Source organism: Euwallacea fornicatus, unplaced genomic scaffold, assembly GCF_040115645.1.
Source record: "Euwallacea fornicatus isolate EFF26 unplaced genomic scaffold, ASM4011564v1 scaffold_51, whole genome shotgun sequence".
In the NCBI taxonomy this organism is placed as follows: domain Eukaryota; kingdom Metazoa; phylum Arthropoda; class Insecta; order Coleoptera; family Curculionidae; genus Euwallacea; species Euwallacea fornicatus.
In genome coordinates, this window is record NW_027096019.1 from 595,028 (window position 1) to 667,116 (window position 72,089).

Genomic DNA, 72,089 nt, shown 5'->3' on the forward strand with positions numbered 1-72,089 from the left:
CATTTGCCGAAGTTACGGAGGGTCAAAGTTTGAAAAGTCACGAAAGAAGTGTGTTGTGCACATAAATTACTCGTTTTCTGGAAAACTCACCAAGATACAATGAAGCCTTATTTGTCATGTTAAAGAGCTCGTCGAGGTGATTCTGTGGTAAAATTTTGAAGGTATTTGAAGCTCATTTGCCGAAGTTACGGAGGTTCAAATCTTGAAAGGTTACGAGAGATGTGTGTTTGTGCACATAAATTACTCGTTTTCTAGAAATCTCAGCAAGATACAATGAAGCCTTATTTGTCATGTTAAAGAGCTCGTCGAGGTGATTCTGTGGTAAAATTTTGAAGGTATTTGAAGCTCATTTGCCGAAGTTACGGAGGTTCAAATCTTGAAAGTTTACGAGAGATGTGTGTTTGTGCACATAAATTACTCGTTTCTAGAAAACTCACCTAGATACAATGAAGCCTTATGAGTCATGATGAAGAGCTCGTCGAGGTGATTCTGTGGTCAAATTTTGAAGGTAGTTGGAGCTCATTTGCCGAAGTTACGGAGGTTCAAATCTTGAAAGGTCACGAGAGATGTGTGTTTGTGCACATAAATTACTCGTTTCTAGAAAACTCACCTAGATACAATGAAGCCTTATGAGTCATGATGAAGAGCTCGTAGAGGTGATTCTATGATCAATTTTTTAAGCAATTTGAAGCACATTTGCCGAAGTTACGGAGGTTCAAAGCTTGAAAAGTCACGAAAGATGTGTGTTTGTGCACATAAGTTAATCGTTTTCTAGAAAACTCACCAAGATACAATGAAGCCTTATGAGTCATGATGAAGAACTCACCGAGATGATTCTATGATCAATTTTTTAAGCAATTTGAAGCACATTTGCCGAAGTTACGGAGGTTCAAAACTTGAAAAGTCACGAAGGAAGTGTGTTTGAGCACATAAATTACTCGTTTTCTGGAAAACTCACCAAGATACAATGAAGCCTTATTTGTCATGTTAAAGAGCTCGTCGAGGTGATTCTGTGGTCCAATTTTGAAGGTAGTTGGAGCTCATTTGCCGAAGTTACGTAGGTTCAAAGCTTGAAAAGTCACGAAAGTTGTGTGTTTGTGCACATAAATTACTCGTTTTCTAGAAAACTCACCTAAATACAATGAAGCCTTATGAGTCATGATGAAGAGCTCAAGGAGATGATTCTATGATCAATTTTTTAAGCAATTTGAAGCACATTTGCCGAAGTTACGGAGGTTCAAAGCTTGAAAAGTCACGAAAGATGTGTGTTTGTGCACATAAATTACTCGTTTTCTAGAAAACTCACCTAAATACAATGAAGCCTTATGAGTCATGATGAAGAGCTCAAGGAGATGATTCTATGATCAATTTTTTAAGCAATTTGAAGCACATTTGCCGAAGTTACGGAGGTTCAAAACTTGAAAAGTCACGAAAGAAGTGTGTTGTGCACATAAATTACTCGTTTTCTAGAAAACTCACCTAGATACAATGAAGCCTTAAGAGTCATGATGAAGAGCTCGTCGAGGTGATTCTATGATCAATTTTTTAAGCAATTTGAAGCACATTTGCCGAAGTTACGGAGGTTCAAAGCTTGAAAAGTCACGAAAGATGTGTGTTTGTGCACATAAGTTACTCGTCTTCTAGAAAACTCACCAAGATACAATGAAGCCTTATGAGTCATGATGAAGAACTCACCGAGATGATTCTATGATCAATTTTTTAAGCAATTTGAAGCACATTTGCCGAAGTTACGGAGGTTCAAAACTTGAAAAGTCACGAAGGAAGTGTGTTTGAGCACATAAATTACTCGTTTTCTGGAAAACTCACCAAGATACAATGAAGCCTTATGAGTCATGATGAAGAGCTCGTCGAGGTGATGCTATGATCAATTTTTTAAGCAATTTGAAGTACATTTGCCGAAGTTACGGATGTTCAAAGCTTGAAAAGTCACGAAAGATGTGTGTTTGTGCACATAAATTACTCGTTTCTAGAAAACTCACCTAAATACAATGAGGCCTTATTTGTCATGTTAAAGAGCTCGTCGAGGTGATTCTGTGGTCAAATTTTGAAGGTAGTTGGAGCTCATTTGCCGAAGTTACGGAGGTTCAAATCTTGAAAGGTCACGAGAGATGTGTGTTTGTGCAAATAAATTACTCGTTTTCTAGAAAACTCACCTAAATACAATGAGGCCTTATTTGTCATGTTAAATAGCTCGTCGAGGTGATTCTGTGGTCAAATTTTGAAGGTATTTGGAGCTCATTTGCCGAAGTTACGGAGGTTCAAATCTTGAAAGGTCACGAGAGATGTGTGTTTGTGCACATAAATTACTCGTTTCTAGAAAACTCACCTAGATACAATGAAGCCTTATGAGTCATGATAAAGAGCTCGTCGAGGTGATTCTATGATCAATTTTTTAAGCAATTTGAAGCACATTTGCCGAAGTTACGGAGGTTCAAAGCTTGAAAAGTCACGAAAGATGTGTGTTTGTGCACATAAATTACTCGTTTTCTAGAAAACTCACCAAGATACAATGAAGCCTTATGAGTCATGATGAAGAACTCACCGAGATGATTCTATGATCAATTTTTTAAGCAATTTGAAGCACATTTGCCGAAGTTACGGAGGTTCAAAACTTGAAAAGTCACGAAGGAAGTGTGTTTGAGCACATAAATTACTCGTTTTCTAGAAAACTCACCAAGATACAATGAAGCCTTATGAGTCATGATGAAGAGCTCGTCGAGGTGATTCTATGATCAATTTTTTAAGCAATTTGAAGCACATTTGCCGAAGTTACGGAGGTTCAAAACTTGAAAAGTCACGAAAGTTGTGTGTTTGTGCACATAAATTACTCGTTTTCTAGAAAACTCACCTAGATACAATGAAGCCTTATGAGTCATGATGAAGAGCTCAAGGAGATGATTCTATGATCAATTTTTTAAGCAATTTGAAGCACATTTGCCGAAGTTACGGAGGTTCAAAACTTGAAAAGTCACGAAAGAAGTGTGTTGTGCACATAAATTACTCGTTTCTAGAAAACTCACCTAGATACAATGAAGCCTTATGAGTCATGATGAAGAGCTCGTCGAGGTGATTCTATGATCAATTTTTTAAGCAATTTGAAGCACATTTGCCGAAGTTACGGAGGTTCAAAATTTGAAAAGTCACGAAAGAAGTGTGTTTGTGCACATAAATTACTCGTTTTCTGGAAAACTCACCAAGATACAATGAAGCCTTATTTGTCATGTTAAAGAGCTCGTCGAGGTGATTCTGTGGTCCAATTTTGAAGGTACTTGGAGCTCATTTGCCGAAGTTACGGAGGGTCAAAGTTTGAAAAGTCACGAAAGAAGTGTGTTGTGCACATAAATTACTCGTTTTCTGGAAAACTCACCAAGATACAATGAAGCCTTATTTGTCATGTTAAAGAGCTCGTCGAGGTGATTCTGTGGTAAAATTTTGAAGGTATTTGAAGCTCATTTGCCTAAGTTACGGAGGTTCAAATCTTGAAAGTTTACGAGAGATGTGTGTTTGTGCACATAAATTACTCGTTTCTAGAAAACTCACCTAGATACAATGAAGCCTTATGAGTCATGATGAAGAGCTCGTCGAGGTGATTCTGTGGTCAAATTTTGAAGGTAGTTGGAGCTCATTTGCCGAAGTTACGGAGGTTCAAATCTTGAAAGGTCACGAGAGATGTGTGTTTGTGCACATAAATTACTCGTTTCTAGAAAACTCACCTAGATACAATGAAGCCTTATGAGTCAGGATGAAGAGCTCGTAGAGGTGATTCTATGATCAATTTTTTAAGCAATTTGAAGCACATTTGCCGAAGTTACGTAGGTTCAAAGCTTGAAAAGTCACGAAAGATGTGTGTTTGTGCACATAAGTTAATCGTTTTCTAGAAAACTCACCAAGATACAATGAAGCCTTATGAGTCATGATGAAGAACTCACCGAGATGATTCTATGATCAATTTTTTAAGCAATTTGAAGCACATTTGCCGAAGTTACGGAGGTTCAAAACTTGAAAAGTCACGAAGGAAGTGTGTTTGAGCACATAAATTACTCGTTTTCTGGAAAACTCACCAAGATACAATGAAGCCTTATTTGTCATGATAAAGAGCTCGTCGAGGTGATTCTGTGGTCCAATTTTGAAGGTAGTTGGAGCTCATTTGCCGAAGTTACGTAGGTTCAAAGCTTGAAAAGTCACGAAAGTTGTGTGTTTGTGCACATAAATTACTCGTTTTCTAGAAAACTCACCTAAATACAATGAAGCCTTATGAGTCATGATGAAGAGCTCAAGGAGATGATTCTATGATCAATTTTTTAAGCAATTTGAAGCACATTTGCCGAAGTTACGGAGGTTCAAAGCTTGAAAAGTCACGAAAGATGTGTGTTTGTGCACATAAATTACTCGTTTTCTAGAAAACTCACCTAAATACAATGAAGCCTTATGAGTCATGATGAAGAGCTCAAGGAGATGATTCTATGATCAATTTTTTAAGCAATTTGAAGCACATTTGCCGAAGTTACGGAGGTTCAAAACTTGAAAAGTCACGAAAGAAGTGTGTTGTGCACATAAATTACTCGTTTTCTAGAAAACTCACCTAGATACAATGAAGCCTTAAGAGTCATGATGAAGAGCTCGTCGAGGTGATTCTATGATCAATTTTTTAAGCAATTTGAAGCACATTTGCCGAAGTTACGGAGGTTCAAAGCTTGAAAAGTCACGAAAGATGTGTGTTTGTGCACATAAGTTACTCGTTTTCTAGAAAACTCACCAAGATACAATGAAGCCTTATGAGTCATGATGAAGAACTCACCGAGATGATTCTATGATCAATTTTTTAAGCAATTTGAAGCACATTTGCCGAAGTTACGGAGGTTCAAAACTTGAAAAGTCACGAAGGAAGTGTGTTTGAGCACATAAATTACTCGTTTTCTGGAAAACTCACCAAGATACAATGAAGCCTTATGAGTCATGATGAAGAGCTCGTCGAGGTGATGCTATGATCAATTTTTTAAGCAATTTGAAGTACATTTGCCGAAGTTACGGAGGTTCAAAGCTTGAAAAGTCACGAAAGATGTGTGTTTGTGCACATAAATTACTCGTTTCTAGAAAACTCACCTAAATACAATGAGGCCTTATTTGTCATGTTAAAGAGCTCGTCGAGGTGATTCTGTGGTCAAATTTTGAAGGTAGTTGGAGCTCATTTGCCGAAGTTACGGAGGTTCAAATCTTGAAAGGTCACGAGAGATGTGTGTTTGTGCAAATAAATTACTCGTTTTCTAGAAAACTCACCTAAATACAATGAGGCCTTATTTGTCATGTTAAATAGCTCGTCGAGGTGATTCTGTGGTCAAATTTTGAAGGTATTTGGAGCTCATTTGCCGAAGTTACGGAGGTTCAAATCTTGAAAGGTCACGAGAGATGTGTGTTTGTGCACATAAATTACTCGTTTCTAGAAAACTCACCTAGATACAATGAAGCCTTATGAGTCATGATGAAGAGCTCGTCGAGGTGATTCTATGATCAATTTTTTAAGCAATTTGAAGCACATTTGCCGAAGTTACGGAGGTTCAAAGCTTGAAAAGTCACGAAAGATGTGTGTTTGTGCACATAAATTACTCGTTTTCTAGAAAACTCACCAAGATACAATGAAGCCTTATGAGTCATGATGAAGAACTCACCGAGATGATTCTATGATCAATTTTTTAAGCAATTTGAAGCACATTTGCCGAAGTTACGGAGGTTCAAAACTTGAAAAGTCACGAAAGATGTGTGTTTGTGCACATAAATTACTCGTTTTCTAAAAAACTCACCAAGATACAATGAAGCCTTATGAGTCATGATGAAGAACTCACCGAGATGATTCTATGATCAATTTTTTAAGCAATTTGAAGCACATTTGCCGAAGTTACGGAGGTTCAAATCTTGAAAGGTCACGAGAGATGTGTGTTTGTGCACATAAATTACTCGTTTCTAGAAAACTCACCTAGATACAATGAAGCCTTATGAGTCATGATGAAGAGCTCGTCGAGGTGATTCTATGATCAATTTTTTAAGCAATTTGAAGCACATTTGCCGAAGTTACGGAGGTTCAAAGCTTGAAAAGTCACGAAAGATGTGTGTTTGTGCACATAAATTACTCGTTTTCTAGAAAACTCACCAAGATACAATGAAGCCTTATGAGTCATGATGAAGAGCTCGTCGAGGTGATTCTATGATCAATTTTTTAAGCAATTTGAAGCACATTTGCCGAAGTTACGGAGGTTCAAAGCTTGAAAAGTCACGAAAGAAGTGTGTTGTGCACATAAATTACTCGTTTCTAGAAAACTCACCTAGATACAATGAAGCCTTATGAGTCATGATGAAGAGCTCGTCGAGGTGATTCTATGATCAATTTTTTAAGCAATTTGAAGCACATTTGCCGAAGTTACGGAGGTTCAAAATTTGAAAAGTCACGAAAGAAGTGTGTTTGTGCACATAAATTACTCGTTTTCTGGAAAACTCACCAAGATACAATGAAGCCTTATTTGTCATGTTAAAGAGCTCGTCGAGGTGATTCTGTGGTAAAATTTTGAAGGTATTTGAAGCTCATTTGCCTAAGTTACGGAGGTTCAAATCTTGAAAGTTTACGAGAGATGTGTGTTTGTGCACATAAATTACTCGTTTCTAGAAAACTCACCTAGATACAATGAAGCCTTATGAGTCATGATGAAGAGCTCGTCGAGGTGATTCTGTGGTCAAATTTTGAAGGTAGTTGGAGCTCATTTGCCGAAGTTACGGAGGTTCAAATCTTGAAAGGTCACGAGAGATGTGTGTTTGTGCACATAAATTACTCGTTTCTAGAAAACTCACCTAGATACAATGAAGCCTTATGAGTCAGGATGAAGAGCTCGTAGAGGTGATTCTATGATCAATTTTTTAAGCAATTTGAAGCACATTTGCCGAAGTTACGTAGGTTCAAAGCTTGAAAAGTCACGAAAGATGTGTGTTTGTGCACATAAATTACTCGTTTTCTAGAAAACTCACCTAAATACAATGAAGCCTTATGAGTCATGATGAAGAGCTCAAGGAGATGATTCTATGATCAATTTTTTAAGCAATTTGAAGCACATTTGCCGAAGTTACGGAGGTTCAAAACTTGAAAAGTCACGAAAGAAGTGTGTTGTGCACATAAATTACTCGTTTTCTAGAAAACTCACCTAGATACAATGAAGCCTTAAGAGTCATGATGAAGAGCTCGTCGAGGTGATTCTATGATCAATTTTTTAAGCAATTTGAAGCACATTTGCCGAAGTTACGGAGGTTCAAAGCTTGAAAAGTCACGAAAGATGTGTGTTTGTGCACATAAGTTACTCGTTTTCTAGAAAACTCACCAAGATACAATGAAGCCTTATGAGTCATGATGAAGAACTCACCGAGATGATTCTATGATCAATTTTTTAAGCAATTTGAAGCACATTTGCCGAAGTTACGGAGGTTCAAATCTTGAAAGGTCACGTGAGATGTGTGTTTGTGCACATAAATTACTCGTTTCTAGAAAACTCACCTAGATACAATGAAGCCTTATGAGTCATGATGAAGAGCTCGTCGAGGTGATTCTATGATCAATTTTTTAAGCAATTTGAAGCACATTTGCCGAAGTTACGGAGGTTCAAAGCTTGAAAAGTCACGAAAGATGTGTGTTTGTGCACATAAATTACTCGTTTTCTAGAAAACTCACCAAGATACAATGAAGCCTTATGAGTCATGATGAAGAGCTCGTCGAGGTGATTCTATGATCAATTTTTTAAGCAATTTGAAGCACATTTGCCGAAGTTACGGAGGTTCAAAGCTTGAAAAGTCACGAAGGAAGTGTGTTTGAGCACATAAATTACTCGTTTTCTAGAAAACTCACCAAGATACAATGAAGCCTTATGAGTCATGATGAAGAGCTCGTCGAGGTGATTCTATGATCAATTTTTTAAGCAATTTGAAGCACATTTGCAGAAGTTACGGAGGTTCAAAGCTTGAAAAGTCACGAAAGATGTGTGTTTGTGCACATAAATTACTCGTTTTCTAAAAAACTCACCAAGATACAATGAAGCCTTATGAGTCATGATGAAGAACTCACCGAGATGATTCTATGATCAATTTTTTAAGCAATTTGAAGCACATTTGCCGAAGTTACGGAGGTTCAAAGCTTGAAAAGTCACGAAGGAAGTGTGTTTGAGCACATAAATTACTCGTTTTCTAGAAAACTCACCAAGATACAATGAAGCCTTATGAGTCATGATGAAGAGCTCGTCGAGGTGATTCTATGATCAATTTTTTAAGCAATTTGAAGCACATTTGCAGAAGTTACGGAGGTTCAAAGCTTGAAAAGTCACGAAAGATGTGTGTTTGTGCACATAAATTACTCGTTTTCTAAAAAACTCACCAAGATACAATGAAGCCTTATGAGTCATGATGAAGAACTCACCGAGATGATTCTATGATCAATTTTTTAAGCAATTTGAAGCACATTTGCCGAAGTTACGGAGGTTCAAAACTTGAAAAGTCACGAAAGTTGTGTGTTTGTGCACATAAATTACTCGTTTTCTAGAAAACTCACCTAGATACAATGAAGCCTTATGAGTCATGATGAAGAGCTCAAGGAGATGATTCTATGATCAATTTTTTAAGCAATTTGAAGCACATTTGCCGAAGTTACGGAGGTTCAAAACTTGAAAAGTCACGAAAGAAGTGTGTTGTGCACATAAATTACTCGTTTTCTAGAAAACTCACCAAGATACAATGAGGCCTTATTAGTCTTGTTAAAGTGCTCGTCGAGGTGATTCTGCGGTCAAATTTTGAAGGAATTTGAAGCTCATTTGCCGAAGTTACGGAGGTTCAAATCTTGAAAAGTCACGAAAGATGTGTGTTTGAGCACATAAATTACTCGTTTTCTAGAAATCTCAGCAAGATACAATGAAGCCTTATTTGTCATGTTAAAGAGCTCGTCGAGGTGATTCTGTGGTAAAATTTTGAAGGTATTTGAAGCTCATTTGCCGAAGTTACGGAGGTTCAAATCTTGAAAGGTTACGAGAGATGTGTGTTTGTGCATATAAATTACTCGTTTCTAGAAAACTCACCTAGATACAATGAAGCCTTAAGAGTCATGATGAAGAGCTCGTCGAGGTGATTCTATGATCAATTTTTTAAGCAATTTGAAGCACATTTGCCGAAGTTACGGAGGTTCAAAGCTTGAAAAGTCACGAAAGATGTGTGTTTGTGCACATAAGTTACTCGTTTTCTAGAAAACTCACCAAGATACAATGAAGCCTTATGAGTCATGATGAAGAACTCACCGAGATGATTCTATGATCAATTTTTTAAGCAATTTGAAGCACATTTGCCGAAGTTACGGAGGTTCAAAACTTGAAAAGTCACGAAGGAAGTGTGTTTGAGCACATAAATTACTCGTTTTCTGGAAAACTCACCAAGATACAATGAAGCCTTATGAGTCATGATGAAGAGCTCGTCGAGGTGATTCTATGATCAATTTTTTAAGCAATTTGAAGTACATTTGCCGAAGTTACGGAGGTTCAAAGCTTGAAAAGTCACGAAAGATGTGTGTTTGTGCACATAAATTACTCGTTTCTAGAAAACTCACCTAAATACAATGAGGCCTTATTTGTCATGTTAAAGAGCTCGTCGAGGTGATTCTGTGGTCAAATTTTGAAGGTAGTTGGAGCTCATTTGCCGAAGTTACGGAGGTTCAAATCTTGAAAGGTCACGAGAGATGTGTGTTTGTGCAAATAAATTACTCGTTTTCTAGAAAACTCACCTAAATACAATGAGGCCTTATTTGTCATGTTAAAGAGCTCGTCGAGGTGATTCTGTGGTCAAATTTTGAAGGTAGTTGGAGCTCATTTGCCGAAGTTACGGAGGTTCAAATCTTGAAAGGTCACGAGAGATGTGTGTTTGTGCACATAAATTACTCGTTTCTAGAAAACTCACCTAGATACAATGAAGCCTTATGAGTCATGATGAAGAGCTCGTCGAGGTGATTCTATGATCAATTTTTTAAGCAATTTGAAGCACATTTGCCGAAGTTACGGAGGTTCAAATCTTGAAAGGTTACGAGAGATGTGTGTTTGTGCACATAAATTACTCGTTTTCTAGAAATCTCAGCAAGATACAATGAAGCCTTATTTGTCATGTTAAAGAGCTCGTCGAGGTGATTCTGCGGTCAAATTTTGAAGGTATTTGAAGCTCATTTGCCGAAGTTACGGAGGTTCAAATCTTGTAAAGTCACGAAAGATGTGTGTTTGAGCAAATAAATTACTCGTTTATAGAAAACTCAGCAAGATACAATGAAGCCTTATGAGTCATGATGAAGAGCTCGTCGAGGTGATTCTGTGGTAAAATTTTGAAGGTATTTGAAGCTCATTTGCCGAAGTTACGGAGGTTCAAATCTTGAAAGGTTACGAGAGATGTGTGTTTGTGCACATAAATTACTCGTTTCTAGAAAACTCACCTAGATACAATGAAGCCTTATGAGTCATGATGAAGAGCTCGTCGAGGTGATTCTATGATCAATTTTTTAAGCAATTTGAAGCACATTTGCCGAAGTTACGGAGGTTCAAAATTTGAAAAGTCACGAAAGAAGTGTGTTTGTGCACATAAATTACTCGTTTTCTGGAAAACTCACCAAGATACAATGAAGCCTTATTTGTCATGTTAAAGAGCTCGTCGAGGTGATTCTGTGGTCCAATTTTGAAGGTACTTGGAGCTCATTTGCCGAAGTTACGGAGGGTCAAAGTTTGAAAAGTCACGAAAGAAGTGTGTTGTGCACATAAATTACTCGTTTTCTGGAAAACTCACCAAGATACAATGAAGCCTTATTTGTCATGTTAAAGAGCTCGTCGAGGTGATTCTGTGGTAAAATTTTGAAGGTATTTGAAGCTCATTTGCCGAAGTTACGGAGGTTCAAATCTTGAAAGGTTACGAGAGATGTGTGTTTGTGCACATAAATTACTCGTTTTCTAGAAATCTCAGCAAGATACAATGAAGCCTTATTTGTCATGTTAAAGAGCTCGTCGAGGTGATTCTGTGGTAAAATTTTGAAGGTATTTGAAGCTCATTTGCCGAAGTTACGGAGGTTCAAATCTTGAAAGGTTACGAGAGATGTGTGTTTGTGCACATAAATTACTCGTTTCTAGAAAACTCACCTAGATACAATGAAGCCTTATGAGTCATGATGAAGAGCTCGTCGAGGTGATTCTGTGGTCAAATTTTGAAGGTAGTTGGAGCTCATTTGCCGAAGTTACGGAGGTTCAAATCTTGAAAGGTCACGAGAGATGTGTGTTTGTGCACATAAATTACTCGTTTCTAGAAAACTCACCTAGATACAATGAAGCCTTATGAGTCATGATGAAGAGCTCGTAGAGGTGATTCTATGATCAATTTTTTAAGCAATTTGAAGCACATTTGCCGAAGTTACGGAGGTTCAAAGCTTGAAAAGTCACGAAAGATGTGTGTTTGTGCACATAAGTTAATCGTTTTCTAGAAAACTCACCAAGATACAATGAAGCCTTATGAGTCATGATGAAGAACTCACCGAGATGATTCTATGATCAATTTTTTAAGCAATTTGAAGCACATTTGCCGAAGTTACGGAGGTTCAAAACTTGAAAAGTCACGAAGGAAGTGTGTTTGAGCACATAAATTACTCGTTTTCTGGAAAACTCACCAAGATACAATGAAGCCTTATTTGTCATGTTAAAGAGCTCGTCGAGGTGATTCTGTGGTCCAATTTTGAAGGTAGTTGGAGCTGATTTGCCGAAGTTACGTAGGTTCAAAGCTTGAAAAGTCACGAAAGTTGTGTGTTTGTGCACATAAATTACTCGTTTTCTAGAAAACTCACCTAAATACAATGAAGCCTTATGAGTCATGATGAAGAGCTCAAGGAGATGATTCTATGATCAATTTTTTAAGCAATTTGAAGCACATTTGCCGAAGTTACGGAGGTTCAAAGCTTGAAAAGTCACGAAAGATGTGTGTTTGTGCACATAAATTACTCGTTTTCTAGAAAACTCACCTAAATACAATGAAGCCTTATGAGTCATGATGAAGAGCTCAAGGAGATGATTCTATGATCAATTTTTTAAGCAATTTGAAGCACATTTGCCGAAGTTACGGAGGTTCAAAACTTGAAAAGTCACGAAAGAAGTGTGTTGTGCACATAAATTACTCGTTTTCTAGAAAACTCACCAAGATACAATGAGGCCTTATTAGTCTTGTTAAAGTGCTCGTCGAGGTGATTCTGCGGTCAAATTTTGAAGGAATTTGAAGCTCATTTGCCGAAGTTACGGAGGTTCAAATCTTGAAAAGTCACGAAAGATGTGTGTTTGAGCACATAAATTACTCGTTTTCTAGAAATCTCAGCAAGATACAATGAAGCCTTATTTGTCATGTTAAAGAGCTCGTCGAGGTGATTCTGTGGTAAAATTTTGAAGGTATTTGAAGCTCATTTGCCGAAGTTACGGAGGTTCAAATCTTGAAAGGTTACGAGAGATGTGTGTTTGTGCACATAAATTACTCGTTTCTAGAAAACTCACCTAGATACAATGAAGCCTTATGAGTCATGATGAAGAGCTCGTCGAGGTGATTCTGTGGTCAAATTTTGAAGGTATTTGAAGCTCATTTGCCGAAGTTACGGAGGTTCAAATCTTGAAAGGTTACGAGAGATGTGTGTTTGTGCACATAAATTACTCGTTTCTAGAAAACTCACCTAGATACAATGAAGCCTTATGAGTCATGATGAAGAGCTCGTCGAGGTGATTCTGTGGTCAAATTTTGAAGGTAGTTGGAGCTCATTTGCCGAAGTTACGGAGGTTCAAATCTTGAAAGGTCACGAGAGATGTGTGTTTGTGCACATAAATTACTCGTTTCTAGAAAACTCACCTAGATACAATGAAGCCTTATGAGTCATGATGAAGAGCTCGTAGAGGTGATTCTATGATCAATTTTTTAAGCAATTTGAAGCACATTTGCCGAAGTTACGGAGGTTCAAAGCTTGAAAAGTCACGAAAGATGTGTGTTTGTGCACATAAGTTAATCGTTTTCTAGAAAACTCACCAAGATACAATGAAGCCTTATGAGTCATGATGAAGAACTCACCGAGATGATTCTATGATCAATTTTTTAAGCAATTTGAAGCACATTTGCCGAAGTTACGGAGGTTCAAAACTTGAAAAGTCACGAAGGAAGTGTGTTTGAGCACATAAATTACTCGTTTTCTGGAAAACTCACCAAGATACAATGAAGCCTTATTTGTCATGTTAAAGAGCTCGTCGAGGTGATTCTGTGGTCCAATTTTGAAGGTAGTTGGAGCTGATTTGCCGAAGTTACGTAGGTTCAAAGCTTGAAAAGTCACGAAAGTTGTGTGTTTGTGCACATAAATTACTCGTTTTCTAGAAAACTCACCTAAATACAATGAAGCCTTATGAGTCATGATGAAGAGCTCAAGGAGATGATTCTATGATCAATTTTTTAAGCAATTTGAAGCACATTTGCCGAAGTTACGGAGGTTCAAAGCTTGAAAAGTCACGAAAGATGTGTGTTTGTGCACATAAATTACTCGTTTTCTAGAAAACTCACCTAAATACAATGAAGCCTTATGAGTCATGATGAAGAGCTCAAGGAGATGATTCTATGATCAATTTTTTAAGCAATTTGAAGCACATTTGCCGAAGTTACGGAGGTTCAAAACTTGAAAAGTCACGAAAGAAGTGTGTTGTGCACATAAATTACTCGTTTTCTAGAAAACTCACCAAGATACAATGAGGCCTTATTAGTCTTGTTAAAGTGCTCGTCGAGGTGATTCTGCGGTCAAATTTTGAAGGAATTTGAAGCTCATTTGCCGAAGTTACGGAGGTTCAAATCTTGAAAAGTCACGAAAGATGTGTGTTTGAGCACATAAATTACTCGTTTTCTAGAAATCTCAGCAAGATACAATGAAGCCTTATTTGTCATGTTAAAGAGCTCGTCGAGGTGATTCTGTGGTAAAATTTTGAAGGTATTTGAAGCTCATTTGCCGAAGTTACGGAGGTTCAAATCTTGAAAGGTTACGAGAGATGTGTGTTTGTGCACATAAATTACTCGTTTCTAGAAAACTCACCTAGATACAATGAAGCCTTATGAGTCATGATGAAGAGCTCGTCGAGGTGATTCTGTGGTCAAATTTTGAAGGTAGTTGGAGCTCATTTGCCGAAGTTACGGAGGTTCAAATCTTGAAAGGTCACGAGAGATGTGTGTTTGTGCACATAAATTACTCGTTTCTAGAAAACTCACCTAGATACAATGAAGCCTTATGAGTCATGATGAAGAGCTCGTAGAGGTGATTCTATGATCAATTTTTTAAGCAATTTGAAGCACATTTGCCGAAGTTACGGAGGTTCAAAGCTTGAAAAGTCACGAAAGATGTGTGTTTGTGCACATAAGTTAATCGTTTTCTAGAAAACTCACCAAGATACAATGAAGCCTTATGAGTCATGATGAAGAACTCACCGAGATGATTCTATGATCAATTTTTTAAGCAATTTGAAGCACATTTGCCGAAGTTACGGAGGTTCAAAACTTGAAAAGTCACGAAGGAAGTGTGTTTGAGCACATAAATTACTCGTTTTCTGGAAAACTCACCAAGATACAATGAAGCCTTATTTGTCATGTTAAAGAGCTCGTCGAGGTGATTCTGTGGTCCAATTTTGAAGGTAGTTGGAGCTGATTTGCCGAAGTTACGTAGGTTCAAAGCTTGAAAAGTCACGAAAGTTGTGTGTTTGTGCACATAAATTACTCGTTTTCTAGAAAACTCACCTAAATACAATGAAGCCTTATGAGTCATGATGAAGAGCTCAAGGAGATGATTCTATGATCAATTTTTTAAGCAATTTGAAGCACATTTGCCGAAGTTACGGAGGTTCAAAGCTTGAAAAGTCACGAAAGATGTGTGTTTGTGCACATAAATTACTCGTTTTCTAGAAAACTCACCAAGATACAATGAGGCCTTATTAGTCTTGTTAAAGTGCTCGTCGAGGTGATTCTGCGGTCAAATTTTGAAGGAATTTGAAGCTCATTTGCCGAAGTTACGGAGGTTCAAATCTTGAAAAGTCACGAAAGATGTGTGTTTGAGCACATAAATTACTCGTTTTCTAGAAATCTCAGCAAGATACAATGAAGCCTTATTTGTCATGTTAAAGAGCTCGTCGAGGTGATTCTGTGGTAAAATTTTGAAGGTATTTGAAGCTCATTTGCCGAAGTTACGGAGGTTCAAATCTTGAAAGGTTACGAGAGATGTGTGTTTGTGCACATAAATTACTCGTTTCTAGAAAACTCACCTAGATACAATGAAGCCTTATGAGTCATGATGAAGAGCTCGTCGAGGTGATTCTGTGGTCAAATTTTGAAGGTAGTTGGAGCTCATTTGCCGAAGTTACGGAGGTTCAAATCTTGAAAGGTCACGAGAGATGTGTGTTTGTGCACATAAATTACTCGTTTCTAGAAAACTCACCTAGATACAATGAAGCCTTAAGAGTCATGATGAAGAGCTCGTCGAGGTGATTCTATGATCAATTTTTTAAGCAATTTGAAGCACATTTGCCGAAGTTACGGAGGTTCAAAGCTTGAAAAGTCACGAAAGATGTGTGTTTGTGCACATAAGTTACTCGTTTTCTAGAAAACTCACCAAGATACAATGAAGCCTTATGAGTCATGATGAAGAACTCACCGAGATGATTCTATGATCAATTTTTTAAGCAATTTGAAGCACATTTGCCGAAGTTACGGAGGTTCAAAACTTGAAAAGTCACGAAGGAAGTGTGTTTGAGCACATAAATTACTCGTTTTCTGGAAAACTCACCAAGATACAATGAAGCCTTATGAGTCATGATGAAGAGCTCGTCGAGGTGATTCTATGATCAATTTTTTAAGCAATTTGAAGTACATTTGCCGAAGTTACGGAGGTTCAAAGCTTGAAAAGTCACGAAAGATGTGTGTTTGTGCACATAAATTACTCGTTTCTAGAAAACTCACCTAAATACAATGAGGCCTTATTTGTCATGTTAAAGAGCTCGTCGAGGTGATTCTGTGGTCAAATTTTGAAGGTAGTTGGAGCTCATTTGCCGAAGTTACGGAGGTTCAAATCTTGAAAGGTCACGAGAGATGTGTGTTTGTGCAAATAAATTACTCGTTTTCTAGAAAACTCACCTAAATACAATGAGGCCTTATTTGTCATGTTAAATAGCTCGTCGAGGTGATTCTGTGGTCAAATTTTGAAGGTATTTGGAGCTCATTTGCCGAAGTTACGGAGGTTCAAATCTTGAAAGGTCACGAGAGATGTGTGTTTGTGCACATAAATTACTCGTTTCTAGAAAACTCACCTAGATACAATGAAGCCTTAAGAGTCATGATGAAGAGCTCGTCGAGGTGATTCTATGATCAATTTTTTAAGCAATTTGAAGCACATTTGCCGAAGTTACGGAGGTTCAAAGCTTGAAAAGTCACGAAAGATGTGTGTTTGTGCACATAAGTTACTCGTTTTCTAGAAAACTCACCAAGATACAATGAAGCCTTATGAGTCATGATGAAGAACTCACCGAGATGATTCTATGATCAATTTTTTAAGCAATTTGAAGCACATTTGCCGAAGTTACGGAGGTTCAAAACTTGAAAAGTCACGAAGGAAGTGTGTTTGAGCACATAAATTACTCGTTTTCTGGAAAACTCACCAAGATACAATGAAGCCTTATGAGTCATGATGAAGAGCTCGTCGAGGTGATTCTATGATCAATTTTTTAAGCAATTTGAAGTACATTTGCCGAAGTTACGGAGGTTCAAAGCTTGAAAAGTCACGAAAGATGTGTGTTTTTGCACATAAATTACTCGTTTCTAGAAAACTCACCTAAATACAATGAGGCCTTATTTGTCATGTTAAAGAGCTCGTCGAGGTGATTCTGTGGTCAAATTTTGAAGGTAGTTGGAGCTCATTTGCCGAAGTTACGGAGGTTCAAATCTTGAAAGGTCACGAGAGATGTGTGTTTGTGCAAATAAATTACTCGTTTTCTAGAAAACTCACCTAAATACAATGAGGCCTTATTTGTCATGTTAAATAGCTCGTCGAGGTGATTCTGTGGTCAAATTTTGAAGGTATTTGGAGCTCATTTGCCGAAGTTACGGAGGTTCAAATCTTGAAAGGTCACGAGAGATGTGTGTTTGTGCACATAAATTACTCGTTTCTAGAAAACTCACCTAGATACAATGAAGCCTTAAGAGTCATGATGAAGAGCTCGTCGAGGTGATTCTATGATCAATTTTTTAAGCAATTTGAAGCACATTTGCCGAAGTTACGGAGGTTCAAAGCTTGAAAGGTCACGAAAGATGTGTGTTTGTGCACATAAGTTACTCGTTTTCTAGAAAACTCACCAAGATACAATGAAGCCTTATGAGTCATGATGAAGAGCTCGTCGAGGTGATTCTATGATCAATTTTTTAAGCAATTTGAAGCACATTTGCCGAAGTTACGGAGGTTCAAAGCTTGAAAAGTCACGAAAGATGTGTGTTTGTGCACATAAATTACTCGTTTTCTAGAAAACTCACCAAGATACAATGAAGCCTTATGAGTCATGATGAAGAACTCACCGAGATGATTCTATGATCAATTTTTTAAGCAATTTGAAGCACATTTGCCGAAGTTACATAGGTTCAAAACTTGAAAAGTCACGAAGGAAGTGTGTTTGAGCACATAAATTACTCGTTTTCTAGAAAACTCACCAAGATACAATGAAGCCTTATGAGTCATGATGAAGAGCTCGTCGAGGTGATTCTATGATCAATTTTTTAAGCAATTTGAAGCACATTTGCAGAAGTTACGGAGGTTCAAAGCTTGAAAAGTCACGAAAGATGTGTGTTAGTGCACATAAATTACTCGTTTTCTAAAAAACTCACCAAGATACAATGAAGCCTTATGAGTCATGATGAAGAACTCACCGAGATGATTCTATGATCAATTTTTTAAGCAATTTGAAGCACATTTGCCGAAGTTACGGAGGTTCAAAACTTGAAAAGTCACGAAAGAAGTGTGTTGTGCACATAAATTACTCGTTTTCTAGAAAACTCACCAAGATACAATGAGGCCTTATTAGTCTTGTTAAAGTGCTCGTCGAGGTGATTCTGCGGTCAAATTTTGAAGGAATTTGAAGCTCATTTGCCGAAGTTACGGAGGTTCAAATCTTGAAAAGTCACGAAAGATGTGTGTTTGAGCACATAAATTACTCGTTTCCTAGAAATCTCAGCAAGATACAATGAAGCCTTATTTGTCATGTTAAAGAGCTCGTCGAGGTGATTCTGTGGTAAAATTTTGAAGGTATTTGAAGCTCATTTGCCGAAGTTACGGAGGTTCAAATCTTGAAAGGTTACGAGAGATGTGTGTTTGTGCACATAAATTACTCGTTTCTAGAAAACTCACCTAGATACAATGAAGCCTTAAGAGTCATGATGAAGAGCTCGTCGAGGTGATTCTATGATCAATTTTTTAAGCAATTTGAAGCACATTTGCCGAAGTTACGGAGGTTCAAAGCTTGAAAAGTCACGAAAGATGTGTGTTTGTGCACATAAGTTACTCGTTTTCTAGAAAACTCACCAAGATACAATGAAGCCTTATGAGTCATGATGAAGAACTCACCGAGATGATTCTATGATCAATTTTTTAAGCAATTTGAAGCACATTTGCCGAAGTTACGGAGGTTCAAAACTTGAAAAGTCACGAAGGAAGTGTGTTTGAGCACATAAATTACTCGTTTTCTGGAAAACTCACCAAGATACAATGAAGCCTTATGAGTCATGATGAAGAGCTCGTCGAGGTGATTCTATGATCAATTTTTTAAGCAATTTGAAGTACATTTGCCGAAGTTACGGAGGTTCAAAGCTTGAAAAGTCACGAAAGATGTGTGTGTGTGCACATAAATTACTCGTTTCTAGAAAACTCACCTAAATACAATGAGGCCTTATTTGTCATGTTAAAGAGCTCGTCGAGGTGATTCTGTGGTCAAATTTTGAAGGTAGTTGGAGCTCATTTGCCGAAGTTACGGAGGTTCAAATCTTGAAAGGTCACGAGAGATGTGTGTTTGTGCAAATAAATTACTCGTTTTCTAGAAAACTCACCTAAATACAATGAGGCCTTATTTGTCATGTTAAATAGCTCGTCGAGGTGATTCTGTGGTCAAATTTTGAAGGTATTTGGAGCTCATTTGCCGAAGTTACGGAGGTTCAAATCTTGAAAGGTCACGAGAGATGTGTGTTTGTGCACATAAATTACTCGTTTCTAGAAAACTCACCTAGATACAATGAAGCCTTATGAGTCATGATGAAGAGCTCGTCGAGGTGATTCTATGATCAATTTTTTAAGCAATTTGAAGCACATTTGCCGAAGTTACGGAGGTTCAAAGCTTGAAAAGTCACGAAAGATGTGTGTTTGTGCACATAAATTACTCGTTTTCTAGAAAACTCACCAAGATACAATGAAGCCTTATGAGTCATGATGAAGAGCTCGTCGAGGTGATTCTATGATCAATTTTTTAAGCAATTTGAAGCACATTTGCAGAAGTTACGGAGGTTCAAAGCTTGAAAAGTCACGAAAGATGTGTGTTTGTGCACATAAATTACTCGTTTTCTAAAAAACTCACCAAGATACAATGAAGCCTTATGAGTCATGATGAAGAACTCACCGAGATGATTCTATGATCAATTTTTTAAGCAATTTGAAGCACATTTGCCGAAGTTACGGAGGTTCAAAACTTGAAAAGTCACGAAAGTTGTGTGTTTGTGCACATAAATTACTCGTTTTCTAGAAAACTCACCTAGATACAATGAAGCCTTATGAGTCATGATGAAGAGCTCAAGGAGATGATTCTATGATCAATTTTTTAAGCAATTTGAAGCACATTTGCCGAAGTTACGGAGGTTCAAAACTTGAAAAGTCACGAAAGAAGTGTGTTGTGCACATAAATTACTCGTTTTCTAGAAAACTCACCAAGATACAATGAGGCCTTATTAGTCATGTTAAAGTGCTCGTCGAGGTGATTCTATGATCAATTTTTTAAGCAATTTGAAGCACATTTGCCGAAGTTACGGAGGTTCAAAGCTTGAAAAGTCACGAAAGATGTGTGTTTGAGCACATAAATTACTCGTTTTCTAGAAATCTCAGCAAGATACAATGAAGCCTTATTTGTCATGTTAAAGAGCTCGTCGAGGTGATTCTATGATCAATTTTTTAAGCAATTTGAAGCACATTTGCCGAAGTTACGGAGGTTCAAAGCTTGAAAAGTCACGAAAGATGTGTGTTTGTGCACATAAGTTACTCGTTTTCTAGAAAACTCACCAAGATACAATGAAGCCTTATGAGTCATGATGAAGAACTCACCGAGATGATTCTATGATCAATTTTTTAAGCAATTTGAAGCACATTTGCCGAAGTTACGGAGGTTCAAAACTTGAAAAGTCACGAAGGAAGTGTGTTTGAGCACATAAATTACTCGTTTTCTGGAAAACTCACCAAGATACAATGAAGCCTTATGAGTCATGATGAAGAGCTCGTGGAGGTGATTCTATGATCAATTTTTTAAGCAATTTGAAGTACATTTGCCGAAGTTACGGAGGTTCAAAGCTTGAAAAGTCACGAAAGATGTGTGTTTGTGCACATAAATTACTCGTTTCTAGAAAACTCACCTAAATACAATGAGGCCTTATTTGTCATGTTAAAGAGCTTGTCGAGGTGATTCTGTGGTCAAATTTTGAAGGTAGTTGGAGCTCATTTGCCGAAGTTACGGAGGTTCAAATCTTGAAAGGTCACGAGAGATGTGTGTTTGTGCAAATAAATTACTCGTTTTCTAGAAAACTCACCTAAATACAATGAGGCCTTATTTGTCATGTTAAATAGCTCGTCGAGGTGATTCTGTGGTCAAATTTTGAAGGTATTTGGAGCTCATTTGCCGAAGTTACGGAGGTTCAAATCTTGAAAGGTCACGAGAGATGTGTGTTTGTGCACATAAATTACTCGTTTTCTAGAAAACTCACCTAAATACAATGAAGCCTTATGAGTCATGATGAAGAGCTCAAGGAGATGATTCTATGATCAATTTTTTAAGCAATTTGAAGCACATTTGCCGAAGTTACGGAGGTTCAAAACTTGAAAAGTCACGAAAGAAGTGTGTTGTGCACATAAATTACTCGTTTTCTAGAAAACTCACCAAGATACAATGAGGCCTTATTAGTCTTGTTAAAGTGCTCGTCGAGGTGATTCTGCGGTCAAATTTTGAAGGAATTTGAAGCTCATTTGCCGAAGTTACGGAGGTTCAAATCTTGAAAAGTCACGAAAGATGTGTGTTTGAGCACATAAATTACTCGTTTTCTAGAAATCTCAGCAAGATACAATGAAGCCTTATTTGTCATGTTAAAGAGCTCGTCGAGGTGATTCTGTGGTAAAATTTTGAAGGTATTTGAAGCTCATTTGCCGAAGTTACGGAGGTTCAAATCTTGAAAGGTTACGAGAGATGTGTGTTTGTGCACATAAATTACTCGTTTCTAGAAAACTCACCTAGATACAATGAAGCCTTATGAGTCATGATGAAGAGCTCGTCGAGGTGATTCTGTGGTCAAATTTTGAAGGTAGTTGGAGCTCATTTGCCGAAGTTACGGAGGTTCAAATCTTGAAAGGTCACGAGAGATGTGTGTTTGTGCACATAAATTACTCGTTTCTAGAAAACTCACCTAGATACAATGAAGCCTTAAGAGTCATGATGAAGAGCTCGTCGAGGTGATTCTATGATCAATTTTTTAAGCAATTTGAAGCACATTTGCCGAAGTTACGGAGGTTCAAAGCTTGAAAAGTCACGAAAGATGTGTGTTTGTGCACATAAGTTACTCGTTTTCTAGAAAACTCACCAAGATACAATGAAGCCTTATGAGTCATGATGAAGAACTCACCGAGATGATTCTATGATCAATTTTTTAAGCAATTTGAAGCACATTTGCCGAAGTTACGGAGGTTCAAAACTTGAAAAGTCACGAAGGAAGTGTGTTTGAGCACATAAATTACTCGTTTTCTGGAAAACTCACCAAGATACAATGAAGCCTTATGAGTCATGATGAAGAGCTCGTCGAGGTGATTCTATGATCAATTTTTTAAGCAATTTGAAGCACATTTGCCGAAGTTACGGAGGTTCAAAACTTGAAAAGTCACGAAAGTTGTGTGTTTGTGCACATAAATTACTCGTTTTCTAGAAACCTCACCTAGATACAATGAAGCCTTATGAGTCATGATGAAGAGCTCAAGGAGATGATTCTATGATCAATTTTTTAAGCAATTTGAAGCACATTTGCCGAAGTTACGGAGGTTCAAAACTTGAAAAGTCACGAAAGAAGTGTGTTGTGCACATAAATTACTCGTTTTCTAGAAAACTCACCAAGATACAATGAGGCCTTATTAGTCTTGTTAAAGTGCTCGTCGAGGTGATTCTGCGGTCAAATTTTGAAGGAATTTGAAGCTCATTTGCCGAAGTTACGGAGGTTCAAATCTTGAAAGGTCACGAGAGATGTGTGTTTGTGCACATAAATTACTCGTTTCTAGAAAACTCACCTAGATACAATGAAGCCTTAAGAGTCATGATGAAGAGCTCGTCGAGGTGATTCTATGATCAATTTTTTAAGCAATTTGAAGCACATTTGCCGAAGTTACGGAGGTTCAAAGCTTGAAAAGTCACGAAAGATGTGTGTTTGTGCACATAAGTTACTCGTTTTCTAGAAAACTCACCAAGATACAATGAAGCCTTATGAGTCATGATGAAGAACTCACCGAGATGATTCTATGATCAATTTTTTAAGCAATTTGAAGCACATTTGCCGAAGTTACGGAGGTTCAAAACTTGAAAAGTCACGAAGGAAGTGTGTTTGAGCACATAAATTACTCGTTTTCTGGAAAACTCACCAAGATACAATGAAGCCTTATGAGTCATGATGAAGAGCTCGTCGAGGTGATTCTATGATCAATTTTTTAAGCAATTTGAAGTACATTTGCCGAAGTTACGGAGGTTCAAAGCTTGAAAAGTCACGAAAGATGTGTGTTTGTGCACATAAATTACTCGTTTCTAGAAAACTCACCTAAATACAATGAGGCCTTATTTGTCATGTTAAAGAGCTCGTCGAGGTGATTCTGTGGTCAAATTTTGAAGGTAGTTGGAGCTCATTTGCCGAAGTTACGGAGGTTCAAATCTTGAAAGGTCACGAGAGATGTGTGTTTGTGCAAATAAATTACTCGTTTTCTAGAAAACTCACCTAAATACAATGAGGCCTTATTTGTCATGTTAAATAGCTCGTCGAGGTGATTCTGTGGTCAAATTTTGAAGGTATTTGGAGCTCATTTGCCGAAGTTACGGAGGTTCAAATCTTGAAAGGTCACGAGAGATGTGTGTTTGTGCACATAAATTACTCGTTTCTAGAAAACTCACCTAGATACAATGAAGCCTTATGAGTCATGATGAAGAGCTCGTCGAGGTGATTCTATGATCAATTTTTTAAGCAATTTGAAGCACATTTGCCGAAGTTACGGAGGTTCAAAGCTTGAAAAGTCACGAAAGATGTGTGTTTGTGCACATAAATTACTCGTTTTCTAGAAAACTCACCAAGATACAATGAAGCCTTATGAGTCATGATGAAGAGCTCGTCGAGGTGATTCTATGATCAATTTTTTAAGCAATTTGAAGCACATTTGCCGAAGTTACGGAGGTTCAAAGCTTGAAAAGTCACGAAAGATGTGTGTTTGTGCACATAAATTACTCGTTTTCTAGAAAACTCACCAAGATACAATGAAGCCTTATGAGTCATGATGAAGAACTCACCGAGATGATTCTATGATCAATATTTTAAGCAATTTGAAGCACATTTGCCGAAGTTACGGAGGTTCAAAACTTGAAAAGTCACGAAGGAAGTGTGTTTGAGCACATAAATTACTCGTTTTCTAGAAAACTCACCAAGATACAATGAAGCCTTATGAGTCATGATGAAGAGCTCGTCGAGGTGATTCTATGATCAATTTTTTAAGCAATTTGAAGCACATTTGCAGAAGTTACGGAGGTTCAAAGCTTGAAATGTCACGAAAGATGTGTGTTTGTGCACATAAATTACTCGTTTTCTAAAAAACTCACCAAGATACAATGAAGCCTTATGAGTCATGATGAAGAACTCACCGAGATGATTCTATGATCAATTTTTTAAGCAATTTGAAGCACATTTGCCGAAGTTACGGAGGTTCAAAACTTGAAAAGTCACGAAAGTTGTGTGTTTGTGCACATAAATTACTCGTTTTCTAGAAAACTCACCTAGATACAATGAAGCCTTATGAGTCATGATGAAGAGCTCAAGGAGATGATTCTATGATCAATTTTTTAAGCAATTTGAAGCACATTTGCCGAAGTTACGGAGGTTCAAAACTTGAAAAGTCACGAAAGAAGTGTGTTGTGCACATAAATTACTCGTTTTCTAGAAAACTCACCAAGATACAATGAGGCCTTATTAGTCATGTTAAAGTGCTCGTCGAGGTGATTCTGCGGTCAAATTTTGAAGGAATTTGAAGCTCATTTGCCGAAGTTACGGAGGTTCAAATCTTGAAAAGTCACGAAAGATGTGTGTTTGAGCACATAAATTACTCGTTTTCTAGAAATCTCAGCAAGATACAATGAAGCCTTATTTGTCATGTTAAAGAGCTCGTCGAGGTGATTCTGTGGTAAAATTTTGAAGGTATTTGAAGCTCATTTGCCGAAGTTACGGAGGTTCAAATCTTGAAAGGTTACGAGAGATGTGTGTTTGTGCACATAAATTACTCGTTTCTAGAAAACTCACCTAGATACAATGAAGCCTTAAGAGTCATGATGAAGAGCTCGTCGAGGTGATTCTATGATCAATTTTTTAAGCAATTTGAAGCACATTTGCCGAAGTTACGGAGGTTCAAAGCTTGAAAAGTCACGAAAGATGTGTGTTTGTGCACATAAGTTACTCGTTTTCTAGAAAACTCACCAAGATACAATGAAGCCTTATGAGTCATGATGAAGAACTCACCGAGATGATTCTATGATCAATTTTTTAAGCAATTTGAAGCACATTTGCCGAAGTTACGGAGGTTCAAAACTTGAAAAGTCACGAAGGAAGTGTGTTTGAGCACATAAATTACTCGTTTTCTGGAAAACTCACCAAGATACAATGAAGCCTTATGAGTCATGATGAAGAGCTCGTCGAGGTGATTCTATGATCAATTTTTTAAGCAATTTGAAGTACATTTGCCGAAGTTACGGAGGTTCAAAGCTTGAAAAGTCACGAAAGATGTGTGTTTGTGCACATAAATTACTCGTTTCTAGAAAACTCACCTAAATACAATGAGGCCTTATTTGTCATGTTAAAGAGCTCGTCGAGGTGATTCTGTGGTCAAATTTTGAAGGTAGTTGGAGCTCATTTGCCGAAGTTACGGAGGTTCAAATCTTGAAAGGTCACGAGAGATGTGTGTTTGTGCAAATAAATTACTCGTTTTCTAGAAAACTCACCTAAATACAATGAGGCCTTATTTGTCATGTTAAATAGCTCGTCGAGGTGATTCTGTGGTCACATTTTGAAGGAATTTGAAGCTCATTTGCCGAAGTTACGGAGGTTCAAATCTTGAAAGGTCACGAGAGATGTGTGTTTGTGCACATAAATTACTCGTTTCTAGAAAACTCACCTAGATACAATGAAGCCTTATGAGTCATGATGAAGAGCTCGTCGAGGTGATTCTGTGGTCAAATTTTGAAGGTAGTTGGAGCTCATTTGCCGAAGTTACGGAGGTTCAAATCTTGAAAGGTCACGAGAGATGTGTGTTTGTGCAAATAAATTACTCGTTTTCTAGAAAACTCACCTAAATACAATGAGGCCTTATTTGTCATGTTAAATAGCTCGTCGAGGTGATTCTGTGGTCAAATTTTGAAGGTATTTGGAGCTCATTTGCCGAAGTTACGGAGGTTCAAATCTTGAAAGGTCACGAGAGATGTGTGTTTGTGCACATAAATTACTCGTTTCTAGAAAACTCACCTAGATACAATGAAGCCTTATGAGTCATGATGAAGAGCTCGTCAAGGTGATTCTATGATCAATTTTTTAAGCAATTTGAAGCACATTTGCCGAAGTTACGGAGGTTCAAAGCTTGAAAAGTCACGAAAGATGTGTGTTTGTGCACATAAATTACTCGTTTTCTAAAAAACTCACCAAGATACAATGAAGCCTTATGAGTCATGATGAAGAACTCACCGAGATGATTCTATGATCAATTTTTTAAACAATTTGAAGCACATTTGCAGAAGTTACGGAGGTTCAAAACTTGAAAAGTCACGAAGGAAGTGTGTTTGAGCACATAAATTACTCGTTTTCTGGAAAACTCACCAAGATACAATGAAGCCTTATTTGTCATGTTAAAGAGCTCGTCGAGGTGATTCTGTGGTAAAATTTTGAAGGTATTTGAAGCTCATTTGCCGAAGTTACGGAGGTTCAAATCTTGAAAGGTTACGAGAGATGTGTGTTTGTGCACATAAATTACTCGTTTTCTAGAAATCTCAGAAAGATACAATGAAGCCTTATTTGTCATGTTAAAGAGCTCGTCGAGGTGATTCTGTGGTAAAATTTTGAAGGTATTTGAAGCTCATTTTCCGAAGTTACGGAGGTTCAAATCTTGAAAGGTTACGAGAGATGTGTGTTTGTGCACATAAATCACTCGTTTCTAGAAAACTCACCTAGATAAAATGAAGCCTTATGAATCATGATGAAGAGCTCGTCGAGGTGATTCTATGATCAATTTTTTAAGCAATTTGAAGCACATTTGCCGAAGTTACGGAGGTTCAAAATTTGAAAAGTCACGAAAGAAGTGTGTTGTGCACATAAATTACTCGTTTTCTGGAAAACTCACCAAGATACAATGAAGCCTTATTTGTCATGTTAAAGAGCTCGTCGAGGTGATTCTGTGGTCCAATTTTGTAGGTAGTTGGAGCTCATTTGCCGAAGTTACGTAGGTTCAAAGCTTGAAAAGTCACGAAAGTTGTGTGTTTGTGCACATAAATTACTCGTTTTCTAGAAAACTCACCTAGATACAATGAAGCCTTATGAGTCATGATGAAGAGCTCGTCGAGGTGATTCTATGATCAATTTTTTAAGCAATTTGAAGCACATTTGCCGAAGTTACGGAGGTTCAAAACTTGAAAAGTCACGAAAGAAGTGTGTTGTGCACATAAATTACTCGTTTTCTAGAAAACTCACCAAGATACAATGAGGCCTTATTAGTCTTGTTAAAGTGCTCGTCGAGGTGATTCTGCGGTCAAATTTTGAAGGAATTTGAAGCTCATTTGCCGAAGTTACGGAGGTTCAAATCTAGAAAAGTCACGAAAGATGTGTGTTTGAGCACATAAATTACTCGTTTTCTAGAAATCTCAGCAAGATACAATGAAGTCTTATATGTCATGTTAAAGAGCTCGTCGAGGTGATTCTGTGGTAAAATTTTGAAGGTATTTGAAGCTCATTTGCCGAAGTTACGGAGGTTCAAATCTTGAAAGGTCACGAGAGATGTGTGTTTGTGCACATAAATTACTCGTTTCTAGAAAACTCACCTAGATACAATGAAGCCTTATGAGTCATGATGAAGAGCTCGTCGAGGTGATTCTATGATCAATTTTTTAAGCAATTTGAAGCACATTTGCCGAAGTTACGGAGGTTCAAAGCTTGAAAAGTCACGAAAGATGTGTGTTTGTGCACATAAGTTACTCGTTTTCTAGAAAACTCACCAAGATACAATGAAGCCTTATGAGTCATGATGAAGAACTCACCGAGATGATTCTATGATCAATTTTTTAAGCAATTTGAAGCACATTTGCCGAAGTTACGGAGGTTCAAAACTTGAAAAGTCACGAAGGAAGTGTGTTTGAGCACATAAATTACTCGTTTTCTGGAAAACTCACCAAGATACAATGAAGCCTTATTTGTCATGTTAAAGAGCTCGTCGAGGTGATTCTGTGGTCCAATTTTGAAGGTAGTTGGAGCTCATTTGCCGAAGTTACGTAGGTTCAAAGCTTGAAAAGTCACGAAAGTTGTGTGTTTGTGCACATAAATTACTCGTTTTCTAGAAAACTCACCTAAATACAATGAAGCCTTATGAGTCATGATGAAGAGCTCAAGGAGATGATTCTATGATCAATTTTTTAAGCAATTTGAAGCACATTTGCCGAAGTTACGGAGGTTCAAAGCTTGAAAAGTCACGAAAGATGTGTGTTTGTGCACATAAATTACTCGTTTTCTAAAAAACTCACCAAGATACAATGAAGCCTAATGAGTCATGATGAAGAACTCACCGAGATGATTCTATGATCAATTTTTTAAGCAATTTGAAGCACATTTGCCGAAGTTACGGAGGTTCAAAACTTGAAAAGTCACGAAGGAAGTGTGTTTGAGCACATAAATTACTCGTTTTCTGGAAAACTCACCAAGATACAATGAAGCCTTATTTGTCATGTTAAAGAGCTCGTCGAGGTGATTCTGTGGTAAAATTTTGAAGGTATTTGAAGCTCATTTGCCGAAGTTACGGAGGTTCAAATCTTGAAAGGTTACGAGAGATGTGTGTTTGTGCACATAAATTACTCGTTTCTAGAAAACTCACCTAGATACAATGAAGCCTTATGAGTCATGATGAAGAGCTCGTCGAGGTGATTCTATGATCAATTTTTTAAGCAATTTGAAGTACATTTGCCGAAGTTACGGAGGTTCAAAGCTTGAAAAGTCACGAAAGATGTGTGTTTGTGCACATAAATTACTCGTTTCTAGAAAACTCACCTAGATACAATGAGGCCTTATTTGTCATGTTAAAGAGCTCGTCGAGGTGATTCTGTGGTCAAATTTTGAAGGTAGTTGTAGCTCATTTGCCGAAGTTACGGAGGTTCAAATCTTGAAAGGTCACGAGAGATGTGTGTTTGTGCAAATAAATTACTCGTTTTCTAGAAAACTCACCTAAATACAATGAGGCCTTATTTGTCATGTTAAATAGCTCGTCGAGGTGATTCTGTGGTCAAATTTTGAAGGTATTTGGAGCTCATTTGCCGAAGTTACGGAGGTTCAAATCTTGAAAGGTCACGAGAGATGTGTGTTTGTGCACATAAATTACTCGTTTCTAGAAAACTCACCTAGATACAATGAAGCCTTATGAGTCATGATGAAGAGCTCGTCGAGGTGATTCTATGATCAATTTTTTAAGCAATTTGAAGCACATTTGCCGAAGTTACGGAGGTTCAAAGCTTGAAAAGTCACGAAAGATGTGTGTTTGTGCACATAAATTACTCGTTTTCTAGAAAACTCACCAAGATACAATGAAGCCTTATGAGTCATGATGAAGAGCTCGTCGTGGTGATTCTATGATCAATTTTTTAAGCAATTTGAAGCACATTTGCCGAAGTTACGGAGGTTCAAAACTTGAAAAGTCACGAAAGAAGTGTGTTGTGCACATAAATTACTCGTTTTCTAGAAAACTCACCAAGATACAATAAGGCCTTATTAGTCTTGTTAAAGTGCTCGTCGAGGTGATTCTGCGGTCAATTTTTTAAGCAATTTGAAGCACATTTGCCGAAGTTACGGAGGTTCAAAGCTTGAAAAGTCACGAAAGATGTGTGTTTGTGCACATAAGTTACTCGTTTTCTAGAAAACTCACCAAGATACAATGAAGCCTTATGAGTCATGATGAAGAACTCACCGAGATGATTCTATGATCAATTTTTTAAGCAATTTGAAGCACATTTGCCGAAGTTACGGAGGTTCAAAACTTGAAAAGTCACGAAAGAAGTGTGTTGTGCACATAAATTACTCGTTTTCTAGAAAACTCACCAAGATACAATGAGGCCTTATTAGTCTTGTTAAAGTGCTCGTCGAGGTGATTCTGCGGTCAAATTTTGAAGGAATTTGAAGCTCATTTGCCGAAGTTACGGAGGTTCAAATCTTGAAAAGTCACGAAAGATGTGTGTTTGAGCACATAAATTACTCGTTTTCTAGAAATCTCAGCAAGATACAATGAAGCCTTATTAGTCATGTTAAAGAGCTCGTCGAGGTGATTCTGTGGTAAAATTTTGAAGGTATTTGAAGCTCATTTGCCGAAGTTACGGAGGTTCAAATCTTGAAAGGTTACGAGAGATGTGTGTTTGTGCACATAAATTACTCGTTTCTAGAAAACTCACCTAGATACAATGAAGCCTTATGAGTCATGATGAAGAGCTCGTCGAGGTGATTCTGTGGTCAAATTTTGAAGGTAGTTGGAGCTCATTTGCCGAAGTTACGGAGGTTCAAATCTTGAAAGGTCACGAGAGATGTGTGTTTGTGCAAATAAATTACTCGTTTTCTAGAAAACTCACCTAAATACAATGAGGCCTTATTTGTCATGTTAAATAGCTCGTCGAGGTGATTCTGTGGTCAAATTTTGAAGGTATTTGGAGCTCATTTGCCGAAGTTACGGAGGTTCAAATCTTGAAAGGTCACGAGAGATGTGTGTTTGTGCACATAAATTACTCGTTTCTAGAAAACTCACCTAGATACAATGAAGCCTTATGAGTCATGATGAAGAACTCACCGAGATGATTCTATGATCAATTTTTTAAACAATTTGAAGCACATTTGCAGAAGTTACGGAGGTTCAAAACTTGAAAAGTCACGAAGGAAGTGTGTTTGAGCACATAAATTACTCGTTTTCTGGAAAACTCACCAAGATACAATGAAGCCTTATTTGTCATGTTAAAGAGCTCGTCGAGGTGATTCTGTGGTAAAATTTTGAAGGTATTTGAAGCTCATTTGCCGAAGTTACGGAGGTTCAAATCTTGAAAGGTTACGAGAGATGTGTGTTTGTGCACATAAATTACTCGTTTTCTAGAAATCTCAGAAAGATACAATGAAGCCTTATTTGTCATGTTAAAGAGCTCGTCGAGGTGATTCTGTGGTAAAATTTTGAAGGTATTTGAAGCTCATTTTCCGAAGTTACGGAGGTTCAAATCTTGAAAGGTTACGAGAGATGTGTGTTTGTGCACATAAATCACTCGTTTCTAGAAAACTCACCTAGATAAAATGAAGCCTTATGAATCATGATGAAGAGCTCGTCGAGGTGATTCTATGATCAATTTTTTAAGCAATTTGAAGCACATTTGCCGAAGTTACGGAGGTTCAAAATTTGAAAAGTCACGAAAGAAGTGTGTTTGTGCACATAAATTACTCGTTTTCTGGAAAACTCACCAACATACAATGAAGCCTTATTTGTCATGTTAAAGAGCTCGTCGAGGTGATTCTGTGGTCCAATTTTGAAGGTACTTGGAGCTCATTTGCCGAAGTTACGGAGGGTCAAAGTTTGAAAAGTCACGAAAGAAGTGTGTTGTGCACATAAATTACTCGTTTTCTGGAAAACTCACCAAGATACAATGAAGCCTTATTTGTCATGTTAAAGAGCTCGTCGAGGTGATTCTGTGGTCCAATTTTGTAGGTAGTTGGAGCTCATTTGCCGAAGTTACGTAGGTTCAAAGCTTGAAAAGTCACGAAAGTTGTGTGTTTGTGCACATAAATTACTCGTTTTCTAGAAAACTCACCTAGATACAATGAAGCCTTATGAGTCATGATGAAGAGCTCGTCGAGGTGATTCTATGATCAATTTTTTAAGCAATTTGAAGCACATTTGCCGAAGTTACGGAGGTTCAAAACTTGAAAAGTCACGAAAGAAGTGTGTTGTGCACATAAATTACTCGTTTTCTAGAAAACTCACCAAGATACATTGAGGCCTTATTAGTCTTGTTAAAGTGCTCGTCGAGGTGATTCTGCGGTCAAATTTTGAAGGAATTTGAAGCTCATTTGCCGAAGTTACGGAGGTTCAAATCTAGAAAAGTCACGAAAGATGTGTGTTTGAGCACATAAATTACTCGTTTTCTAGAAATCTCAGCAAGATACAATGAAGTCTTATATGTCATGTTAAAGAGCTCGTCGAGGTGATTCTGTGGTAAAATTTTGAAGGTATTTGAAGCTCATTTGCCGAAGTTACGGAGGTTCAAATCTTGAAAGGTTACGAGAGATGTGTGTTTGTGCACATAAATTACTCGTTTCTAGAAAACTCACCTAGATACAATGAAGCCTTATGAGTCACGATGAAGAGCTCGTCGAGGTGATTCTGTGGTCAAATTTTGAAGGTAGTTGGAGCTCATTTGCCGAAGTTACGGAGGTTCAAATCTTGAAAGGTCACGAGAGATGTGTGTTTGTGCACATAAATTACTCGTTTCTAGAAAACTCACCTAGATACAATGAAGCCTTATGAGTCATGATGAAGAGCTCGTCGAGGTGATTCTATGATCAATTTTTTAAGCAATTTGAAGCACATTTGCCGAAGTTACGGAGGTTCAAAGCTTGAAAAGTCACGAAAGATGTGTGTTTGTGCACATAAGTTACTCGTTTTCTAGAAAACTCACCAAGATACAATGAAGCCTTATGAGTCATGATGAAGAACTCACCGAGATGATTCTATGATCAATTTTTTAAGCAATTTGAAGCACATTTGCCGAAGTTACGGAGGTTCAAAACTTGAAAAGTCACGAAGGAAGTGTGTTTGAGCACATAAATTACTCGTTTTCTGGAAAACTCACCAAGATACAATGAAGCCTTATTTGTCATGTTAAAGAGCTCGTCGAGGTGATTCTGTGGTCCAATTTTGAAGGTAGTTGGAGCTCATTTGCCGAAGTTACGTAGGTTCAAAGCTTGAAAAGTCACGAAAGTTGTGTGTTTGTGCACATAAATTACTCGTTTTCTAGAAAACTCACCTAAATACAATGAAGCCTTATGAGTCATGATGAAGAGCTCAAGGAGATGATTCTATGATCAATTTTTTAAGCAATTTGAAGCACATTTGCCGAAGTTACGGAGGTTCAAAGCTTGAAAAGTCACGAAAGATGTGTGTTTGTGCACATAAATTACTCGTTTTCTAAAAAACTCACCAAGATACAATGAAGCCTAATGAGTCATGATGAAGAACTCACCGAGATGATTCTATGATCAATTTTTTAAGCAATTTGAAGCACATTTGCCGAAGTTACGGAGGTTCAAAACTTGAAAAGTCACGAAGGAAGTGTGTTTGAGCACATAAATTACTCGTTTTCTGGAAAACTCACCAAGATACAATGAAGCCTTATTTGTCATGTTAAAGAGCTCGTCGAGGTGATTCTGTGGTAAAATTTTGAAGGTATTTGAAGCTCATTTGCCGAAGTTACGGAGGTTCAAATCTTGAAAGGTTACGAGAGATGTGTGTTTGTGCACATAAATTACTCGTTTTCTAGAAATCTCAGAAAGATACAATGAAGCCTTATTTGTCATGTTAAAGAGCTCGTCGAGGTGATTCTGTGGTAAAATTTTGAAGGTATTTGAAGCTCATTTTCCGAAGTTACGGAGGTTCAAATCTTGAAAGGTTACGAGAGATGTGTGTTTGTGCACATAAATCACTCGTTTCTAGAAAACTCACCTAGATAAAATGAAGCCTTATGAATCATGATGAAGAGCTCGTCGAGGTGATTCTATGATCAATTTTTTAAGCAATTTGAAGCACATTTGCCGAAGTTACGGAGGTTCAAAATTTGAAAAGTCACGAAAGAAGTGTGTTTGTGCACATAAATTACTCGTTTTCTGGAAAACTCACCAACATACAATGAAGCCTTATTTGTCATGTTAAAGAGCTCGTCGAGGTGATTCTGTGGTCCAATTTTGAAGGTACTTGGAGCTCATTTGCCGAAGTTACGGAGGGTCAAAGTTTGAAAAGTCACGAAAGAAGTGTGTTGTGCACATAAATTACTCGTTTTCTGGAAAACTCACCAAGATACAATGAAGCCTTATTTGTCATGTTAAAGAGCTCGTCGAGGTGATTCTGTGGTCCAATTTTGTAGGTAGTTGGAGCTCATTTGCCGAAGTTACGTAGGTTCAAAGCTTGAAAAGTCACGAAAGTTGTGTGTTTGTGCACATAAATTACTCGTTTTCTAGAAAACTCACCTAGATACAATGAAGCCTTATGAGTCATGATGAAGAGCTCGTCGAGGTGATTCTATGATCAATTTTTTAAGCAATTTGAAGCACATTTGCCGAAGTTACGGAGGTTCAAAACTTGAAAAGTCACGAAAGAAGTGTGTTGTGCACATAAATTACTCGTTTTCTAGAAAACTCACCAAGATACATTGAGGCCTTATTAGTCTTGTTAAAGTGCTCGTCGAGGTGATTCTGCGGTCAAATTTTGAAGGAATTTGAAGCTCATTTGCCGAAGTTACGGAGGTTCAAATCTAGAAAAGTCACGAAAGATGTGTGTTTGAGCACATAAATTACTCGTTTTCTAGAAATCTCAGCAAGATACAATGAAGTCTTATATGTCATGTTAAAGAGCTCGTCGAGGTGATTCTGTGGTAAAATTTTGAAGGTATTTGAAGCTCATTTGCCGAAGTTACGGAGGTTCAAATCTTGAAAGGTTACGAGAGATGTGTGTTTGTGCACATAAATTACTCGTTTCTAGAAAACTCACCTAGATACAATGAAGCCTTATGAGTCACGATGAAGAGCTCGTCGAGGTGATTCTGTGGTCAAATTTTGAAGGTAGTTGGAGCTCATTTGCCGAAGTTACGGAGGTTCAAATCTTGAAAGGTCACGAGAGATGTGTGTTTGTGCACATAAATTACTCGTTTCTAGAAAACTCACCTAGATACAATGAAGCCTTATGAGTCATGATGAAGAGCTCGTCGAGGTGATTCTATGATCAATTTTTTAAGCAATTTGAAGCACATTTGCCGAAGTTACGGAGGTTCAAAGCTTGAAAAGTCACGAAAGATGTGTGTTTGTGCACATAAGTTACTCGTTTTCTAGAAAACTCACCAAGATACAATGAAGCCTTATGAGTCATGATGAAGAACTCACCGAGATGATTCTATGATCAATTTTTTAAGCAATTTGAAGCACATTTGCCGAAGTTACGGAGGTTCAAAACTTGAAAAGTCACGAAGGAAGTGTGTTTGAGCACATAAATTACTCGTTTTCTGGAAAACTCACCAAGATACAATGAAGCCTTATTTGTCATGTTAAAGAGCTCGTCGAGGTGATTCTGTGGTCCAATTTTGAAGGTAGTTGGAGCTCATTTGCCGAAGTTACGTAGGTTCAAAGCTTGAAAAGTCACGAAAGTTGTGTGTTTGTGCACATAAATTACTCGTTTTCTAGAAAACTCACCTAAATACAATGAAGCCTTATGAGTCATGATGAAGAGCTCAAGGAGATGATTCTATGATCAATTTTTTAAGCAATTTGAAGCACATTTGCCGAAGTTACGGAGGTTCAAAGCTTGAAAAGTCACGAAAGATGTGTGTTTGTGCACATAAATTACTCGTTTTCTAAAAAACTCACCAAGATACAATGAAGCCTAATGAGTCATGATGAAGAACTCACCGAGATGATTCTATGATCAATTTTTTAAGCAATTTGAAGCACATTTGCCGAAGTTACGGAGGTTCAAAACTTGAAAAGTCACGAAGGAAGTGTGTTTGAGCACATAAATTACTCGTTTTCTGGAAAACTCACCAAGATACAATGAAGCCTTATTTGTCATGTTAAAGAGCTCGTCGAGGTGATTCTGTGGTAAAATTTTGAAGGTATTTGAAGCTCATTTGCCGAAGTTACGGAGGTTCAAATCTTGAAAGGTTACGAGAGATGTGTGTTTGTGCACATAAATTACTCGTTTCTAGAAAACTCACCTAGATACAATGAAGCCTTATGAGTCATGATGAAGAGCTCGTCGAGGTGATTCTATGATCAATTTTTTAAGCAATTTGAAGTACATTTGCCGAAGTTACGGAGGTTCAAAGCTTGAAAAGTCACGAAAGATGTGTGTTTGTGCACATAAATTACTCGTTTCTAGAAAACTCACCTAGATACAATGAGGCCTTATTTGTCATGTTAAAGAGCTCGTCGAGGTGATTCTGTGGTCAAATTTTGAAGGTAGTTGTAGCTCATTTGCCGAAGTTACGGAGGTTCAAATCTTGAAAGGTCACGAGAGATGTGTGTTTGTGCAAATAAATTACTCGTTTTCTAGAAAACTCACCTAAATACAATGAGGCCTTATTTGTCATGTTAAATAGCTCGTCGAGGTGATTCTGTGGTCAAATTTTGAAGGTATTTGGAGCTCATTTGCCGAAGTTACGGAGGTTCAAATCTTGAAAGGTCACGAGAGATGTGTGTTTGTGCACATAAATTACTCGTTTCTAGAAAACTCACCTAGATACAATGAAGCCTTATGAGTCATGATGAAGAGCTCGTCGAGGTGATTCTATGATCAATTTTTTAAGCAATTTGAAGCACATTTGCCGAAGTTACGGAGGTTCAAAGCTTGAAAAGTCACGAAAGATGTGTGTTTGTGCACATAAATTACTCGTTTTCTAGAAAACTCACCAAGATACAATGAAGCCTTATGAGTCATGATGAAGAGCTCGTCGTGGTGATTCTATGATCAATTTTTTAAGCAATTTGAAGCACATTTGCCGAAGTTACGGAGGTTCAAAACTTGAAAAGTCACGAAAGAAGTGTGTTGTGCACATAAATTACTCGTTTTCTAGAAAACTCACCAAGATACAATAAGGCCTTATTAGTCTTGTTAAAGTGCTCGTCGAGGTGATTCTGCGGTCAATTTTTTAAGCAATTTGAAGCACATTTGCCGAAGTTACGGAGGTTCAAAGCTTGAAAAGTCACGAAAGATGTGTGTTTGTGCACATAAGTTACTCGTTTTCTAGAAAACTCACCAAGATACAATGAAGCCTTATGAGTCATGATGAAGAACTCACCGAGATGATTCTATGATCAATTTTTTAAGCAATTTGAAGCACATTTGCCGAAGTTACGGAGGTTCAAAACTTGAAAAGTCACGAAGGAAGTGTGTTTGAGCACATAAATTACTCGTTTTCTGGAAAACTCACCAAGATACAATGAAGCCTTATTTGTCATGTTAAAGAGCTCGTCGAGGTGATTCTGTGGTCCAATTTTGAAGGTAGTTGGAGCTCATTTGCCGAAGTTACGTAGGTTCAAAGCTTGAAAAGTCACGAAAGTTGTGTGTTTGTGCACATAAATTACTCGTTTTCTAGAAAACTCACCTAAATACAATGAAGCCTTATGAGTCATGATGAAGAGCTCAAGGAGATGATTCTATGATCAATTTTTTAAGCAATTTGAAGCACATTTGCCGAAGTTACGGAGGTTCAAAGCTTGAAAAGTCACGAAAGATGTGTGTTTGTGCACATAAATTACTCGTTTTCTAAAAAACTCACCAAGATACAATGAAGCCTAATGAGTCATGATGAAGAACTCACCGAGATGATTCTATGATCAATTTTTTAAGCAATTTGAAGCACATTTGCCGAAGTTACGGAGGTTCAAAACTTGAAAAGTCACGAAGGAAGTGTGTTTGAGCACATAAATTACTCGTTTTCTGGAAAACTCACCAAGATACAATGAAGCCTTATTTGTCATGTTAAAGAGCTCGTCGAGGTGATTCTGTGGTAAAATTTTGAAGGTATTTGAAGCTCATTTGCCGAAGTTACGGAGGTTCAAATCTTGAAAGGTTACGAGAGATGTGTGTTTGTGCACATAAATTACTCGTTTCTAGAAAACTCACCTAGATACAATGAAGCCTTATGAGTCATGATGAAGAGCTCGTCGAGGTGATTCTATGATCAATTTTTTAAGCAATTTGAAGTACATTTGCCGAAGTTACGGAGGTTCAAAGCTTGAAAAGTCACGAAAGATGTGTGTTTGTGCACATAAATTACTCGTTTCTAGAAAACTCACCTAGATACAATGAGGCCTTATTTGTCATGTTAAAGAGCTCGTCGAGGTGATTCTGTGGTCAAATTTTGAAGGTAGTTGTAGCTCATTTGCCGAAGTTACGGAGGTTCAAATCTTGAAAGGTCACGAGAGATGTGTGTTTGTGCAAATAAATTACTCGTTTTCTAGAAAACTCACCTAAATACAATGAGGCCTTATTTGTTATGTTAAATAGCTCGTCGAGGTGATTCTGTGGTCAAATTTTGAAGGTATTTGGAGCTCATTTGCCGAAGTTACGGAGGTTCAAATCTTGAAAGGTCACGAGAGATTTGTGTTTGTGCACATAAATTACTCGTTTCTAGAAAACTCACCTAGATACAATGAAGCCTTATGAGTCATGATGAAGAGCTCGTCGAGGTGATTCTATGATCAATTTTTTAAGCAATTTGAAGCACATTTGCCGAAGTTACGGAGGTTCAAAACTTGAAAAGTCACGAAAGAAGTGTGTTGTGCACATAAATTACTCGTTTTCTAGAAAACTCACCAAGATACAATAAGGCCTTATTAGTCTTGTTAAAGTGCTCGTCGAGGTGATTCTGCGGTCAATTTTTTAAGCAATTTGAAGCACATTTGCCGAAGTTACGGAGGTTCAAAGCTTGAAAAGTCACGAAAGATGTGTGTTTGTGCACATAAGTTACTCGTTTTCTAGAAAACTCACCAAGATACAATGAAGCCTTATGAGTCATGATGAAGAACTCACCGAGATGATTCTATGATCAATTTTTTAAGCAATTTGAAGCACATTTGCCGAAGTTACGGAGGTTCAAAACTTGAAAAGTCACGAAGGAAGTGTGTTTGAGCACATAAATTACTCGTTTTCTGGAAAACTCACCAAGATACAATGAAGCCTTATTTGTCATGTTAAAGAGCTCGTCGAGGTGATTCTGTGGTCCAATTTTGAAGGTAGTTGGAGCTCATTTGCCGAAGTTACGTAGGTTCAAAGCTTGAAAAGTCACGAAAGTTGTGTGTTTGTGCACATAAATTACTCGTTTTCTAGAAAACTCACCTAAATACAATGAAGCCTTATGAGTCATGATGAAGAGCTCAAGGAGATGATTCTATGATCAATTTTTTAAGCAATTTGAAGCACATTTGCCGAAGTTACGGAGGTTCAAAGCTTGAAAAGTCACGAAAGATGTGTGTTTGTGCACATAAATTACTCGTTTTCTAAAAAACTCACCAAGATACAATGAAGCCTAATGAGTCATGATGAAGAACTCACCGAGATGATTCTATGATCAATTTTTTAAGCAATTTGAAGCACATTTGCCGAAGTTACGGAGGTTCAAAACTTGAAAAGTCACGAAGGAAGTGTGTTTGAGCACATAAATTACTCGTTTTCTGGAAAACTCACCAAGATACAATGAAGCCTTATTTGTCATGTTAAAGAGCTCGTCGAGGTGATTCTGTGGTAAAATTTTGAAGGTATTTGAAGCTCATTTGCCGAAGTTACGGAGGTTCAAATCTTGAAAGGTTACGAGAGATGTGTGTTTGTGCACATAAATTACTCGTTTCTAGAAAACTCACCTAGATACAATGAAGCCTTATGAGTCATGATGAAGAGCTCGTCGAGGTGATTCTATGATCAATTTTTTAAGCAATTTGAAGTACATTTGCCGAAGTTACGGAGGTTCAAAGCTTGAAAAGTCACGAAAGATGTGTGTTTGTGCACATAAATTACTCGTTTCTAGAAAACTCACCTAGATACAATGAGGCCTTATTTGTCATGTTAAAGAGCTCGTCGAGGTGATTCTGTGGTCAAATTTTGAAGGTAGTTGTAGCTCATTTGCCGAAGTTACGGAGGTTCAAATCTTGAAAGGTCACGAGAGATGTGTGTTTGTGCAAATAAATTACTCGTTTTCTAGAAAACTCACCTAAATACAATGAGGCCTTATTTGTTATGTTAAATAGCTCGTCGAGGTGATTCTGTGGTCAAATTTTGAAGGTATTTGGAGCTCATTTGCCGAAGTTACGGAGGTTCAAATCTTGAAAGGTCACGAGAGATTTGTGTTTGTGCACATAAATTACTCGTTTCTAGAAAACTCACCTAGATACAATGAAGCCTTATGAGTCATGATGAAGAGCTCGTCGAGGTGATTCTATGATCAATTTTTTAAGCAATTTGAAGCACATTTGCCGAAGTTACGGAGGTTCAAAGCTTGAAAAGTCACGAAAGATGTGTGTTTGTGCACATAAATTACTCGTTTTCTAGAAAACTCACCAAGATACAATGAAGCCTTATGAGTCATGATGAAGAGCTCGTCGTGGTGATTCTATGATCAATTTTTTAAGCAATTTGAAGCACATTTGCCGAAGTTACGGAGGTTCAAAACTTGAAAAGTCACGAAAGAAGTGTGTTGTGCACATAAATTACTCGTTTTCTAGAAAACTCACCAAGATACAATAAGGCCTTATTAGTCTTGTTAAAGTGCTCGTCGAGGTGATTCTGCGGTCAAATTTTGAAGGAATTTGAAGCTCATTTGCCGAAGTTACGGAGGTTCAAATCTTGAAAAGTCACGAAAGATGTGTGTTTGAGCACATAAATTACTCGTTTTCTAGAAATCTCAGCAAGATACAATGAAGCCTTATTTGTCATGTTAAAGAGCTCGTCGAGGTGATTCTGTGGTAAAATTTTGAAGGTATTTGAAGCTCATTTGCCGAAGTTACGGAGGTTCAAATCTTGAAAGGTTACGAGAGATGTGTGTTTGTGCACATAAATTACTCGTTTCTAGAAAACTCACCTAGATACAATGAAGCCTTATGAGTCATGATGAAGAGCTCGTCGAGGTGATTCTGTGGTCAAATTTTGAAGGTAGTTGGAGCTCATTTGCCGAAGTTACGGAGGTTCAAATCTTGAAAGGTCACGAGAGATGTGTGTTTGTGCACATAAATTACTCGTTTCTAGAAAACTCACCTAGATACAATGAAGCCTTAAGAGTCATGATGAAGAGCTTGTCGAGATGATTCTATGATCAATTTTTTAAGCAATTTGAAGCACATTTGCCGAAGTTACGGAGGTTCAAAGCTTGAAAAGTCACGAAAGATGTGTGTTTGTGCACATAAGTTACTCGTTTTCTAGAAAACTCACCAAGATACAATGAAGCCTTATGAGTCATGATGAAGAACTCACCGAGATGATTCTATGATCAATTTTTTAAGCAATTTGAAGCACATTTGCCGAAGTTACGGAGGTTCAAAACTTGAAAAGTCACGAAGGAAGTGTGTTTGAGCACATAAATTACTCGTTTTCTGGAAAACTCACCAAGATACAATGAAGCCTTATGAGTCATGATGAAGAGCTCGTCGAGGTGATTCTATGATCAATTTTTTAAGCAATTTGAAGTACATTTGCCGAAGTTACGGAGGTTCAAAGCTTGAAAAGTCACGAAAGATGTGTGTTTGTGCACATAAATTACTCGTTTCTAGAAAACTCACCTAAATACAATGAGGCCTTATTTGTCATGTTAAAGAGCTCGTCGAGGTGATTCTGTGGTCAAATTTTGAAGGTATTTGAAGCACATTTGCCGAAGTTACGGAGGTTCAAAACTTGAAAAGTCACGAAAGAAGTGTGTTGTGCACATAAATTACTCGTTTTCTAGAAAACTCACCAAGATACAATAAGGCCTTATTAGTCTTGTTAAAGTGCTCGTCGAGGTGATTCTGCGGTCAATTTTTTAAGCAATTTGAAGCACATTTGCCGAAGTTACGGAGGTTCAAAGCTTGAAAAGTCACGAAAGATGTGTGTTTGTGCACATAAGTTACTCGTTTTCTAGAAAACTCACCAAGATACAATGAAGCCTTATGAGTCATGATGAAGAACTCACCGAGATGATTCTATGATCAATTTTTTAAGCAATTTGAAGCACATTTGCCGAAGTTACGGAGGTTCAAAACTTGAAAAGTCACGAAGGAAGTGTGTTTGAGCACATAAATTACTCGTTTTCTGGAAAACTCACCAAGATACAATGAAGCCTTATTTGTCATGTTAAAGAGCTCGTCGAGGTGATTCTGTGGTCCAATTTTGAAGGTAGTTGGAGCTCATTTGCCGAAGTTACGTAGGTTCAAAGCTTGAAAAGTCACGAAAGTTGTGTGTTTGTGCACATAAATTACTCGTTTTCTAGAAAACTCACCTAAATACAATGAAGCCTTATGAGTCATGATGAAGAGCTCAAGGAGATGATTCTATGATCAATTTTTTAAGCAATTTGAAGCACATTTGCCGAAGTTACGGAGGTTCAAAACTTGAAAAGTCACGAAGGAAGTGTGTTTGAGCACATAAATTACTCGTTTTCTAGAAAACTCACCAAGATACAATGAAGCCTTATGAGTCATGATGAAGAACTCACCGAGATGATTCTATGATCAATTTTTTAAGCAATTTGAAGCACATTTGCCGAAGTTACGGAGGTTCAAAACTTGAAAAGTCACGAAAGTTGTGTGTTTGTGCACATAAATTACTCGTTTTCTAGAAAACTCACCAAGATACAATGAAGCCTTATGAGTCATGATGAAGAACTCACCGAGATGATTCTATGATCAATTTTTTAAGCAATTTGAAGCACATTTGCCGAAGTTACGGAGGTTCAAAACTTGAAAAGTCACGAAAGAAGTGTGTTGTGCACATAAATTACTCGTTTTCTAGAAAACTCACCAAGATACAATAAGGCCTTATTAGTCTTGTTAAAGTGCTCGTCGAGGTGATTCTGCGGTCAATTTTTTAAGCAATTTGAAGCACATTTGCCGAAGTTACGGAGGTTCAAAGCTTGAAAAGTCACGAAAGATGTGTGTTTGTGCACATAAGTTACTCGTTTTCTAGAAAACTCACCAAGATACAATGAAGCCTTATGAGTCATGATGAAGAACTCACCGAGATGATTCTATGATCAATTTTTTAAGCAATTTGAAGCACATTTGCCGAAGTTACGGAGGTTCAAAACTTGAAAAGTCACGAAGGAAGTGTGTTTGAGCACATAAATTACTCGTTTTCTAGAAAACTCACCAAGATACAATGAAGCCTTATTTGTCATGTTAAAGAGCTCGTCGAGGTGATTCTGTGGTCCAATTTTGAAGGTAGTTGGAGCTCATTTGCCGAAGTTACGTAGGTTCAAAGCTTGAAAAGTCACGAAAGTTGTGTGTTTGTGCACATAAATTACTCGTTTTCTAGAAAACTCACCTAAATACAATGAAGCCTTATGAGTCATGATGAAGAGCTCAAGGAGATGATTCTATGATCAATTTTTTAAGCAATTTGAAGCACATTTGCCGAAGTTACGGAGGTTCAAAGCTTGAAAAGTCACGAAAGATGTGTGTTTGTGCACATAAATTACTCGTTTTCTAAAAAACTCACCAAGATACAATGAAGCCTAATGAGTCATGATGAAGAACTCACCGAGATGATTCTATGATCAATTTTTTAAGCAATTTGAAGCACATTTGCCGAAGTTACGGAGGTTCAAAACTTGAAAAGTCACGAAGGAAGTGTGTTTGAGCACATAAATTACTCGTTTTCTGGAAAACTCACCAAGATACAATGAAGCCTTATTTGTCATGTTAAAGAGCTCGTCGAGGTGATTCTGTGGTAAAATTTTGAAGGTATTTGAAGCTCATTTGCCGAAGTTACGGAGGTTCAAATCTTGAAAGGTTACGAGAGATGTGTGTTTGTGCACATAAATTACTCGTTTCTAGAAAACTCACCTAGATACAATGAAGCCTTATGAGTCATGATGAAGAGCTCGTCGAGGTGATTCTATGATCAATTTTTTAAGCAATTTGAAGTACATTTGCCGAAGTTACGGAGGTTCAAAGCTTGAAAAGTCACGAAAGATGTGTGTTTGTGCACATAAATTACTCGTTTCTAGAAAACTCACCTAGATACAATGAAGCCTTAAGAGTCATGATGAAGAGCTTGTCGAGATGATTCTATGATCAATTTTTTAAGCAATTTGAAGCACATTTGCCGAAGTTACGGAGGTTCAAAGCTTGAAAAGTCACGAAAGATGTGTGTTTGTGCACATAAGTTACTCGTTTTCTAGAAAACTCACCAAGATACAATGAAGCCTTATGAGTCATGATGAAGAACTCACCGAGATGATTCTATGATCAATTTTTTAAGCAATTTGAAGCACATTTGCCGAAGTTACGGAGGTTCAAAACTTGAAAAGTCACGAAGGAAGTGTGTTTGAGCACATAAATTACTCGTTTTCTGGAAAACTCACCAAGATACAATGAAGCCTTATGAGTCATGATGAAGAGCTCGTCGAGGTGATTCTATGATCAATTTTTTAAGCAATTTGAAGTACATTTGCCGAAGTTACGGAGGTTCAAAGCTTGAAAAGTCACGAAAGATGTGTGTTTGTGCACATAAATTACTCGTTTCTAGAAAACTCACCTAAATACAATGAGGCCTTATTTGTCATGTTAAAGAGCTCGTCGAGGTGATTCTGTGGTCAAATTTTGAAGGTAGTTGGAGCTCATTTGCCGAAGTTACGGAGGTTCAAATCTTGAAAGGTCACGAGAGATGTGTGTTTGTGCAAATAAATTACTCGTTTTCTAGAAAACTCACCTAAATACAATGAGGCCTTATTTGTCATGTTAAATAGCTCGTCGAGGTGATTCTGTGGTCAAATTTTGAAGGTATTTGGAGCTCATTTGCCGAAGTTACGGAGGTTCAAAACTTGAAAAGTCACGAAGGAAGTGTGTTTGAGCACATAAATTACTCGTTTTCTGGAAAACTCACCAAGATACAATGAAGCCTTATGAGTCATGATGAAGAGCTCGTCGAGGTGATTCTATGATCAATTTTTTAAGCAATTTGAAGTACATTTGCCGAAGTTACGGAGGTTCAAAGCTTGAAAAGTCACGAAAGATGTGTGTTTGTGCACATAAATTACTCGTTTCTAGAAAACTCACCTAAATACAATGAAGCCTTATGAGTCATGATGAAGAGCTCGTCGAGGTGATTCTATGATCAATTTTTTAAGCAATTTGAAGCACATTTGCCGAAGTTACGGAGGTTCAAAGCTTGAAAAGTCACGAAAGATGTGTGTTTGTGCACATAAATTACTCGTTTTCTAGAAAACTCACCAAGATACAATGAAGCCTTATGAGTCATGATGAAGAACTCACCGAGATGATTCTATGATCAATTTTTTAAGCAATTTGAAGCACATTTGCCGAAGTTACGGAGGTTCAAAACTTGAAAAGTCACGAAGGAAGTGTGTTTGAGCACATAAATTACTCGTTTTCTAGAAAACTCACCAAGATACAATGAAGCCTTATGAGTCATGATGAAGAACTCACCGAGATGATTCTATGATCAATTTTTTAAGCAATTTGAAGCACATTTGCCGAAGTTACGGAGGTTCAAAACTTGAAAAGTCACGAAAGTTGTGTGTTTGTGCACATAAATTACTCGTTTTCTAGAAAACTCACCAAGATACAATGAAGCCTTATGAGTCATGATGAAGAACTCACCGAGATGATTCTATGATCAATTTTTTAAGCAATTTGAAGCACATTTGCCGAAGTTACGGAGGTTCAAAACTTGAAAAGTCACGAAAGAAGTGTGTTGTGCACATAAATTACTCGTTTTCTAGAAAACTCACCAAGATACAATAAGGCCTTATTAGTCTTGTTAAAGTGCTCGTCGAGGTGATTCTGCGGTCAATTTTTTAAGCAATTTGAAGCACATTTGCCGAAGTTACGGAGGTTCAAAGCTTGAAAAGTCACGAAAGATGTGTGTTTGTGCACATAAGTTACTCGTTTTCTAGAAAACTCACCAAGATACAATGAAGCCTTATGAGTCATGATGAAGAACTCACCGAGATGATTCTATGATCAATTTTTTAAGCAATTTGAAGCACATTTGCCGAAGTTACGGAGGTTCAAAACTTGAAAAGTCACGAAGGAAGTGTGTTTGAGCACATAAATTACTCGTTTTCTAGAAAACTCACCAAGATACAATGAAGCCTTATTTGTCATGTTAAAGAGCTCGTCGAGGTGATTCTGTGGTCCAATTTTGAAGGTAGTTGGAGCGCATTTGCCGAAGTTACGTAGGTTCAAAGCTTGAAAAGTCACGAAAGTTGTGTGTTTGTGCACATAAATTACTCGTTTTCTAGAAAACTCACCTAAATACAATGAAGCCTTAGGAGTCATGATGAAGAGCTCAAGGAGATGATTCTATGATCAATTTTTTAAGCAATTTGAAGCACATTTGCCGAAGTTACGGAGGTTCAAAGCTTGAAAAGTCACGAAAGATGTGTGTTTGTGCACATAAATTACTCGTTTTCTAAAAAACTCACCAAGATACAATGAAGCCTAATGAGTCATGATGAAGAACTCACCGAGATGATTCTATGATCAATTTTTTAAGCAATTTGAAGCACATTTGCCGAAGTTACGGAGGTTCAAAACTTGAAAAGTCACGAAGGAAGTGTGTTTGAGCACATAAATTACTCGTTTTCTGGAAAACTCACCAAGATACAATGAAGCCTTATTTGTCATGTTAAAGAGCTCGTCGAGGTGATTCTGTGGTAAAATTTTGAAGGTATTTGAAGCTCATTTGCCGAAGTTACGGAGGTTCAAATCTTGAAAGGTTACGAGAGATGTGTGTTTGTGCACATAAATTACTCGTTTCTAGAAAACTCACCTAGATACAATGAAGCCTTATGAGTCATGATGAAGAGCTCGTCGAGGTGATTCTATGATCAATTTTTTAAGCAATTTGAAGTACATTTGCCGAAGTTACGGAGGTTCAAAGCTTGAAAAGTCACGAAAGATGTGTGTTTGTGCACATAAATTACTCGTTTCTAGAAAACTCACCTAGATACAATGAGGCCTTATTTGTCATGTTAAAGAGCTCGTCGAGGTGATTCTGTGGTCAAATTTTGAAGGTAGTTGTAGCTCATTTGCCGAAGTTACGGAGGTTCAAATCTTGAAAGGTCACGAGAGATGTGTGTTTGTGCAAATAAATTACTCGTTTTCTAGAAAACTCACCTAAATACAATGAGGCCTTATTTGTTGTGTTAAATAGCTCGTCGAGGTGATTCTGTGGTCAAATTTTGAAGGTATTTGGAGCTCATTTGCCGAAGTTACGGAGGTTCAAATCTTGAAAGGTCACGAGAGATGTGTGTTTGTGCACATAAATTACTCGTTTCTAGAAAACTCACCTAGATACAATGAAGCCTTATGAGTCATGATGAAGAGCTCGTCGAGGTGATTCTATGATCAATTTTTTAAGCAATTTGAAGCACATTTGCCGAAGTTACGGAGGTTCAAAGCTTGAAAAGTCACGAAAGATGTGTGTTTGTGCACATAAATTACTCGTTTTCTAGAAAACTCACCAAGATACAATGAAGCCTTATGAGTCATGATGAAGAGCTCGTCGTGGTGATTCTATGATCAATTTTTTAAGCAATTTGAAGCACATTTGCCGAAGTTACGGAGGTTCAAAACTTGAAAAGTCACGAAAGAAGTGTGTTGTGCACATAAATTACTCGTTTTCTAGAAAACTCACCAAGATACAATAAGGCCTTATTAGTCTTGTTAAAGTGCTCGTCGAGGTGATTCTGCGGTCAAATTTTGAAGGAATTTGAAGCTCATTTGCCGAAGTTACGGAGGTTCAAATCTTGAAAAGTCACGAAAGATGTGTGTTTGAGCACATAAATTACTCGTTTTCTAGAAATCTCAGCAAGATACAATGAAGCCTTATGAGTCATGATGAAGAACTCACCGAGATGATTCTATGATCAATTTTTTAAGCAATTTGAAGCACATTTGCCGAAGTTACGGAGGTTCAAAACTTGAAAAGTCACGAAAGAAGTGTGTTGTGCAAATAAATTACTCGTTTTCTAGAAAACTCACCTAAATACAATGAGGCCTTATTTGTCATGTTAAATAGCTCGTCGAGGTGATTCTGTGGTCAAATTTTGAAGGTATTTGGAGCTCATTTGCCGAAGTTACGGAGGTTCAAAGCTTGAAAAGTCACGAAAGATGTGTGTTTGTGCACATAAATTACTCGTTTCTAGAAAACTCACCTAAATACAATGAAGCCTTATGAGTCATGATGAAGAGCTCGTCGAGGTGATTCTATGATCAATTTTTTAAGCAATTTGAAGCACATTTGCCGAAGTTACGGAGGTTCAAAGCTTGAAAAGTCACGAAAGATGTGTGTTTGTGCACATAAATTACTCGTTTTCTAGAAAACTCACCAAGATACAATGAAGCCTTATGAGTCATGATGAAGAACTCACCGAGATGATTCTATGATCAATTTTTTAAGCAATTTGAAGCACATTTGCCGAAGTTACGGAGGTTCAAAACTTGAAAAGTCACGAAGGAAGTGTGTTTGAGCACATAAATTACTCGTTTTCTAGAAAACTCACCAAGATACAATGAAGCCTTATGAGTCATGATGAAGAACTCACCGAGATGATTCTATGATCAATTTTTTAAGCAATTTGAAGCACATTTGCCGAAGTTACGGAGGTTCAAAACTTGAAAAGTCACGAAAGTTGTGTGTTTGTGCACATAAATTACTCGTTTTCTAGAAAACTCACCAAGATACAATGAAGCCTTATGAGTCATGATGAAGAACTCACCGAGATGATTCTATGATCAATTTTTTAAGCAATTTGAAGCACATTTGCCGAAGTTACGGAGGTTCAAAACTTGAAAAGTCACGAAAGAAGTGTGTTGTGCACATAAATTACTCGTTTTCTAGAAAACTCACCAAGATACAATAAGGCCTTATTAGTCTTGTTAAAGTGCTCGTCGAGGTGATTCTGCGGTCAATTTTTTAAGCAATTTGAAGCACATTTGCCGAAGTTACGGAGGTTCAAAGCTTGAAAAGTCACGAAAGATGTGTGTTTGTGCACATAAGTTACTCGTTTTCTAGAAAACTCACCAAGATACAATGAAGCCTTATGAGTCATGATGAAGAACTCACCGAGATGATTCTATGATCAATTTTTTAAGCAATTTGAAGCACATTTGCCGAAGTTACGGAGGTTCAAAACTTGAAAAGTCACGAAGGAAGTGTGTTTGAGCACATAAATTACTCGTTTTCTAGAAAACTCACCAAGATACAATGAAGCCTTATTTGTCATGTTAAAGAGCTCGTCGAGGTGATTCTGTGGTCCAATTTTGAAGGTAGTTGGAGCTCATTTGCCGAAGTTACGTAGGTTCAAAGCTTGAAAAGTCACGAAAGTTGTGTGTTTGTGCACATAAATTACTCGTTTTCTAGAAAACTCACCTAAATACAATGAAGCCTTATGAGTCATGATGAAGAGCTCAAGGAGATGATTCTATGATCAATTTTTTAAGCAATTTGAAGCACATTTGCCGAAGTTACGGAGGTTCAAAGCTTGAAAAGTCACGAAAGATGTGTGTTTGTGCACATAAATTACTCGTTTTCTAAAAAACTCACCAAGATACAATGAAGCCTAATGAGTCATGATGAAGAACTCACCGAGATGATTCTATGATCAATTTTTTAAGCAATTTGAAGCACATTTGCCGAAGTTACGGAGGTTCAAAACTTGAAAAGTCACGAAGGAAGTGTGTTTGAGCACATAAATTACTCGTTTTCTGGAAAACTCACCAAGATACAATGAAGCCTTATTTGTCATGTTAAAGAGCTCGTCGAGGTGATTCTGTGGTAAAATTTTGAAGGTATTTGAAGCTCATTTGCCGAAGTTACGGAGGTTCAAATCTTGAAAGGTTACGAGAGATGTGTGTTTGTGCACATAAATTACTCGTTTCTAGAAAACTCACCTAGATACAATGAAGCCTTATGAGTCATGATGAAGAGCTCGTCGAGGTGATTCTATGATCAATTTTTTAAGCAATTTGAAGTACATTTGCCGAAGTTACGGAGGTTCAAAGCTTGAAAAGTCACGAAAGATGTGTGTTTGTGCACATAAATTACTCGTTTCTAGAAAACTCACCTAGATACAATGAGGCCTTATTTGTCATGTTAAAGAGCTCGTCGAGGTGATTCTGTGGTCAAATTTTGAAGGTAGTTGTAGCTCATTTGCCGAAGTTACGGAGGTTCAAATCTTGAAAGGTCACGAGAGATGTGTGTTTGTGCAAATAAATTACTCGTTTTCTAGAAAACTCACCTAAATACAATGAGGCCTTATTTGTTGTGTTAAATAGCTCGTCGAGGTGATTCTGTGGTCAAATTTTGAAGGTATTTGGAGCTCATTTGCCGAAGTTACGGAGGTTCAAATCTTGAAAGGTCACGAGAGATGTGTGTTTGTGCACATAAATTACTCGTTTCTAGAAAACTCACCTAGATACAATGAAGCCTTATGAGTCATGATGAAGAGCTCGTCGAGGTGATTCTATGATCAATTTTTTAAGCAATTTGAAGCACATTTGCCGAAGTTACGGAGGTTCAAAGCTTGAAAAGTCACGAAAGATGTGTGTTTGTGCACATAAATTACTCGTTTTCTAGAAAACTCACCAAGATACAATAAGGCCTTATTAGTCTTGTTAAAGTGCTCGTCGAGGTGATTCTGCGGTCAAATTTTGAAGGAATTTGAAGCTCATTTGCCGAAGTTACGGAGGTTCAAAGCTTGAAAAGTCACGAAAGATGTGTGTTTGTGCACATAAATTACTCGTTTTCTAGAAAACTCACCAAGATACAATGAAGCCTTATGAGTCATGATGAAGAACTCACCGAGATGATTCTATGATCAATTTTTTAAGCAATTTGAAGCACATTTGCCGAAGTTACGGAGGTTCAAAACTTGAAAAGTCACGAAGGAAGTGTGTTTGAGCACATAAATTACTCGTTTTCTAGAAAACTCACCAAGATACAATGAAGCCTTATGAGTCATGATGAAGAACTCACCGAGATGATTCTATGATCAATTTTTTAAGCAATTTGAAGCACATTTGCCGAAGTTACGGAGGTTCAAAACTTGAAAAGTCACGAAAGTTGTGTGTTTGTGCACATAAATTACTCGTTTTCTAGAAAACTCACCTAGATACAATGAAGCCTTATGAGTCATGATGAAGAGCTCAAGGAGATGATTCTATGATCAATTTTTTAAGCAATTTGAAGCACATTTGCCGAAGTTACGGAGGTTCAAAACTTGAAAAGTCACGAAAGAAGTGTGTTGTGCACATAAATTACTCGTTTTCTAGAAAACTCACCAAGATACAATGAGGCCTTTTTAGTCTTGTTAAAGTGCTCGTCGAGGTGATTCTGCGGTCAAATTTTGAAGGAATTTGAAGCTCATTTGCCGAAGTTACGGAGGTTCAAATCTTGCAAAGTCACGAAAGATGTGTGTTTGAGCACATAAATTACTCGTTTTCTAGAAATCTCAGCAAGATACAATGAAGCCTTATTTGTCATGTTAAAGAGCTCGTCGAGGTGATTCTGTGGTAAAATTTTGAAGGTATTTGAAGCTCATTTGCCGAAGTTACGGAGGTTCAAATCTTGAAAGGTTACGAGAGATGTGTGTTTGTGCACATAAATTACTCGTTTCTAGAAAACTCACCTAGATACAATGAAGCCTTATGAGTCATGATGAAGAGCTCGTCGAGGTGATTCTGTGGTCAAATTTTGAAGGTAGTTGGAGCTCATTTGCCGAAGTTACGGAGGTTCAAATCTTGAAAGGTCACGAGAGATGTGTGTTTGTGCAAATAAATTACTCGTTTTCTAGAAAACTCACCTAAATACAATGAGGCCTTATTTGTCATGTTAAATAGCTCGTCGAGGTGATTCTGTGGTCAAATTTTGAAGGTATTTGGAGCTCATTTGCCGAAGTTACGGAGGTTCAAATCTTGAAAGGTCACGAGAGATGTGTGTTTGTGCACATAAATTACTCGTTTCTAGAAAACTCACCTAGATACAATGAAGCCTTATGAGTCATGATGAAGAGCTCGTCGAGGTGATTCTATGATCAATTTTTTAAGCAATTTGAAGCACATTTGCCGAAGTTACGGAGGTTCAAAGCTTGAAAAGTCACGAAAGATGTGTGTTTGTGCACATAAATTACTCGTTTTCTAGAAAACTCACCAAGATACAATGAAGCCTTATGAGTCATGATGAAGAGCTCGTCGAGGTGATTCTATGATCAATTTTTTAAGCAATTTGAAGCACATTTGCCGAAGTTACGGAGGTTCAAAGCTTGAAAAGTCACGAAAGAAGTGTGTTTGTGCACATAAATTACTCGTTTTCTAAAAAACTCACCAAGATACAATGAAGCCTTATGAGTCATGATGAAGAACTCACCGAGATGATTCTATGATCAATTTTTTAAGCAATTTGAAGCACATTTGCCGAAGTTACGGAGGTTCAAAACTTGAAAAGTCACGAAGGAAGTGTGTTTGAGCACATAAATTACTCGTTTTCTGGAAAACTCACCAAGATACAATGAAGCCTTATTTGTCATGTTAAAGAGCTCGTCGAGGTGATTCTGTGGTAAAATTTTGAAGGTATTTGAAGCTCATTTGCCGAAGTTACGGAGGTTCAAATCTTGAAAGGTTACGAGAGATGTGTGTTTGTGCACATAAATTACTCGTTTTCTAGAAATCTCAGAAAGATACAATGAAGCCTTATTTGTCATGTTAAAGAGCTCGTCGAGGTGATTCTGTGGTAAAATTTTGAAGGTATTTGAAGCTCATTTGCCGAAGTTACGGAGGTTCAAATCTTGAAAGGTTACGAGAGGTGTGTGTTTGTGCACATAAATTACTCGTTTCTAGAAAACTCACCTAGATACAATGAAGCCTTATGAGTCATGATGAAGAGCTCGTCGAGGTGATTCTATGATCAATTTTTTAAGCAACTTGAAGCACATTTGCCGAAGTTACGGAGGTTCAAAGCTTGAAAAGTCACGAAAGATGTGTGTTTGTGCACATAAATTACTCGTTTCTAGAAAACTCACCTAAATACAATGAGGCCTTATTTGTCATGTTAAAGAGCTCGTCGAGGTGATTCTGTGGTCAAATTTTGAAGGTAGTTGGAGCTCATTTGCCGAAGTTACGGAGGTTAAAATCTTGAAAGGTCACGAGAGATGTGTGTTTGTGCACATAAATTACTCGTTTCTAGAAAACTCACCTAGATACAATGAAGCCTTATGAGTCATGATGAAGAGCTCGTCGAGGTGATTCTATGATCAATTTTTTAAGCAATTTGAAGCACATTTGCCGAAGTTACGGAGGTTCAAAGCTTGAAAAGTCACGAAAGATGTGTGTTTGTGCACATAAATTACTCGTTTTCTAAAAAACTCACCAAGATACAATGAAGCCTTATGAGTCATGATGAAGAACTCACCGAGATGATTCTATGATCAATTTTTTAAGCAATTTGAAGCACATTTGCCGATGTTACGGAGGTTCAAAACTTGAAAAGTCACGAAAGTTGTGTGTTTGTGCACATAAATTACTCGTTTCTAGAAAACTCACCTAGATACAATGAAGCCTTATGAGTCATGATGAAAAGCTCGTCGAGGTGATTCTATGATCAATTTTTTAAGCAATTTGAAGCACATTTGCCGAAGTTACGGAGGTTCAAAACTTGAAAAGTCACGAAAGAAGTGTGTTGTGCACATAAATTACTCGTTTTCTAGAAAACTCACCAAGATACAATGAGGCCTTATTAGTCTTGTTAAAGTGCTCGTCGAGGTGATTCTGCGGTCAAATTTTGAAGGAATTTGAAGCTCATTTGCCGAAGTTACCGAGGTTCAAATCTTGAAAAGTCACGAAAGATGTGTGTTTGAGCACATAAATTACTCGTTTTCTAGAAATCTCAGCAAGATACAATGAAGCCTTATTTGTCATGTTAAAGAGCTCGTCGAGGTGATTCTATGATCAATTTTTTAAGCAATTTGAAGCACATTTGCCGAAGTTACGGAGGTTCAAAGCTTGAAAAGTCACGAAAGATGTGTGTTTGTGCACATAAGTTACTCGTTTTCTAGAAAACTCACCAAGATACAATGAAGCCTTATGAGTCATGATGAAGAACTCACCGAGATGATTCTATGATCAATTTTTTAAGCAATTTGAAGCACATTTGCCGAAGTTACGGAGGTTCAAAACTTGAAAAGTCACGAAGGAAGTGTGATTGAGCACATAAATTACTCGTTTTCTGGAAAACTCACCAAGATACAATGAAGCCTTATTTGTCATGTTAAAGAGCTCGTCGAGGTGATTCTGTGGTAAAATTTTGAAGGTATTTGAAGCTCATTTGCCGAAGTTACGGAGGTTCAAATCTTGAAAGGTTACGAGAGATGTGTGTTTGTGCACATAAATTACTCGTTTCTAGAAAACTCACCTAGATACAATGAAGCCTTATGAGTCATGATGAAGAGCTCGTCGAGGTGATTCTATGATCAATTTTTTAAGCAATTTGAAGCACGTTTGCCGAAGTTACGGAGGTTCAAAGCTTGAAAAGTCACGAAAGATGTGTGTTTGTGCACATAAATTACTCGTTTCTAGAAAACTCACCTAAATACAATGAGGCCTTATTTGTCATGTTAAAGAGCTCGTCGAGGTGATTCTGTGGTCAAATTTTGAAGGTAGTTGGAGCTCATTTGCCGAAGTTACGGAGGTTCAAATCTTGAAAGGTCACGAGAGATGTGTGTTTGTGCACATAAATTACTCGTTTCTAGAAAACTCACCTAGATACAATGAAGCCTTATGAGTCATGATGAAGAGCTCGTCGAGGTGATTCTATGATCAATTTTTTAAGCAACTTGAAGCACATTTGCCGAAGTTACGGAGGTTCAAAGCTTGAAAAGTCACGAAAGATGTGTGTTTGTGCACATAAATTACTCGTTTCTAGAAAACTCACCTAAATACAATGAGGCCTTATTTGTCATGTTAAAGAGCTCGTCGAGGTGATTCTGTGGTCAAATTTTGAAGGTAGTTGGAGCTCATTTGCCGAAGTTACGGAGGTTCAAATCTTGAAAGGTCACGAGAAATGTGTGTTTGTGCACATAAATTACTCGTTTCTAGAAAACTCACCTAGATACAATGAAGCCTTATGAGTCATGATGAAGAGCTCGTCGAGGTGATTCTATGATCAATTTTTTAAGCAATTTGAAGCACATTTGCCGAAGTTACGGAGGTTCAAAACTTGAAAAGTCACGAAAGAAGTGTGTTTGTGCACATAAGTTACTCGTTTTCTAGAAAACTCACCAAGATACAATGAAGCCTTATGAGTCATGATGAAGAACTCACCGAGATGATTCTATGATCAATTTTTTAAGCAATTTGAAGCACATTTGCCGAAGTTACGGAGGTTCAAAACTTGAAAAGTCACGAAGGAAGTGTGATTGAGCACATAAATTACTCGTTTTCTGGAAAACTCACCAAGATACAATGAAGCCTTATTTGTCATGTTAAAGAGCTCGTCGAGGTGATTCTGTGGTAAAATTTTGAAGGTATTTGAAGCTCATTTGCCGAAGTTACGGAGGTTCAAATCTTGAAAGGTTACGAGAGATGTGTGTTTGTGCACATAAATTACTCGTTTCTAGAAAACTCACCTAGATACAATGAAGCCTTATGAGTCATGATGAAGAGCTCGTCGAGGTGATTCTATGATCAATTTTTTAAGCAATTTGAAGCACGTTTGCCGAAGTTACGGAGGTTCAAAGCTTGAAAAGTCACGAAAGATGTGTGTTTGTGCACATAAATTACTCGTTTCTAGAAAACTCACCTAAATACAATGAGGCCTTATTTGTCATGTTAAAGAGCTCGTCGAGGTGATTCTGTGGTCAAATTTTGAAGGTAGTTGGAGCTCATTTGCCGAAGTTACGGAGGTTCAAATCTTGAAAGGTCACGAGAGATGTGTGTTTGTGCACATAAATTACTCGTTTCTAGAAAACTCACCTAGATACAATGAAGCCTTATGAGTCATGATGAAGAGCTCGTCGAGGTGATTCTATGATCAATTTTTTAAGCAATTTGAAGCACATTTGCCGAAGTTACGGAGGTTCAAAACTTGAAAAGTCACGAAAGAAGTGTGTTGTGCACATAAATTACTCGTTTTCTAGAAAACTCACCAAGATACAATGAGGCCTTATTAGTCTTGTTAAAGTGCTCGTCGAGGTGATTCTGCGGTCAAATTTTGAAGGAATTTGAAGCTCATTTGCCGAAGTTACGGAGGTTCAAATCTTGAAAAGTCACGAAAGATGTGTGTTTGAGCACATAAATTACTCGTTTTCTAGAAATCTCAGCAAGATACAATGAAGCCTTATTTGTCATGTTAAAGAGCTCGTCGAGGTGATTCTGCGGTCAAATTTTGAAGGAATTTGAAGCTCATTTGCCGAAGTTACGGAGGTTCAAATCTTGAAAAGTCACGAAAGATGTGTGTTTGAGCACATAAATTACTCGTTTTCTAGAAATCTCAGCAAGATACAATGAAGCCTTATTTGTCATGTTAAAGAGCTCGTCGAGGTGATTCTATGATCAATTTTTTAAGCAATTTGACGCACATTTGCCGAAGTTACGGAGGTTCAAAGCTTGAAAAGTCACGAAAGATGTGTGTTTGTGCACATAAGTTACTCGTTTTCTAGAAAACTCACCAAGATACAATGAAGCCTTATGAGTCATGATGAAGAACTCACCGAGATGATTCTATGATCAATTTTTTAAGCAATTTGAAGCACATTTGCCGAAGTTACGGAGGTTCAAAACTTGAAAAGTCACGAAGGAAGTGTGATTGAGCACATAAATTACTCGTTTTCTGGAAAACTCACCAAGATACAATGAAGCCTTATTTGTCATGTTAAAGAGCTCGTCGAGGTGATTCTGTGGTAAAATTTTGAAGGTATTTGAAGCTCATTTGCCGAAGTTACGGAGGTTCAAATCTTGAAAGGTTACGAGAGATGTGTGTTTGTGCACATAAATTACTCGTTTCTAGAAAACTCACCTAGATACAATGAAGCCTTATGAGTCATGATGAAGAGCTCGTCGAGGTGATTCTATGATCAATTTTTTAAGCAATTTGAAGTACATTTGCCGAAGTTACGGAGGTTCAAAGCTTGAAAAGTCACGAAAGATGTGTGTTTGTGCACATAAATTACTCGTTTCTAGAAAACTCACCTAAATACAATGAGGCCTTATTTGTCATGTTAAAGAGCTCGTCGAGGTGATTCTGTGGTCAAATTTTGAAGGTAGTTGGAGCTCATTTGCCGAAGTTACGGAGGTTCAAATCTTGAAAGGTCACGAGAGATGTGTGTTTGTGCACATAAATTACTCGTTTCTAGAAAACTCACCTAGATACAATGAAGCCTTATGAGTCATGATGAAGAGCTCGTCGAGGTGATTCTATGATCAATTTTTTAAGCAATTTGAAGCACATTTGCCGAAGTTACGGAGGTTCAAAGCTTGAAAAGTCACGAAAGATGTGTGTTTGTGCAAATAAATTACTCGTTTTCTAGAAAACTCACCTAAATACAATGAGGCCTTATTTGTCATGTTAAATAGCTCGTCGAGGTGATTCTGTGGTCAAATTTTGAAGGTATTTGGAGCTCATTTGCCGAAGTTACGGAGGTTCAAATCTTGAAAGGTCACGAGAGATGTGTGTTTGTGCACATAAATTACTCGTTTCTAGAAAACTCACCTAGATACAATGAAGCCTTATGAGTCATGATGAAGAGCTCGTCGAGGTGATTCTATGATCAATTTTTTAAGCAATTTGAAGCACATTTGCCGAAGTTACGGAGGTTCAAAGCTTGAAAAGTCACGAAAGATGTGTGTTTGTGCACATAAATTACTCGTTTTCTAGAAAACTCACCAAGATACAATGAAGCCTTATGAGTCATGATGAAGAGCTCGTCGAGGTGATTCTATGATCAATTTTTTAAGCAATTTGAAGCACATTTGCCGAAGTTACGGAGGTTCAAAGCTTGAAAAGTCACGAAAGATGTGTGTTTGTGCACATAAATTACTCGTTTTCTAGAAAACTCACCAAGATACAATGAAGCCTTATGAGTCATGATGAAGAGCTCGTCGAGGTGATTCTATGATCAATTTTTTAAGCAATTTGAAGCACATTTGCCGAAGTTACGGAGGTTCAAAGCTTGAAAAGTCACGAAAGATGTGTGTTTGTGCACATAAATTACTCGTTTTCTAAAAAACTCACCAAGATACAATGAAGCCTTATGAGTCATGATGAAGAACTCACCGAGATGATTCTATGATCAATTTTTTAAGCAATTTGAAGCACATTTGCCGATGTTACGGAGGTTCAAAACTTGAAAAGTCACGAAAGTTGTGTGTTTGTGCACATAAATTACTCGTTTTCTAGAAAACTCACCTATATACAATGAAGCCTTATGAGTCATGATGAAGAGCTCAAGGAGATGATTCTATGATCAATTTTTTAAGCAATTTGAAGCACATTTGCCGAAGTTACGGAGGATCAAAACTTGAAAAGTCACGACAGAAGTGTGTTGTGCACATAAATTACTCGTTTTCTAGAAAACTCACCAAGATACAATGAGGCCTTATTAGTCTTGTTAAAGTGCTCGTCGAGGTGATTCTGCGGTCAAATTTTGAAGGAATTTGAAGCTCATTTGCCGAAGTTACGGAGGTTCAAATCTTGAAAAGTCACGAAAGATGTGTGTTTGTGCACATAAATTACTCGTTTTCTAAAAAACTCACCAAGATACAATGAAGCCTTATGAGTCATGATGAAGAACTCACCGAGATGATTCTATGATCAATTTTTTAAGCAATTTGAAGCACATTTGCCGAAGTTACGGAGGTTCAAAACTTGAAAAGTCACGAAAGTTGTGTGTTTGTGCACATAAATTACTCGTTTTCTAGAAAACTCACCTAGATACAATGAAGCCTTATGAGTCATGATGAAGAACTCACCGAGATGATTCTATGATCAATTTTTTAAGCAATTTGAAGCACATTTGCCGAAGTTACGGAGGTTCAAAACTTGAAAAGTCACGAAGGAAGTGTGTTTGAGCTCATAAATTACTCGTTTTCTGGAAAAATCACCAAGATACAATGAAGCCTTCTTTGTCTTGTTAAAGAGCTCGTTGAGGTGATTCTGTGGTCCAATTTTGAAGGTACTTGGAACTCATTTGCCGAAGTTACGGAGGGTCAAAGTTTGAAAAGTCACGAAAGAAGTGTGTTGTGCACATAAATTACTCGTTTTCTAGAAAACTCACCAAGATACAATGAAGCCTTCTTTGTCATGTTAAAGAGCTCGTCGAGGTGATTCTGTGGTCAAATTTTGAAGCTATTTGGAGCTCATTTGCCGAAGTTACGGAGTTTCAAAGCTTGAAAAGTCACGAAAGATGTGTGTTTGTGCACATAAATTACTCGTTTTCTAGAAAACTCACCAAGATACAATGAAGCCTTCTTCGTCATGTTAAAGAGCTCGTCGAGGTGATTCTATGATCAATTTTTTAAGCAATTTGAAGCACATTTGCCGAAGTTACGGAGGTTCAAAGCTTGAAAAGTCACGAAAGATGTGTGTTTGTGCACATAAATTACTCGTTTTCTAGAAAACTCACCAAGATACAATGAAGCCTTATGAGTCATGATGAAGAGCTCGTCGAGGTGATTCTATGATCAATTTTTTAAGCAATTTGAAGCACATTTGCCGATGTTACGGAGGTTCAAAACTTGAAAAGTCACGAAAGTTGTGTGTTTGTGCACATAAATTACTCGTTTTCTAGAAAACTCACCTATATACAATGAAGCCTTATGAGTCATGATGAAGAGCTCAAGGAGATGATTCTATGATCAATTTTTTAAGCAATTTGAAGCACATTTGCCGAAGTTACGGAGGATCAAAACTTGAAAAGTCACGACAGAAGTGTGTTGTGCACATAAATTACTCGTTTTCTAGAAAACTCACCAAGATACAATGAGGCCTTATTAGTCTTGTTAAAGTGCTCGTCGAGGTGATTCTGCGGTCAAATTTTGAAGGAATTTGAAGCTCATTTGCCGAAGTTACGGAGGTTCAAATCTTGAAAAGTCACGAAAGATGTGTGTTTGTGCACATAAATTACTCGTTTTCTAAAAAACTCACCAAGATACAATGAAGCCTTATGAGTCATGATGAAGAACTCACCGAGATGATTCTATGATCAATTTTTTAAGCAATTTGAAGCACATTTGCCGAAGTTACGGAGGTTCAAAACTTGAAAAGTCACGAAAGTTGTGTGTTTGTGCACATAAATTACTCGTTTTCTAGAAAACTCACCTAGATACAATGAAGCCTTATGAGTCATGATGAAGAACTCACCGAGATGATTCTATGATCAATTTTTTAAGCAATTTGAAGCACATTTGCCGAAGTTACGGAGGTTCAAAACTTGAAAAGTCACGAAGGAAGTGTGTTTGAGCTCATAAATTACTCGTTTTCTGGAAAAATCACCAAGATACAATGAAGCCTTCTTTGTCTTGTTAAAGAGCTCGTTGAGGTGATTCTGTGGTCCAATTTTGAAGGTACTTGGAACTCATTTGCCGAAGTTACGGAGGGTCAAAGTTTGAAAAGTCACGAAAGAAGTGTGTTGTGCACATAAATTACTCGTTTTCTAGAAAACTCACCAAGATACAATGAAGCCTTCTTTGTCATGTTAAAGAGCTCGTCGAGGTGATTCTGTGGTCAAATTTTGAAGCTATTTGGAGCTCATTTGCCGAAGTTACGGAGTTTCAAAGCTTGAAAAGTCACGAAAGATGTGTGTTTGTGCACATAAATTACTCGTTTTCTAGAAAACTCACCAAGATACAATGAAGCCTTCTTCGTCATGTTAAAGAGCTCGTCGAGGTGATTCTGTGGTCAAATTTTGAAGCTATTTGGAGCTCATTTGCCGAAGTTACGGAGTTTCAAAGCTTGAAAAGTCACGAAAGATGTGTGTTTGTGCACATAAGTTACTCGTTTTCTAGAAAACTCACCAAGATACAATGAAGCCTTATGAGTCATGATGAAGAGCTCGTCGAGGTGATTCTATGATCAATTTTTTAAGCAATTTGAAGCACATTTGCCGAAGTTACGGAGGTTCAAAGCTTGAAAAGTCACGAAAGATGTGTGTTTGTGCACATAAATTACTCGTTTTCTAGAAAACTCACCAAGATACAATGAAGCCTTATGAGTCATGATGAAGAGCTCGTCGAGGTGATTCTATGATCAATTTTTTAAGCAATTTGAAGCACATTTGCCGAAGTTACGGAGGTTCAAAGCTTGAAAAGTCACGAAAGATGTGTGTTTGTGCACATAAATTACTCGTTTTCTAAAAAACTCACCAAGATACAATGAAGCCTTATGAGTCATGATGAAGAACTCACCGAGATGATTCTATGATCAATTTTTTAAGCAATTTGAAGCACATTTGCCGATGTTACGGAGGTTCAAAACTTGAAAAGTCACGAAAGTTGTGTGTTTGTGCACATAAATTACTCGTTTTCTAGAAAACTCACCTATATACAATGAAGCCTTATGAGTCATGATGAAGAGCTCAAGGAGATGATTCTATGATCAATTTTTTAAGCAATTTGAAGCACATTTGCCGAAGTTACGGAGGATCAAAACTTGAAAAGTCACGAAAGAAGTGTGTTGTGCACATAAATTACTCGTTTTCTAGAAAACTCACCAAGATACAATGAGGCCTTATTAGTCTTGTTAAAGTGCTCGTCGAGGTGATTCTGCGGTCAAATTTTGAAGGAATTTGAAGCTCATTTGCCGAAGTTACGGAGGTTCAAATCTTGAAAAGTCACGAAAGATGTGTGTTTGTGCACATAAATTACTCGTTTTCTAAAAAACTCACCAAGATACAATGAAGCCTTATGAGTCATGATGAAGAACTCACCGAGATGATTCTATGATCAATTTTTTAAGCAATTTGAAGCACATTTGTCGAAGTTACGGAGGTTCAAAACTTGAAAAGTCACGAAAGTTGTGTGTTTGTGCACATAAATTACTCGTTTTCTAGAAAACTCACCTAGATACAATGAAGCCTTATGAGTCATGATGAAGAACTCACCGAGATGATTCTATGATCATTTTTTTAAGCAATTTGAAGCACATTTGCCGAAGTTACGGAGGTTCAAAACTTGAAAAGTCACGAAGGAAGTGTGTTTGAGCTCATAAATTACTCGTTTTCTGGAAAAATCACCAAGATACAATGAAGCCTTCTTTGTCTTGTTAAAGAGCTCGTTGAGGTGATTCTGTGGTCCAATTTTGAAGGTACTTGGAACTCATTTGCCGAAGTTACGGAGGGTCAAAGTTTGAAAAGTCACGAAAGAAGTGTGTTGTGCACATAAATTACTCGTTTTCTAGAAAACTCACCAAGATACAATGAAGCCTTCTTTGTCATGTTAAAGAGCTCGTCGAGGTGATTCTGTGGTCAAATTTTGAAGCTATTTGGAGCTCATTTGCCGAAGTTACGGAGTTTCAAAGCTTGAAAAGTCACGAAAGATGTGTGTTTGTGCACATAAATTACTCGTTTTCTAGAAAACTCACCAAGATACAATGAAGCCTTCTTCGTCATGTTAAAGAGCTCGTCGAGGTGATTCTGTGGTCAAATTTTGAAGCTATTTGGAGCTCATTTGCCGAAGTTACGGAGTTTCAAAGCTTGAAAAGTCACGAAAGATGTGTGTTTGTGCACATAAGTTACTCGTTTTCTAGAAAACTCACCAAGATACAATGAAGCCTTATGAGTCATGATGAAGAACTCACCGAGATGATTCTATGATCAATTTTTTAAGCAATTTGAAGCACATTTGCCGAAGTTACGGAGGTTCAAAACTTGAAAAGTCACGAAGGAAGTGTGATTGAGCACATAAATTACTCGTTTTCTGGAAAACTCACCAAGATACAATGAAGCCTTATTTGTCATGTTAAAGAGCTCGTCGAGGTGATTCTGTGGTAAAATTTTGAAGGTATTTGAAGCTCATTTGCCGAAGTTACGGAGGTTCAAATCTTGAAAGGTTACGAGAGATGTGTGTTTGTGCACATAAATTACTCGTTTCAAGAAAACTCACCTAGATACAATGAAGCCTTATGAGTCATGATGAAGAGCTCGTCGAGGTGATTCTATGATCAATTTTTTAAGCAATTTGAAGTACATTTGCCGAAGTTACGGAGGTTCAAAGCTTGAAAAGTCACGAAAGATGTGTGTTTGTGCACATAAATTACTCGTTTCTAGAAAACTCACCTAAATACAATGAGGCCTTATTTGTCATGTTAAAGAGCTCGTCGAGGTGATTCTGTGGTCAAATTTTGAAGGTAGTTGGAGCTCATTTGCCGAAGTTACGGAGGTTCAAATCTTGAAAGGTCACGAGAGATGTGTGTTTGTGCACATAAATTACTCGTTTCTAGAAAACTCACCTAGATACAATGAAGCCTTATGAGTCATGATGAAGAGCTCGTCGAGGTGATTCTATGATCAATTTTTTAAGCAATTTGAAGCACATTTGCCGAAGTTACGGAGGTTCAAAGCTTGAAAAGTCACGAAAGATGTGTGTTTGTGCAAATAAATTACTCGTTTTCTAGAAAACTCACCTAAATACAATGAGGCCTTATTTGTCATGTTAAATAGCTCGTCGAGGTGATTCTGTGGTCAAATTTTGAAGGTATTTGGAGCTCATTTGCCGAAGTTACGGAGGTTCAAATCTTGAAAGGTCACGAGAGATGTGTGTTTGTGCACATAAATTACTCGTTTCTAGAAAACTCACCTAGATACAATGAAGCCTTATGAGTCATGATGAAGAGCTCGTCGAGGTGATTCTATGATCAATTTTTTAAGCAATTTGAAGCACATTTGCCGAAGTTACGGAGGTTCAAAGCTTGAAAAGTCACGAAAGATGTGTGTTTGTGCACATAAATTACTCGTTTTCTAGAAAACTCACCAAGATACAATGAAGCCTTATGAGTCATGATGAAGAGCTCGTCGAGGTGATTCTATGATCAATTTTTTAAGCAATTTGAAGCACATTTGCCGAAGTTACGGAGGTTCAAAGCTTGAAAAGTCACGAAAGATGTGTGTTTGTGCACATAAATTACTCGTTTTCTAGAAAACTCACCAAGATACAATGAAGCCTTATGAGTCATGATGAAGAGCTCGTCGAGGTGATTCTATGATCAATTTTTTAAGCAATTTGAAGCACATTTGCCGAAGTTACGGAGGTTCAAAGCTTGAAAAGTCACGAAAGATGTGTGTTTGTGCACATAAATTACTCGTTTTCTAAAAAACTCACCAAGATACAATGAAGCCTTATGAGTCATGATGAAGAACTCACCGAGATGATTCTATGATCAATTTTTTAAGCAATTTGAAGCACATTTGCCGATGTTACGGAGGTTCAAAACTTGAAAAGTCACGAAAGTTGTGTGTTTGTGCACATAAATTACTCGTTTTCTAGAAAACTCACCTATATACAATGAAGCCTTATGAGTCATGATGAAGAGCTCAAGGAGATGATTCTATGATCAATTTTTTAAGCAATTTGAAGCACATTTGCCGAAGTTACGGAGGATCAAAACTTGAAAAGTCACGAAAGAAGTGTGTTGTGCACATAAATTACTCGTTTTCTAGAAAACTCACCAAGATACAATGAGGCCTTATTAGTCTTGTTAAAGTGCTCGTCGAGGTGATTCTGCGGTCAAATTTTGAAGGAATTTGAAGCTCATTTGCCGAAGTTACGGAGGTTCAAATCTTGAAAAGTCACGAAAGATGTGTGTTTGTGCACATAAATTACTCGTTTTCTAAAAAACTCACCAAGATACAATGAAGCCTTATGAGTCATGATGAAGAACTCACCGAGATGATTCTATGATCAATTTTTTAAGCAATTTGAAGCACATTTGCCGAAGTTACGGAGGTTCAAAACTTGAAAAGTCACGAAAGTTGTGTGTTTGTGCACATAAATTACTCGTTTTCTAGAAAACTCACCTAGATACAATGAAGCCTTATGAGTCATGATGAAGAACTCACCGAGATGATTCTATGATCAATTTTTTAAGCAATTTGAAGCACATTTGCCGAAGTTACGGAGGTTCAAAACTTGAAAAGTCACGAAGGAAGTGTGTTTGAGCTCATAAATTACTCGTTTTCTGGAAAAATCACCAAGATACAATGAAGCATTCTTTGTCTTGTTAAAGAGCTCGTTGAGGTGATTCTGTGGTCCAATTTTGAAGGTACTTGGAACTCATTTGCCGAAGTTACGGAGGGTCAAAGTTTGAAAAGTCACGAAAGAAGTGTGTTGTGCACATAAATTACTCGTTTTCTAGAAAACTCACCAAGATACAATGAAGCCTTCTTTGTCATGTTAAAGAGCTCGTCGAGGTGATTCTGTGGTCAAATTTTGAAGCTATTTGGAGCTCATTTGCCGAAGTTACGGAGTTTCAAAGCTTGAAAAGTCACGAAAGATGTGTGTTTGTGCACATAAATTACTCGTTTTCTAGAAAACTCACCAAGATACAATGAAGCCTTCTTCGTCATGTTAAAGAGCTCGTCGAGGTGATTCTGTGGTCAAATTTTGAAGCTATTTGGAGCTCATTTGCCGAAGTTACGGAGTTTCAAAGCTTGAAAAGTCACGAAAGATGTGTGTTTGTGCACATAAGTTACTCGTTTTCTAGAAAACTCACCAAGATACAATGAAGCCTTATGAGTCATGATGAAGAACTCACCAAGATGATTCTATGATCAATTTTTTAAGCAATTTGAAGCACATTTGCCGAAGTTACGGAGGTTCAAAACTTGAAAAGTCACGAAGGAAGTGTGATTGAGCACATAAATTACTCGTTTTCTGGAAAACTCACCAAGATACAATGAAGCCTTATTTGTCATGTTAAAGAGCTCGTCGAGGTGATTCTGTGGTAAAATTTTGAAGGTATTTGAAGCTCATTTGCCGAAGTTACGGAGGTTCAAATCTTGAAAGGTTACGAGAGATGTGTGTTTGTGCACATAAATTACTCGTTTCTAGAAAACTCACCTAGATACAATGAAGCCTTGTGAGTCATGATGAAGAGCTCGTCGAGGTGATTCTATGATCAATTTTTTAAGCAATTTGAAGTACATTTGCCGAAGTTACGGAGGTTCAAAGCTTGAAAAGTCACGAAAGATGTGTGTTTGTGCACATAAATTACTCGTTTCTAGAAAACTCACCTAAATACAATGAGGCCTTATTTGTCATGTTAAAGAGCTCGTCGAGGTGATTCTGTGGTCAAATTTTGAAGGTAGTTGGAGCTCATTTGCCGAAGTTACGGAGGTTCAAATCTTGAAAGGTCACGAGAGATGTGTGTTTGTGCACATAAATTACTCGTTTCTAGAAAACTCACCTAGATACAATGAAGCCTTATGAGTCATGATGAAGAGCTCGTCGAGGTGATTCTATGATCAATTTTTTAAGCAATTTGAAGCACATTTGCCGAAGTTACGGAGGTTCAAAGCTTGAAAAGTCACGAAAGATGTGTGTTTGTGCACATAAATTACTCGTTTTCTAGAAAACTCACCAAGATACAATGAAGCCTTATGAGTCATGATGAAGAGCTCGTCGAGGTGATTCTATGATCAATTTTTTAAGCAATTTGAAGCACATTTGCCGAAGTTACGGAGGTTCAAAGCTTGAAAAGTCACGAAAGATGTGTGTTTGTGCACATAAATTACTCGTTTTCTAGAAAACTCACCAAGATACAATGAAGCCTTATGAGTCATGATGAAGAGCTCGTCGAGGTGATTCTATGATCAATTTTTTAAGCAATTTGAAGCACATTTGCCGAAGTTACGGAGGTTCAAAGCTTGAAAAGTCACGAAAGATGTGTGTTTGTGCACATAAATTACTCGTTTTCTAAAAAACTCACCAAGATACAATGAAGCCTTATGAGTCATGATGAAGAACTCACCGAGATGATTCTATGATCAATTTTTTAAGCAATTTGAAGCACATTTGCCGATGTTACGGAGGTTCAAAACTTGAAAAGTCACGAAAGTTGTGTGTTTGTGCACATAAATTACTCGTTTTCTAGAAAACTCACCTATATACAATGAAGCCTTATGAGTCATGATGAAGAGCTCAAGGAGATGATTCTATGATCAATTTTTTAAGCAATTTGAAGCACATTTGCCGAAGTTACGGAGGATCAAAACTTGAAAAGTCACGAAAGAAGTGTGTTGTGCACATAAATTACTCGTTTTCTAGAAAACTCACCAAGATACAATGAGGCCTTATTAGTCTTGTTAAAGTGCTCGTCGAGGTGATTCTGCGGTCAAATTTTGAAGGAATTTGAAGCTCATTTGCCGAAGTTACGGAGGTTCAAATCTTGAAAAGTCACGAAAGATGTGTGTTTGTGCACATAAATTACTCGTTTTCTAAAAAACTCACCAAGATACAATGAAGCCTTATGAGTCATGATGAAGAACTCACCGAGATGATTCTATGATCAATTTTTTAAGCAATTTGAAGCACATTTGCCGAAGTTACGGAGGTTCAAAACTTGAAAAGTCACGAAAGTTGTGTGTTTGTGCACATAAATTACTCGTTTTCTAGAAAACTCACCTAGATACAATGAAGCCTTATGAGTCATGATGAAGAACTCACCGAGATGATTCTATGATCAATTTTTTAAGCAATTTGAAGCACATTTGCCGAAGTTACGGAGGTTCAAAACTTGAAAAGTCACGAAGGAAGTGTGTTTGAGCTCATAAATTACTCGTTTTCTGGAAAAATCACCAAGATACAATGAAGCCTTCTTTGTCTTGTTAAAGAGCTCGTTGAGGTGATTCTGTGGTCAAATTTTGAAGCTATTTGGAGCTCATTTGCCGAAGTTACGGAGTTTCAAAGCTTGAAAAGTCACGAAAGATGTGTGTTTGTGCACATAAATTACTCGTTTTCTAGAAAACTCACCAAGATACAATGAAGCCTTCTTCGTCATGTTAAAGAGCTCATCGAGGTGATTCTGTGGTCCAATTTTGAAGGTAGTTGGATCTCATTTGCCGAAGTTACGTAGGTTCAAAGCTTGAAAAGTCACGAAAGTTGTGTGTTTGTGCACATAAATTACTCGTTTTCTAGAAAACTCACCAAGATACAATGAAGCCTTCTTTGTCATGTTAAAGAGCTCGTCGAGGTGATTCTGTGGTCAAATTTTGAAGCTATTTGGAGCTCATTTGCCGAAGTTACGGAGTTTCAAAGCTTGAAAAGTCACGAAAGATGTGTGTTTGTGCACATAAATTACTCGTTTTCTAGAAAACTCACCAAGATACAATGAAGCCTTCTTCGTCATGTTAAAGAGCTCATCGAGGTGATTCTGTGGTCCAATTTTGAAGGTAGTTGGATCTCATTTGCCGAAGTTACGTAGGTTCAAAGCTTGAAAAGTCACGAAAGTTGTGTGTTTGTGCACATAAATTACTCGTTTTCTAGAAAACTCACCTAGATACAATGAAGCCTTATGAGTCATGATGAAGAGCTCAACGAGATGATTCTATGATCAATTTTTTAAGCAATTTGAAGCACATTTGCCGAAGTTACGGAGGGTCGAAATTTGAAAAGTCACGAAAGAAGTGTGTTTGTGCACATAAATTACTCGTTTTCTAGAAAACTCACCAAGATACAATGAGGCCTTATTAGTCTTGTTAAAGTGCTCGTCGAGGTGATTCTGCGGTCAAATTTTGAAGGAATTTGAAGCTCATTTGCCGAAGTTACGGAGGTTCAAATCTTGAAAAGTCACGAAAGATGTGTGTTTGTGCACATAAATTACTCGTTTTCTAAAAAACTCACCAAGATACAATGAAGCCTTATGAGTCATGATGAAGAACTCACCGAGATGATTCTATGATCAATTTTTTAAGCAATTTGAAGCACATTTGCCGAAGTTACGGAGGTTCAAAACTTGAAAAGTCACGAAAGTTGTGTGTTTGTGCACATAAATTACTCGTTTTCTAGAAAACTCACCTAGATACAATGAAGCCTTATGAGTCATGATGAAGAACTCACCGAGATGATTCTATGATCAATTTTTTAAGCAATTTGAAGCACATTTGCCGAAGTTACGGAGGTTCAAAACTTGAAAAGTCACGAAAGATGTGTGTTTGAGCACATAAATTACTCGTTTTCTAGAAAACTCACCAAGATACAATGAAGCCTTCTGAGTCATGATGAAGAGCTCAACGAGGTGATTCTATGATCAATTTTTGACGGAATTTGAAGCACATTTGCCGAAATTACGGAGGTTCAAATCTTGAAAGGTCACGAAAGATGTGTGTTTGAGCACATAAATTACTAGTTTTCTAGAAAACTCACCAAGATACAATGACGCCTTCTTAGTCGTGTGAAAGAGCTCGTTGAGGTGATTCTGTGGTAAAATTTTGAAGCGATTTGGAGCTCATTTGCCGAAGTTACGGAGGTTCAAATCTTGAAAAGTCACGAAAGAAGTGTGTTTGTGCACATAAATTACTAGTTTTCTGGAAAACTCACCAAGATACAATGAAGCCTTATTTGTCATGTTAAAGAGCTCGTCGAGGTGATTCTGTGGTCAAATTTTGAAGGTAGTTGGAGCTCATTTGCCGAAGTTACGGAGGTTCAAAACTTGAAAAGTCACGAAAGAAGTATGTTTGTGCACATAAATTACTCGTTTTCTAGAAAACTCACCAAGATACAATGAAGCCTCATTTGTCATGTTAAAGAGCTCGTCGAGGTGATTCTGTGGTCAAATTTTGAAGGTAGTTGGAGCTCATTTGCCGAAGTTACGTAGGTTCAAAACTTGAAAAGTCACGAAAGATGTGTGTTTGAGCACATAAATTACTCGTTTTCTAGAAAACTCACCAAGATACAATGAAGCCTTCTGAGTCATGATGAAGAGCTCAACGAGGTGATTCTATGATCAATTTTTGACGGAATTTGAAGCACATTTGCCGAAGTTACGGAGGTTCAAATCTTGAAAGGTCACGAAAGATGTGTGTTTGAGCACATAAATTACTCGTTTTCTAGAAAACTCACCAAGATACAATGAAGCCTCATTTGTCATGTTAAAGAGCTCGTTGAGGTGATTCTGTGGTCAAATTTTGAAGGTAGTTGGAGCTCATTTGCCGAAGTTACGTAGGTTCAAAACTTGAAAAGTCACGAAAGATGTGTGTTTGAGCACATAAATTACTCGTTTTCTAGAAAACTCACCAAGATACAATGAAGCCTTCTGAGTCATGATGAAGAGCTCAACGAGGTGATTCTATGATCAATTTTTGACGGAATTTGAAGCACATTTGCCGAAGTTACGGAGGTTCAAATCTTGAAAGGTCACGAGAGATGTGTGTTTGTGCACATAAATTACTCGTTTCTAGAAAACTCACCTAGATACAATGAAGCCTTATGAGTCATGATGAAGAGCTCGTCGAGGTGATTCTATGATCAATTTTTTAAGCAATTTGAAGCACATTTGCCGAAGTTACGGAGGTTCAAAGCTTGAAAAGTCACGAAAGATGTGTGTTTGTGCACATAAATTACTCGTTTCTAGAAAACTCACCTAAATACAATGAGGCCTTATTTGTCATGTTAAAGAGCTCGTCGAGGTGATTCTATGATCAATTTTTTAAGCAATTTGAAGCACATTTGCCGAAGTTACGGAGGTTCAAAGCTTGAAAGGTCACGAGAGATGTGTGTTTGTGCACATAAATTACTCGTTTCTAGAAAACTCACCTAGATACAATGAAGCCTTATGAGTCATGATGAAGAGCTCGTCGAGGTGATTCTATGATCAATTTTTTAAGCAATTTGAAGCACATTTGCCGAAGTTACGGAGGTTCAAAGCTTGAAAAGTCACGAAAGATGTGTGTTTGTGCACATAAATTACTCGTTTCTAGAAAACTCACCTAAATACAATGAGGCCTTATTTGTCATGTTAAAGAGCTCGTCGAGTTGATTCTATGATCAATTTTTTAAGCAATTTGAAGCACATTTGCCGAAGTTACGGAGGTTCAAAACTTGAAAAGTCACGAAAGATGTGTGTTTGTGCACATAAATTACTCGTTTTCTAGAAAACTCACCAAGATACAATGAAGCCTTATGAGTCATGATGAAGAACTCACCGAGATGATTCTATGATCAATTTTTTAAGCAATTTGAAGCACATTTGCCGAAGTTACGGAGGTTCAAAACTTGAAAAGTCACGAAAGAAGTGTGTTGTGCACATAAATTACTCGTTTTCTAGAAAACTCACCAAGATACAATGAGGCCTTATTAGTCTTTTTAAAGTGCTCGTAGAGGTGATTCTGCGGTCAAATTTTGAAGGTATTTGAAGCTCATTTGACGAAGTTACGGAGGTTCAAATCTTGAAAAGTCACGAAAGATGTGTGTTTGAGCAAATAAATTACTAGTTTATAGAAAACTCAGCAAGATACAATGAAGCCTTATGAGTCATGATGAAGAGCTCAAGGAGATGATTCTATGATCAATTTTTTAAGCAATTTGAAGCACATTTGCCGAAGTTACGGAGGTTCAAAACTTGAAAAGTCACGAAAGATGTGTGTTTGTGCACATAAATTACTCGTTTCTAGAAAACTCTCCTAAATACAATGAGGCCTTATTTGTCATGTTAAAGAGCTCGTCGAGGTGATTCTGTGGTCAAATTTTGAAGGTAGTTGGAGCTCATTTGCCGAAGTTACGGAGGTTCAAATCTTGAAAGGTGACGAGAGATGTGTGTTTGTGCACATAAATTACTCGTTTCTAGAAAACTCACCTAGATACAATGAAGCCTTATGAGTCATGATGAAGAGCTCGTCGAGGTGATTCTATGATCAATTTTTTAAGCAATTTGAAGCACATTTGCCGAAGTTACGGAGGTTCAAAGCTTGAAAAGTCACGAAAGATGTGTGTTTGAGCACATAAATTACTCGTTTTCTAGAAAACTCACCAAGATACAATGAGGCCTTATTTGTCATGTTAAAGAGCTCGTCGAGGTGATTCTGTGGTCAAATTTTGAAGGTATTTGGAGCTCATTTGCCGAAGTTACGGAGGTTCAAATCTTGAAAGGTTACGAGAGATGTGTGTTTGTGCACATAAATTACTCGTTTTCTAGAAATCTCAGCAAGATACAATGAAGCCTTATTTGTCATGTTAAAGAGCTCGTCGAGGTGATTCTGTGGTAAAATTTTGAAGGTATTTGAAGCTCATTTGCCGAAGTTACGGAGGTTCAAATCTTGAAAGGT